Source organism: Zingiber officinale, chromosome 2A (genome assembly GCF_018446385.1).
Source record: "Zingiber officinale cultivar Zhangliang chromosome 2A, Zo_v1.1, whole genome shotgun sequence".
In the NCBI taxonomy this organism is placed as follows: domain Eukaryota; kingdom Viridiplantae; phylum Streptophyta; class Magnoliopsida; order Zingiberales; family Zingiberaceae; genus Zingiber; species Zingiber officinale.
In genome coordinates, this window is record NC_055988.1 from 97,851,015 (window position 1) to 97,911,962 (window position 60,948).

At 38.2% G+C, this 60,948-nt stretch overlaps 3 protein-coding genes across 4 annotated transcripts; 2 read left to right on the forward strand and 1 right to left on the reverse strand.

The window, feature by feature from the left end:
- Window positions 1–4,440: 4,440 nt before the first annotated feature.
- LOC122041660 (NDR1/HIN1-like protein 10) lies at window positions 4,441–5,331 on the forward strand. The gene has a single exon (XM_042601422.1). The coding sequence runs from the start codon at window positions 4,599–4,601 to the stop codon at window positions 5,232–5,234; it is 636 nt and encodes a 211-aa protein (XP_042457356.1). The 5' UTR covers window positions 4,441–4,598; the 3' UTR covers window positions 5,235–5,331.
- LOC122041659 (PHD finger protein ALFIN-LIKE 9-like) lies at window positions 5,252–12,221 on the reverse strand. The gene is made up of 5 exons (XM_042601420.1): window positions 11,961–12,221; window positions 11,749–11,781; window positions 10,267–10,495; window positions 6,115–6,238; window positions 5,252–5,874 (listed from the first exon to the last, which is right to left on the reverse strand). The coding sequence occupies exons 1-5, from the start codon at window positions 12,061–12,063 to the stop codon at window positions 5,608–5,610; spliced, it is 756 nt and encodes a 251-aa protein (XP_042457354.1). The 5' UTR covers window positions 12,064–12,221; the 3' UTR covers window positions 5,252–5,607.
- Window positions 12,222–47,393: 35,172 nt separating this feature from the next.
- Window positions 47,394–53,389, forward strand: LOC122041661 (nuclear transcription factor Y subunit A-4-like). Of its 2 annotated transcripts, none has more exons than XM_042601423.1 (6): window positions 47,394–47,685; window positions 48,975–49,398; window positions 49,994–50,106; window positions 50,234–50,305; window positions 52,616–52,786; window positions 52,870–53,389. In XM_042601423.1, exons 2-6 carry the CDS (start codon window positions 49,077–49,079, stop codon window positions 53,098–53,100), a joined length of 909 nt encoding a protein of 302 aa, XP_042457357.1. In that variant the 5' UTR covers window positions 47,394–47,685; window positions 48,975–49,076; the 3' UTR covers window positions 53,101–53,389. The 2 variants fall into 2 exon arrangements, with proteins under 2 accessions (XP_042457357.1, XP_042457358.1); XM_042601424.1 differs by having other exon boundaries at window positions 47,394–47,660.
- The last annotated feature ends 7,559 nt before the right edge of the window (window positions 53,390–60,948 follow it).

Here is a 60,948-nt window from a genome sequence, read left to right on the forward strand (position 1 = left end):
CGCTTCGTCGGTTGCTTCGTCTTGATAATATGCAACGGAATACTAATACAAACACAATCAACGCTAACTCAAGGATTTACTTGGTATCCACCTCAAGAAGAGGTGACTAATCCAAGGATCCACACACCGAGCACATACCTCCACTATGAAACTCTCCTTCTCGGTCGCAGCCGAAGGCAGAGAAGACTTACACAAACACCTCACAACAAGAATCACTTAAACAATAAGAAAATACATAAGGGTATAAAATAAAACCTCTCCTTGCTTGATCTTGATGATGTAGGTTGCCTCTTGAACCTTGGAGATGCACCCCAAGAGCCTTCAAGAACTGGCGGTGAAGGTCGGAAGAAGCTCGGTGAAGATCGCATGAAAAGTCGCAAGAAGAATGCAAAGCTCTGGCGAAGAAAACGCTCCGCCTAGGATTTATACAGTGCTCCCAATCGATTGCCACGCCACATCTGCACAATCTCAGCCATCCATTGCTCGTTTCCTGCTCAATGGTCACTTCCCAATCGATCGACCGATCGATTGGGACCATCTGAATCGATTGACTGATCGATTCAAACCCATTCTGTGCTCTCGCGTCTGCGCGAGAGCTTCTCCTCCCCAATCGATCGATCGATCGATTGATAGATCCCAATCGATCGCCCGATCGATTGGGAAAGCTTCTATGCTTACGAGTAATGCTCTCAATCGATCAACCGATCGATTGGAGTCATCCCACACTCGCATCACACTCCAATCGATCGATCGATCGATTGGACACTGGTTCAATCGATCGACCGATCGATTTAACACTGGTTCAATTGATCGACCGATCGATTGGACATTGGTTCAATTGATCGACCGATCAATTGAACACCCTAAACTTGCCTCAAACTCAAGTTCAAGATCCCAAACCCAACTCCCGGTCAACCATGACCTGTTGGGTATCCATGCCTAGCATTTGGCCAACACCCGACCGACCTCGAACTAGCCTCCTCCATCAGCCTTACGTCCCTCGGATATCTCCCATCCTTCACGTCTTGCCTTCAGGAGCTTCCTTCGGCCTTATCCTAGTTGTCGGATTATACACCACACTCGATCAACCTCGAACTAACCTTCTAGCCTCCTCCATTAGCCTTGCGTCCCTCGGATATCTCCCATCCTTCACGCCTTGCCTTCAGGAGCTTCCTTCGGCCTCATCCTAGTTATTGAGTTCTCCTTGCCAAGTCACACTAGGACTTACCTTGCCAAGACCACATGCTTAGAATTTCAACCTTTGCCAAGATCACACTTGGACTTTTCAATTGCCCGATCTCACTTATCAGGGCTTTCACCACCAAGTCTAGTCAACACTGACCTACTTAGATTTTCACTCTTGTCAACCTTCCTGTTGGACTTACCTTTGCCTAATCTCCAATTAGGACTTTCCAGTTAAGTCTCTTGTCAACCTTGACCTACTTGACTTCTCTATTGCCTACCCTTCAGTTAGGACTTTCCTAGATGCCTAAACTCTAGTTAGGACTTTCCCATTGCCTAAACTCCAGTTAAGACTTCTCCACTACCTAACCTCCAATTAGGACTTCACCATTACTTAATCTCCATTTAGGACTTCACCACTGCTTAACCTCCAGTTAGGACTTCCAGACACCTAACCTCCAGTTAGGACTTACCCAGTCAAGTCTCCTGTCATCCCTGACCTACTTGGCTTGTCTTCTTCTCAACCTGGTCAACCCTTTGACCATCTCCACAACCGGACGATTGCCCTAGTAATCTCCATATATTGTCAAAAATCAAAACTCAAATCTCGACTCAAGCTTGACTCAACTCAAGCTTAGTCAAACTGATCAAACTTGACCTAGGAAAATTGCCCCAACACTAGGATCTTACTCTCTTATTAAGGAGTTATAGCAGATCTCGTAACTGTAAAAAGGAAGCAGAGCCCACAACGTACATGATCGAGAAGTTGTGCCAACCAGCTGAGGTTTTGTCTCTTTCCCTTGACTCCCGAATACCCGTGGAGTCAAGGAAAAAATATAATGGAAAAACTAACCTGTCGGTCAGTTGAAGCTCCAACTCAATCCCTCGACTCCCGAATACCCGTGGAGTGAGGGTGGAAGATAATATGTCTGTCAGGATCCTCCGGGATTGAGATAATGGCAGAGAACCTTCCGACGTCATCCATCCTCACGTTCCAAAACAGGTGGAGAAGATTGCAACAAACGGCGCTAAATTGATCATGTCCGGAATCTGAGTCAGACAGACCGCCGAGTGAGGTGGATGGAATGTTGATTGAATGGCGATGTCCCTGGGGGGTGTATACTGAGATGGCTTCTATGCCGACCAAGTCATCAGAAGTCCTCTGGTCAACTCTACTTGCAGTCAACGACTGAGTCATCTCGGTCCTTGGTACCCCGATGCTCGAGGCAGATCCAACGAGTATATAAGTAATAGACTAAGACGTATAATAATGAAATGAATGTAGAGTGAGTACGGAGAACGTACCCTGGCCCAAGGGGGCGCCCAAGGGGGTGCCCTCGGGTGGAATTGTGAATTGGTCGGGACGCTGCTCGAGTTGTCGTGACCCAAAAGAGCAGGTGACTTTGAGTCAGATGAAGAGCTAGGTCTGGTGGCCCAATGCCTAATACGTCCTAGACCCGGAAGACGACATGCAGGCTAGGACCTAGCAGCGACACGTAGATCAGAATATGACATCGGTGGGCAGGCCGAGATAGGATATCGGTATGTAGGTCGATATATGACAATGACATGTAGGCCAGGAGATAATAGCGGCACGCAGGCCGAGCTATGACAACGGTACAAAGGCCAGGATAATAATAGGTCGAGCGTCGGACAGTAACAACACGAAGGCCGAAACACTACAACAATATAAAGCTGGAACAAGGACGAGATCAACACGTGGACTGCCAACACATGGGTTGTCGGCATGTAGCGGTCGCCGATAAGGGGGATTGCGGCGTATGGAGAAGAGGAGGTGGCGGCTGCCTACACCCTTGACGACGATGGCTGGAGGCGACTGTGAAGGAGAGAGGGGGAGGAGACTGTCGGCGTTGTGTGACGTGAGTGGTGTGATGAGGAAAGAAAGAGACAGCGATGGCGTTCCTCAGCGGCGTCAATGGGAAGAGAATAGTGAATGGAGGTGGCGTTGTCCACGAGGAGAGAGGAAGAAGGGGTCGGAGGCGGCTCCGATAGGACAGGAAGCAGTGAAGCAATTGAGGCATCGTTGGCTGTGTTGGCGGCGGCTCCGATAGATAAGGTTGTGGGGAGAGAGGAAGAGGAGAGGTAGAGCAGAGGAGGGAGGCAATGGTCCGCTGGTGCCGAGGGAGAAGGCGAAGATGGCAGCACCTCTGTCCTTGGTCGTGATACTGGGTAGCCAAGAGGAAATGGTGACGGCGTTCGCGATGGGGGTCACGTGGGTGAGGAGAAGGGGCAACCGGAGACGTCTGCCGGTGAGAGGAGAGGGAGAGAGGAAGGGGTGGCTCGTCGACGACGAGGGAGGATGCGACGAAGGCGGCTAAAGCATGCTTGGCTTCGTTGGCGGCGGAAGAAATCCAAAAAATCCCCTTATAAATAGTGTCTCCTCTTCCTCTTATGCCCTAAATAGTGATTTAACCAAAATGTTCCTCTTCCTCCTCTTAATTCCTCCTATACCCTTAGACTATATCTGTATCATAAAACATCAAATAGAAAATTAGAATGCGTTTTAATTTTGACTATTTACAAAATTAGAGATGCCATTTTAATTTTGTCCCAAAAAATAGTCTATACTCCTATCGATGATAACTATATTTTTTATTCTCTAACTTTTTATATGTATAATTCGTTAAAGATGACATTAGGTTTGATTCGGATCAAATTTTATATCCTCTGTATTTATATTTATTAGATATCAGATATTTATTTTCATACTCATATCTAGTAGTGGATCTAGAAATTTAAGTATGGAGGAGCGATCATAATGAATAAGGGATGATATCCTCCATCTTCATCAGTAGAACCTCATAATATTAGAGGTTCCATCACCGACAAAAGGAAGTGATCGTCGATACCCCCCCCTCCTTCCGTCGCAGCTGGATCTGTCCCTGCTCATATGTTATATACTAATATTATTTTTTCTATCTAATTATTATTATCATTGAACGAAAGTATATTAAAATTAAACTCATATTAAAAAAAATATAATTAAAAATAAATTAATAATCTATGTAGTATGTTCCTCACATAATAAAAATAAATCTACGTAGTATATTTCTAACATAATAAAAATAATTAATGAATTTTTAGAAGAAAAAGAAATATTTAATCACAGTCAGTTATTACTGATTAGATATCAATCCCCCCTCCTCCCCTCTTTTCTCTCTCCTCTTGTCCTTTTCAAAAGCAGATGTAATTGTCAACCATTTTGACTAGATTCTTCTAGATAAGGGGAATTCTCTGTAGTTCTTCTTCTCATCGATCATCTACCCTTTCTTCGTCTATCTTTTTTCTCTATTTTCCTTCCTTCTCTGATATCTCCTTTCTTTTCCCCTTCGCTCTCAATTTTGATCCACTAAAAGTATTTAAATACTGTATTTAATTGCCTAATTCCACGTGCCATGGAGCAGCTGCGGGCGCCGGAGCCGGCGAATCTCCCCGGCGGTTACTATGGCCCTCCCGTCCTGCCCACCTCCACTCTACCCCGCCGCCGCCGCACGTGTTCCTGCTGCCTCCTCTCCACCGCCATCAGGATCTTCGTCGCCGTCTGCGCCGCCACCGTCGTCACCCTCATCATCCTCTGGCTCGTCTTCCGTCCCCACCGCGTCCGCGTCGCCGCCAGCGCCGCCCTCACCCGCTCCAACCTCACAACCGCCCCCTACGACATCGCCGCCGTCTTCTCGATCCGCAACCCCAACCGCAGGATCGGCGTGCACTACGACTGGCTGGAGGCCCGGGCGTACCTCGGAGACCAGCTCCGGCGGGCGGCGCTGCCTACGTTCTACCAAGGCCACAAGAACACCACCGTTCTAGGCCCCGTCTTCTTCGCTGGAGTCTCGGCCGTCGGCGACAGCAGGGACGGGTGGCTCGACGTCGAACTGTGGCTGCGGGGCCGCGTCCGGTACAAATTCGGCTCGCTGGCAACCACCAGACGGTACAACCTGCGCGCCAAGTGCAACCTGAATCTGCCATTGATCACTAGAAACAGTACCAACACAGCCTCTCAGAGCACCGGCTGCCATGTCTATAGAAACTGATCACAATCATCATCAAATAGTTCAATTCCAGTAATTAATTGACCTTTTTTCCTTCTCAACATGTTCATAAGAATGCTAATCAACTTGATTACAACAAGATCTTCAATCTAACTGAGCAGTAGGAGAATTAATACAATAAAACGCATAGTCTTGGCATTATATCAGATCTTCAGGATCTACAAACATGCTAGCAGAATTTGTAGTGTCGACTCCCTTCCCAAGATTCAATTTGCACCTAAAGCGACGATAGTACTAAAGTAAAATCTGCGAGCTGAAGGTGCAGATTGACAGTAACATTTCTATGATTAGAGTAGCTATAGACATCGAGAGCAGATCGAAGGAACATCCAGATATTGAGAAGGCATCTATTCTATTAGGATGGGCGCGACTTTTTGCTGGTGCAGGTCGGGCACTTGTACTGCTTGATGTGCTCTGCTTTAGCTGGTGTGATTTTCACACACTTGCCGTGGAACCATGTCTCACAGATATCGCAGCAGATCCAGAATTCATCGGATGCATAATTGTCCCCACAGGCCCCACAGAGGGTGTCTCCGTGTTCATCGTCTTCTTCCTCGTTCAGCTCATCGTCCTCTTCCTTTGGTTGCACCTTCTGCAACTTCGCCTGAGATTCTGATAAACGCTGCACCAGTAGTACACGGACAAACAAGTCTAATATGATTGTGGAAACAAAGGAAATTCGAAGTTCGTATACATATCTAAAAGTAAATTAACTTTGTAGGATATTCATGATGTTTCTATAAGAAGGTCACATATTTTCAACGACATATGGAGTTAATAATGCATCCAAGATGAGAAAACAGTTCGATGCTAAAACAAGAAACTCTGATTAGCAAAGAGAGGTGAGGTTCAGTGAGCTAACCATGCCAGAGTTCGACTTGGATTTGCTATTGCTATGGTTTGTTTCAGTTGACCTGACCTTGTTCCTGCTACTCACAATTTCATATACGGAGGGAAGATCGTTGATCATACCAAAGAGGCGCTTCCTGTATTCAAAATCACCACAAATTTAGTTCAAACTATGAAGTAGTTCGTATCATGGAACAAGGTAAACAATTATCTAATCCAGACTACAAAGTTTAGGTTAATGATGGAATACATATTATTTGGTTATACATAAAGCTGAATCACATTAAAGATTCACGTAGAAACATTTGCAGACATCATGGGCTTCCTTGTGCTTTGAAATACTCACAAGTTAGATAATGGCTGACTAGAAAAATGAAAACAAACACTTGGTAGTGGATTCTTCCTTGTGATTCATGCGCCAAAACAACTAGAATGCAGTTAATCTAGTCAACAAGCCAATCTCTCAAGCGAGTGAAGTGATCCATGGGTAAACATATTGAGTGGGCCGTAAGGTTACTATCTGATACAGTGAGGAAGAGGTCCACCGACCGGGCGCAGTGGACCAAACAGGCCCCAAGGCCGGTCGGACATGGCTGTCCGGACGGCTGTTTGTGAAGAGAACCTACAACTGCGGTGAAGAGACAAGCCGTAAATCCCCGGGCCATCGTCCTGGCCGGACTCCATGGCCAATCGAAGGAAAGGCAGCCCTTCGACAACAGAAAAGCCAAGTGAAGGAAGACATCTCTGTTCAACACAACCGAGCAGGAATGTCCTGGCCAAACGGCATTCAGTCGGCCCATAGGGGGACCCACTTACATATTTCATCATACCCTTTTGGAGGTTTGTGCCCCTGATAACAGAGCATGTCTAGCCGACAAATCTTACTTTAGAAGCTTCTAGCCTGTCACATCACATATTTGTATGCTCGCTTAAGGAAAGGTGTTAAGGACATTTTTTGACTTATCTTTTTCTAGAATGCTTGGGAAAATGTGTGTACACTTTGAGATGCGTGCACAAACAGTGACATTATAAAAGGAGAGTCCTATCCACAGGCGGAGATATGTGTTACTTTGTTATTTAACACGCTCACTGGTACAACTTCTCTACTATTCTCCACTGTATCGAGGACTGACTTGAGCGTGGTCAACGTCGGGAACCCTTTCCTGGCCCGGCACTAACGCTCTTTGTCTTGCAGGACCATGTGAAGTCTTCGCCTAGTCCACCGCAGAGCCACATCCCCAGCCAATCATCTTCTCCGCTTTCGGACAAGATCACTCACTATCTTTCGCTGATAAAGCGAGTAACTTGTCCACAGCAACCTCCCAAATGCAAGTGCAAAAGCCTCCAAAGATCCTCTGTGGTGAGTTGGAAAAAGCAAGTAGAGAAGGTTTGTGTGGGATGAAACATAGGGACAGAGCAAGATGCACTTGGTTGGAAGCAAGAAAATGCAAGAGGATGTGAACTTGAGGAACACAACAAGACACTGCTGAGCATATTGTGCTACAAGATCAGATCGACACCTGGAAACCTATGGGTGGAAGTGCTAAGAGGGAAGTATGGAGGCAGGAATAATTGATAACTTTGAGAGATCAAGGGCCGCCTCAAGTCTGTGTTCAACATGGAATGAAACTGGGCAGGGCTTTATCTGGAAATTCAATGGACATAAAACTCGCTTCTGGTGTGATAGCTGAGCCAAGATAGGAGGCTAGCAGAGCAACTGATAGGGAAGCCACAAGGCGATTGATGTAGTTCCAAGGTGGCAGACATGGCTTTGGAGAACGGCAGCTGGCACTGAAATTTTATCAAGAAGAATTGCCTTTCCCAGTGCTAATGAGGTTGGCAGGAGTACCAGCCCAAGCGCGCCAGGGAACAACAATGTCTTCAGAAACACTCAAGTAATGGATCATACTCAGTCAAGACTGCATACAAATGGCTAAAGAGAAAGATGGATGACATGCTGTGTCCAGAAAGGGAGATGTAAAAACTGGTGTTGAGATGCCCAGGTCCTCAGCACTTAAGAACTTTCTTATGAAAGACCGTCAATGGCGGGTTGATAACGAATATAGAGAGATGTTGATGCTATATCTCCTGACAAGGTTTGCGCTGATGAGAGGACGAAGATGTCCTCCTTGTTTTAAGGGACTGCATACATTCAAAACTTGTCTGGGAACAGCTGCTGAATAGCAATTTCTTCGGGCAGGACCATAGATGGTGGTTGGAAGGGACCATATGCAGGCATGAGAAGGGGAAAAGTCGATAGACAATGGAGACTGATGTTCTTGATCACCTGTTGGAAGCTGCAGAGCAGGAGAGGCAAGTGGATCTTTGACTCAATTTTCCAGAGGCCAATGAGTTCATCCAGATCTTGGTGAAATTCTACAAGAGGAAAGGCATTCCAAGGTGCTAATGGATTCTGCAACAAACAAAGGTGAGGGGTGGAGTATGAATATACATTGAAGACAGTGCAGCACTGAAGCTCCACCCCCATGGTAGTGTTGGAGTCGGTGGTACAAGTAGAGGGACGACAATTTGGTGCGTGCATATGAATGTGAGCAATACCTCGGTTATTTTGGAAGCAGAAACTATCCAACATTCAATAAGATCTAGAGATTGCCCAGTCCAAGGGTGTGAGATCAATTATTGTCCAGGCGGAAAACAAAGAGACATTGAGATGCCTCAAGGGATAGGTAGGTACCATACCTAGGCATGAATTGGTAATATCAGAGGCATCAGAGTTCGCTGCAGAGAGACTAGAAGGTTGGGTGGGCAAAGATTGAGCCAAACATAACGGATGGCCTTGCGGAGTCACATTGAGGTTGAATTAAGAAGATGGTGATCACCACTATTCAAGATTTTGTCCTCCAATGTAACTAGAGTAGAGAGACTAACGAACACTGGTTTGGGCAACTGAATAAAGAGGATCAGTACCTCCTCCCTCTGATCAAGAAATAAAATTAAAAAAAAAAGGTAAAGGAATTACATCAACAGGATCATTTCATATGAAATACAATGTTTACCGCTAGTCACACCCTTTGCTGGGCTTGTGCAAAATTGGTCAAAACACTGCCAGCAGGTGTCCTTAAAAACCAAAATCTACCTTCCTTGTCAGTGCTTTTCAAATCCATTCTTAATTGGGTAAATCAAGCAACATGCAAGGCTGAAAGAAGTGCCCAAAAAACTCGCATTTGAACCACTGGGTAGACCTAAAAATTTCATACACAAACATTTAAATGAAATTTGGATCTAGCCTTTAGGATGTCGAGTGACTAGAGTATGGGCACCGTGCATATTATGGCAATAAGTTATATTTCTTTCGAGAAAGGGACTGTCCCTTATTAAGGCCCTACTAGGAAGGTAAGTGTCCTAATAATCATTCAAGTAGTAGTTTGGCCTAGTAATCTGAACATATGAAATTTCATCAATCTCCCCTCAATTATACAAGATTTCAGAGAGGCTTGGTGGCCAGAGAAATCACTCGGGAACAGGATTTGCTGATCCCAATCCAACTCAGTTGATCCATATCAGGATCAGCTGAGTTTGCTAACCATGATTTGAATTGCCATTAAGTATAACCAGTCAATAAGAAATACACAGAAGATATTCTAGCAGTGAAAAAAAATCAAGTTAACAAACTAATACACAAAATCCAAACAAAGCAAAACCATCGTCAGTAAAGACCAGTATAATATTACATACTACACAAAAGGAAGGAAATTGCATCATGTATAGATACTGAGTGGAGATAATAATAAAGAAGTCCATAATTAGTATTCAGAACTGAAGCAGAACCAACATTATCACCACAAGAACTAGAGATCATTTTCGTAGCTCATATAAGCATCAATGTCACAAGCCAGGTATATAGGATTAAAAGTACTGACTTACACAGAAAGATTGTTTGTTTAAAAAGAAAGGTTAACATTCAGAACTGGATTAAATGAAATTTATTCAGCTTGAGAACTAAAGAAGTCATCTCTGTAGCTCATAGAAACCAACGTCAGAAACCAGACATCTACGAGTGAAGGTGCTGACTCACATCAGTAAAACTCAATGAAATTAATTATGCCACAAAAGAAAGCTCACAGCAAAAATAGATATACTAGTTATTCAAGCCAATTAAGAAAACACAGTTAGAAAGTTCTACTCAAAAGCATAAAATAATCACCTTTGTATTTTATCAAATCCAAATCTAGCACCAAAGTAGAAAGCAACAGCAAGTAGCCAAGCATCACTGTGAACAGCAACCAAAGATAGCCAATCCTTTTCTTGCATTCCATCCCTAGCAAAGTTAATTCCTAAAGCAGGTTCAGGAAGTTCTGGAGGCACCTCTTCTGCAGGTAAATTAACTTCCCAGTGTTCATTGGGAAATCCATAGAGACATAAATTTTCTTTCTCTGCACACGAGATAAAATTGTTAATGAGTACAAGGTAACAATTTATTCTATCGTTATGAGATACGAATATATGAATAGCAAAATAAAAACTTAATGAGGAACAGATGTTCCACTCAAAAGTATTTGTGGTATTTTGACAATAATTAGGAACAACAACAGCAAAATCATAGAGACTTGTTTGAATAACAAAGCAATTGTCATGGCAAACAAAAAAACGTAGAGAGGGATCGTGTACTATAAAAAAAGTGTATTTTCAAATCAACAAGATCAGAAGGAGATTATAGAATCTTTTTAAAGGTCCAGAAGAATGCATTCACAGTCAGTATTATGAATCTGCGCATGTTCAGACAAAAGTTAGCATATGCTGAATCATTGTAGTAGCAATAATGACAAAACAAAAAACATGGAGCAGTTTGGAAATACTTTTTCTCTTTTTCTTCTTTTTTTCCCCCTTTTTCACATGCCAATTTTTTTTGCATTGCTTATGCAAACCTAAACCAATTCTAAGGAGACCAAGATCATTTATTCTATTTTTTAGCAATGGTTGTAAAATATGGTCAGAACTTCAACCCCATTAACTTTTATTGATCTTGTATGTCTCCACTAGCCTTTATATCAATCAGGCAAAAGAAGAGTACCCAGACCTAATTTGCCGTACATCCACCCAGCATCCACTCGACAGTCACACAATGGGCAAAGAAAAAGGTAGAAAAGACTTGCTCCAAAAAGGAATGGGCAAACACCCTGGCCTTGCCCTCAACTATAACAAGAGAACATTATTCTCTTATAAAGAACTCAAGGCTTCATTTACTTGAACGGGCTGATAATATGAGGATGGACTAATCAGGGTATATTTATATAAAAAGGATGGATGAAGTTTAAGCTACCTAGCTTATTGTTTACTTGGATGGATGGATATAAACCAGTTTGTTCAAGTATCAATCCTACGATGTTTCTTAGGGACGAGGTTATGAATCACTTATTTCTTCTATTTTATTTGTTTACTTTTGACTTTTTAATACTATAATAATTCTTTCCTCTTGAAAAAAGGAAAATTCCTCCATTACAAACTTTTTGAAGTGAAGGTAAGTATATTTGGCAGCAGGAAGCATCCTACAGATTAGTCAACGAGGGCAAATGTGAAACCTACATACACGGAGAACTTAACAACAAAAATTTAGTACTGCCAGTTCCAGCACTAGCAAGCCACACATAGAGAACCAATTGAGAAAAAGGGTAGAGCAGATCCTCACCGGGGTCACACTGCTGGTAAAAATCCTCGACGTCTACAACAAAAGGAAAAACCGTCAATAACTCAATTCTCAACGGCAGAGGCAATAATAATCAAGTAATAATAAATCGAAGAGCTTTAGTATACTAAAGATGAAAATAGCAATAAAAAAAATCTTTTTCTGGGTAGACAAGAAAAAAGGTCAAATTTTGAGAAGGGGAACGAGATGCCGACCGGCGGTGAGGGCCTTGATCATAGCAGCTCGCCGGCCCTTGAAGTCGCGGAAAACCTCCTCCACCGTCCGCGGGTTGTACTGCGCCGCCGATCCACCGTCCATTGCCTCCCCAGAAGCGAGAACGAGGAATCCGGGAGTTACGATACAAACATATAAAATTAGATTGGGGTGAGCTTCACACGGATCGAGCGAGAAGTGAAGTGAAACGGGAAAAATAAAATAAGAAAAGGGGGAGGCCCCTTTTTTTATTTGGGGAAGGAAAGCAGATCCGTAGATCCAATTGGGGGCTAGGGCAAAATTCTGAACGCCGGTCAAAAGACGGCCGATTGGAAATTGGAATGTTAACATTAGAAAACTTTCAAGGGAAAATTTACATGCAGTATCTATTGATAAATAAATTTTTACATGTAATTCTCATCCATAAAAGTTTTTGTTTCTATTTTCTAATTAAATATATTTATCTAATTACCCATGATATTTTTAGGTATAAAAAGTTCAAAAATCAGTATAATCCTTCTTAAATTCAGTACATTAAATTAGAATTTAGTATATTTTCTATCAAATTGAGTACGATTCTTTTTTCATATCAATTGGATGGAAAATATACTAGATTTTTTTTAAATAATGCTCAATTGGATAAAAAATATACTAGATTTTCATGCCTAGTCAAACATATTTACTTAATTGTCCATAATACTTTTAGGTATAAAAAGTCCAAAAATCAGTATAATTTCTCTTAAATTCAGTACATTAAATTAGAATCTAATATATTTTCTATCAAATTGAGTACGATTCTTTTTTTACCTCAATTGGATAAAAAAATATACTAGATTTTCTTTAAATGGTACTCAATTGGATGAAAAATATACTAGATTTTCTTTAAATAGTAAATAATGCTGAATTATAAGGAATTATATTAAGCAGGAAAAAATTTGTGCTCAATTTAATAGAAAATATACTCAATTCTAGTTTAATGTGCTGAATTTAATAGGAATTATACTCATTTTTAGACTATTTGTACCGGAAAAGAATATGAGGGTTAATTTTGATAGAAAATATACTTGATTCTAGCATAAAATATTGGATTCTAGTGTAAAGTGCTGAATTTAACCGGAAATATACTCGTTTTTAGACTTTTTATACCTAAAAAATCTGAGGGGCAATTTAGGTAACAATATTTGCATGAGGGAGTTGAAACAAATAATACTTTGTATGCAGGGAGTAGAAACAAAATTTTTTGTGATTGAAAACTGCATGCAAAGTTGTGATTATGATTATGGATTTTTCTCTAATTTACCGAACTTTCAAATACTTTAAAAAATATAATGAAATTAACTATATATATATATATATATATAAACATTCGATGAGTGTTAAATTTTTTAAAAAAAATTTCACATTCTTTCTAAATAATAAACGTTAAATTCTAAAAAAAAATTGCGCGTCTGTCAACTCATATGGCAAGTGGGCCCTCCCCTCAGTGCTTACGCGTAGCCGAACACAACAATAACAACAATAAAATTAACAACAATCAAATATTATCCTACTAAGTGGAATCGACTACATAGATCCTTTTAAACCATTGAATTTTATATCCTACTATATCATCATCTATACTTAAATAAATTTATCTTATTTTTATTATTGCTAACCAAGTCTTTTTATCTTCCTCTTCCTCATTTGATATGTGTGTTTGTCGTAGTTTCACATCACTTAATTGTAGCATTTATTGGACATCTAAGTACATGCTCGTACCATCTTAAACATATCTATCGAAGTTTTCCCTCAATAGATGCAACTCTGACTTTCTCTCTAATGCTCTCATTTCTTATTATATTCATTCTCGTATGTCCACACATCCACCTTAACGTCCTCATTTCTGCAACTTTCTTCTTCTGCTCATGTGCTCAAGTCATAGTCCAACATTCAACTTCATATAACATAGCAGGTCTAATTGCAGTTTTGTAGAATTTTTCTTTAAGTTTTAGAGGTACTTTACGGTCACATAAAATACCTAACGTTCTCCTTCATTTCAACCATCCTACTTGTATTCTATGTAAGACATCTCTCTCATTCCCTCCATTATTTTACAAAAATGATCCTAAATATCTAAAACTCTTATTTCCGAATAACTCGTCATCTCCTATCTTAACAATTATCTCATTATGTCTAATATTACTCAATTTAAATTCCATATATTCTGTCTTTATTCTATTAAACCTAAAACGCTTCTCTTCTAGTATTTCCCACCAAGATTCTAGTTTAGCATTTACTCCTTCACGTGTTTCATCTACCAAAATAATATCATCTGCAAACAACATGTACCATGATACTGTGTCTTGATTATATGCAGTGAGTTCATCCATAATTAGTGTAAAAAGATAGGGACTTAGAGCTGATCATTAATGTAACCCTATCTTTATTGGAAATACTTCATTTACTCTACCTAAAGTCTTTACTCTAGTATTACATCCTCGTACATATCCTTAATTAGTTCAATATATGTTAAGCTAATATCTCTTTTCTAAAATTCTCCATATAATTTCTCTTGGGACTCTATAATAAGCTTTTTCTAAATCAATGAATACCATGAGTAGATCTTATTTTTACTTCCAATATTTTTTAATTAATTGTCTAAGAAGATATATAACTTATATTGTTAACCTTCCAAGCATGAACTCAAATTAATTTTTGGTCACCGTGGTCTCCTTCCTTAATCTTTTTTCTATTACTTTTTCTTAATGTTTCATAGTATGACTCATTAGTTTTATACCCTTATAGTTTGTACAATTTTATATGTCTCCCTTATTTTAATATAAGGGAACTAGAGTATTTATCCTCCATTGACCAGACATTTTTTCGTTATCAATATCCTCTTAAATAATTCTATAAGTCATTCAATACCTTGTTTCCCTAGGCACTTCCATACCTTTATCGGAATATCATATGGTCCAATGACTTTTCCATTGCATTCCCTTTAAAGCTTGTTCTATTTCTGAAGTTTAAATTCTATGATAAAAATTTAAATTTTTATGGTTATTTGTCCTACTTAAATTACCTAAGTTAAGTTGGTCACCTAAATCTTCATTAAAAAGTTGATGAAAATACTTCTTCCATGACTCTTTTATTTCTCCATCGTTAATAGTACCCTATTACATTTATCTTTAATACATTTAATTTGGATAAGATCTCTTGTCTTTCTTTCTCTCACTTTAGCTATTCTATAAATGTCTCTTTCCCCTTCTTTTGTATTCAATTTTTGATATAATCGTTCAAAAGTTTCATTCTTTATTTCATTCACTACTCTCTTAGCTTCTTTCTTAGCTATTATATATTTCTTTTAAGTTTTTCTCGTTCTTATAAATATATTGTTGGGATATACCCAATACGGTGTGTGCTAAAAGCACGTTTCATAAACATGCATAGCGAAAAACTTAACGATAAATAAACTAATTTATTACATTGCACACACCACATGCATGCAAGATACAATCGCGCAGATAAGATCATAAAACAAAACAAAATTGAATAATAATTATTCTAGGTATACCTTACGGATGACATGTAATAAGAAGGGTATCAACCTTTTGTGACGTTATTAAACTCGCCTCTATTCGTATCCACACCGAGCTCTTCAAGACAACTAAGATAGAACAAGCTTCGCCTTCGAAAGGTAATAGCCACGAGCGAAGGAGAAGGATCAAGAAGAGGAAGAAGAAGCAAAAGTGATCTTATTCCTTTAGGTGCCTCACGACAATAAGAGGAGAACCTCTTATTGTGGTCGGGGGCAAGAGAGAGGGAGAGAGAGATATTGGGTTTAGGTTTTCAAAACCTAATCAAGCCACTAATGAATTGTCTATTAATTTTATCTTAACCATATCAATATATAGTCCTCATTAATGAGTTAGATTAGAAAACTTAAATCTAACTCATTATGCCTTAACTAAAAATTAGCTCATTAACCTCTTGGTTTGGTTCACAACTAAATCAAGTTGGTTCATGACTAAACCAAATTGGGTCCAACTCTTTCATAAGAGATGTGTCTCATTTGCGCTTTCACTCCAACAAATATTTCCATATTTGTCTTATGTATGGTCCAACTAAATATTTATCTCTTGATCTAAAAATCCTATTCTCTAACTTGTTTTACGTCTTTTAGAGACTCGTAATGCATGTGACCTAATAGGTTCTGGATTTATCTTAGTCATCCATAATTAACTACTTAATTATAAAACAATCATGAGTGGTACCTAGTAGTACATCATGATCCCCAATTAACTGGAAAATTACAGTTGATCTCAGAGCTAATTTTGAATCCTTCAACAGCTACAGTGAGTCGTGCCTCATTTCTTTCACTCGTCTTTTACTCACTTGGTTCTGGACATGGTCTATATATTTGCCTTCACTAGGCTGACTACGTCACACCTAACACAAATAATACTTGCTCGTTCTACGGATTCAAATTACTCGTGCATGTGTATAAGAATCTCATACTCTTAACATATGATACTTTGGCCAAAGACTTTAAATAATAATCCTAATGAGGGGTCATAGGGTATACACCTCCTTGCAAGGAGTAATAAATCCTCTATAGGCTATCCAAACACCTTCAGGTACTTCAACTTATACTCAATCATCTTGGGTCCACACCTCCAAAAGATGTTTGCTTAAGATGTCAAAGTATAAGTCTCCATGACTAAAATGACTTGTATATATACCTCAAGTCGAAGGAAACTTGCACTCGAGCTATAGTAAGATCTTCACAAACATATCCATATATGTAGAGAACCATATTCTTACAATAAGTCATTCCAATAAACTAGTTATCAAAACTAGCATCCACGTTTAACTCTAGACATCTCAATATTTCAGCTAGTGAGAAACAGCTACTTGGCCGAACCAAGGAGTATAACCCGTGTTAGTCTTACAGAATTGATGATGTCTGAATGCACCAATTTGACAATTAGGAAAATTCTAATACGTTTATAATTGCACATGTAGAGATAATCATAAGTTATGATCTAATCACAAATTTTTTTTAATGCTATGAATTATATTACGGGCATTCAGTAAATCAGTTTAAGACAATCAAACATATAATATGTACTCAAATAGTAAATCTATATTTATCAAATAAATAGTAAAACCATAAGGCAATTAATTACCTTAAGACATCCCTCAAAATCTAATACTCTCACTTAGCCTAATGTCAATCGTCATGATGTCCTAAATTGTAAGCATAGATGTGACTCTCAAACTTGTTTTGTGGTAAAGCCTTTGTTAAAGAATCTGCTAGGTTTCATTCAATGGGAATTTACTCGAGTTATATTTCTTTCCTACTAATAATCTCCCTGATCAGATGATAGCGGTGAAGCACATGATTGGATCGCTGATGAGACCTAGGTTCCTTTGCTTGTGCAATGGCTCCAGTGTTATCGGATTAAATAGGTAATGCTTCAATAGTGGATGGAACCACACCAAGTTTGGTAATGAACTTCTTGATCTAAGCTGCTTCCTTTGCTACTTCCGAAGCTGCAATGTATTCTGCCTCATAAGTAGAATCTGTAACAGTGTCTTGCTTGAAACTCTTCCAACTAACTGTACCTCCATTTAATATAAATATGAATCTAGACTAGGACTTGGAGTCATCCTTGTCCGTCTGGAAATTGACATTCGTATATCCACATATAATCATATCACCATCTCCATATACCAAGAACATATCCTTAGTTCTTCTCAAGTACTTAAGGATTGTCTTGATGGTCATCCAAAAATTCATTCCTGGATTTGATTAGTATTTGTTTGTAACACTTAGAGCATACGATACATCGAGTCTTGTACATAATATAGCATACATGATAGATCCTATTGCGGACACATAAGGTATCTTATCCATGCAAATCCTCTCATCTTTTGTGCATGGACACATAGACTTTGAAAGGTGAATTACATGCCTCATGGGTATGAAACCTTTCTTGGATTCAGACATGATAAACAGTTTTAGCACTTTGTTTATATATGTCGACTGTGAAAGCCCAAGCAACCTTTTCTGTCTATCTCTATAAATCTTCATCCCCAGGATGTAAGGTACTTCTCTCATGTCTTTCATAGAGAATGTCATGGACAACTAAACTTTCACTGACTGTAGAACTGACATATTATTTCCTATAAGTAATATGTCATCAACATATAATATTAGGAATACAACCACATTCCCACTAACCTTTTGATACACACAAAGTTCGTCTGAATTTTATGATAAAGCAAACTCTTTGATCACCTCATCAAAATGGATAGTCCAACTCCTGGATACTTGCTTTAGTCCATAAATGGACCGTTGAAGCTTGCATATTTTATTCTTGTTAACAGATGTGAAACTTTTGAGTTGAATCATATACACGTCCCCGAGTAGGTTTCCATTAAGGAAAATTATTTTCACATCCATTTGTCATATCTCATAATCATGATGAGTTGATATGGCCAAGAGTATCTGAATGGATTTAAGCATAGCTACAGGTGAGAAGGTTTCATCATAGTCAATGTCTTGCCTTTGACGATAGCCTTTCGCCACCAACCTTGCCTTGTAGGTAATTATATTACCATCCATGTCAGTTTTCTTCTTGAAAACCCACTTACACCCTATAGGCGTAATGCCTTCAGGTAGATCCACTAAATTCTAAACTTGATTTTCATATATGGAATCTATTTTTGACTTCATGACTGTAAGCCACTTTTCTTTCTCTGAACTATTCAGAGCTTCTTCGAAATTAGTAGGTTCTCATCCTCAATAAGTAACACGTCATTTGATTCTCTTAAAAGTGATCCATATCTCTCAGAAATATTTTGTACCCTACCTGATCTATGAAGAGATTGTGTTATAATAGATTACGATTCTTGACTAGGCATCTCATTAGTGTCTATTAGAGTCTCTTGAATTTCATCAAGTTCAACTATACTCTCACTTGCTTCCTGCAAGAGAAACTCTTTCTCTAGGAATGCATCATGCCTTAAAACAAATACCTTTTATTCCAAGAGATAATAAAATTGGTAACCCTTAGTTTCCTTAGAGTATCTAATAAATAAACACTTATTAAACTTAGCGTCCAACTTGTCTGATACAGTCCTCTTCACATAAGCAGGACACCCTCATATCTTTAAAATAAGATATAAGAGGTTTTTACTAGTTCATATTGTTGGTGTAAGGAGCACCAGATAAAAGCAATCAACCTCTGGGGTTTCGATATTTGATAATATACCTAAGTCTGGTCAGTTTGACTAAAGGTTGGTCTAAATAGGACTTGATATTTGGAAAATAAAATTTTAGTCAAGATTAGATGACTAGCAAGGGAAAATTCTAGGAGGAGGTAATCTTAGGTGGTGGAAGTTCTAGTGCATAAAGCTAGGCCCTAATGAGTGAAGCTAGATGGTAAAAATCCTAGGGGGAGGTAACCTTAGGTGGTGAAAGTGCAGTTAGTGAAGCTAGGTAGTGGAAATTCTGGGGAGGTAACCTTAGGTGGTGGAATTCCTAGTGAGTGAAGCTAGATGGTGAAAATCCCAAGGGGAGGTAACCTTGAATCGTGAAAGTCCTAGTGAGTGATGTCAGACAGTAGAAATTCTAGGGGGAGATAACCTTAGGTAATGGTAAAGTTTTGGATGTAATCCAGGCATGAAGCCTAGTAGGTTGGGTAGACTTACAGGAGTGTGGCTTGATCCTGAGGGATTGACCCTTAGGTGGTAGACTTGGAGGAGGGACCTCCAAGCAAAAGGTAAGCGTCGTAGGTCAGGTAGACTTACAGTTATAGGCTAGGTTTCTTGTTTGAATTTGTATGATTGTTTTGCAGGAACCCAGAATTGGAAGCAAAATAGAGAGTAGACAAATACAAATGGATGAACCGGACTTGACTCAAGTCGAACTGGACCCAAACTGGTTCAGGAGACTAAATCAACAATTTGGTAGACTACTGGGTTCGGTCTAGATTATTGAGTTGTCAGAAATGTTGACATGGAAGATGATGTGGCAAAAGATCATCTTTATGATTTGGGTTAGAATGAGGATAATCTAGATAATGTGAATAGAGATAAGGCTTCATCCAGATATAGCTTCATCCAGATAAGAGATGATCTAGATAAGGATATGATCCAACTCTATAAAAGGAGATGAATACTCTACGTTCAAGACACTATTCTTCATCTTACTCTTCATCTCTGCATTTAGAAAGCTATGATGTGAATCTCTACGACCGGGGAAGCTCCAAGGGTGTGCGCTACCCTCAGGAATTTCGGATCAGCCTTCATCTTTTGTTTGGTTTGTTTATTACAACTTGTACTTAATTTATTATTATTTGTGCTTGCATCGTAAACTGTAAGACAGGTCTCTCTACCTCCGGAAAGTTTCGGAAAGGAGACCACTAGTGGGCGGGCACATCCCATGATTAGGCCTTGAATGTACTGATCCTGGGAGTTGGGAACCAAGTAAATCTCACGAGTATTCTTTCCTTTAAGTTTTTATTATATTCCACTGTGACTAACACTTTTGATAGAAAGAACGAACGAAATTGAAGCGAAAAGCGACGAGTTAATATTCACCCCCCTCTATTGACGCCACCAATCATACAATTAATATCAAAGTAGGAGACTCTGATTGGACTAACTGCCGACGGAGCAAGCAGATCACGAATTGAGGGGGAGAAGGGTAAAAAGGTAATTTTATTTAATGTCAATTTTTAAATTATATATTATATACTTCAAGTGCAAGGAGATGGCACTATAAAAATAAGTGTCATACTCGTAAGAATCGAACTGCACCACCAGCGGCAAAGAAGGAATCATTGCCAAGAGTTTTGAGGGATAAAGACCACATTCAATGCTTCAAGTGTCAAGAGTTCGGACACTACAATAATCGTTGTCTAACAAGGAAAATTGTGAAAAAGAATAGTAATTTTATATTTCATCAAAATCTAATTTTTTTTATCGCCGTAATACATTCAAAAATAGATTTATAAATTTGTATGATGATATGATTTCCAAAAACACCCCTATGCATGATAAATTAGAATTTTCAGGTAATAAACTAGAAATAAAATTGTATGGTAGGGTAGATTTAAAATTTTCAAATAATTCTCATAATTTATAATTAAATTTAATTAATAAAAATACTAATTTAAAAAATTCAAATCTAAATAATAAAGATAATCAAGAAAATATAGATTTAGATAAAATTAATCATAATTTTAATAAATCTTTTAATCAAGATAAATCTAAATGGGATAAAATAAATCTTACTAATTCAAACTTAATTAATTTAAATAAAAATTCAAAGTTAAATAAATCTAAAAATAATAATTCTGAAAATTTAAACAAAAATTCAAATTTAATTAATTATAAAAATTTAAATAAAAATTCAATTTTAATTAATTCTGATTTAAATAAATCTGAAAATAATAATTAAAAAAATTTAAATTCAAAGAAAAATTGAAACTTAGAAAAAATTAATAATCAACATAAAATTAATCTAATAAATACTAATGATAAAATTTTAATTAATAATCAAAATAAATCTAATACTTCAAACTTTGATCTTAAAATTGTTAATAACACCGAATTAAATAATGAATTAATCAATCACAATAATTCTAATAATTTGATAATTTCTAATATTTCAAATTTAAATCTTGAAAATTCAAAATTAAAGCTTGAAAACTCAGAAATTAAATCTATAAATTTTAAGAATACTAATTCAAATTTTAATGCCAAAAATTCAAATTTAATTAATTCTAATAAAGTACCCTTTAATTATGAAATAATAAATAATTCAAAATTAAATTTTAAAAATCAAAATTAAATCTCAAAGTTTTAAAAATAAAAGTTTAAATCTTAATTATAATAATTCAAATTTAAATAAAAAATCTAATTTAATTTATTATAATAAAATACCTTTTAATTATGAAACTATGAATTCAAGATTAAATCTAAGAAATTCAAAACTAAAATAATAATAATAAAAATAAACTATAATTCAACAAAATAAATGTATAAATTTTAAACTCAAATCGAAAGTAAATGTCATAACTAATTAATAAAATCTTTCTTAATGAAACAAGTAAAGTAATAAAAATTAAAATGTGTCAAATTGGATTGACGTGGGTTCACATAAATGTATCAAATCGAGAATTTGATATATCATTAGAAATCAACTATAAGTTGTGTGGCATATGCATACTTGTCATTTATATTTTATTTCTGCCTAGATTAGATTGGTTAGATAAGTACTTAGGTGATCCGGTAGTAAGAACAGGGGACCCCGCCCTGTGGAGTCAACGTCACGTGGAAGTACAGTAGCAGTTGTCCATCCGGAGAGGGTCGGGTCCGACCAGACGGCCGGCCGGCCGTCCGGTGGAATCGAACGTCCGGAGAGGGATGGGTCCGATCGGCTGGCCGACCGGACGATATTCGGCTGATGGAGAGGCGTCCTGTCAAAATCAGGGTTCCGGCGCTCAGTGGAAAAGGTCGCATGGCCGAGCGGACTGCACGCTCGGCCAAAGCCATAAGGTAACACTGCTAATAGTCTCCACAAAGCACGTGATGGAGAATCTCCCCAAGTAAACCACCGCATATGTCCGGCCGGATGTTGAGGGAGCTGTCCGCCCGGACGCCAGATCTGGAGCAAAGGAGAAAAGGACAAGGGACGTCTTTTTCTGACAACAGGTATGTTTCACGTGTAGGCCATGCTCCAAATTTTGTGACAGGGGATTCCGCTGTCCCATCGAGGACATGCTGAGACTGTAGCAATATGGGTTAGGGAAGCTCACTGACAAGTCCTTACTGGGGTATGGGCCATGGACACGTGTACACCTCGGTAGGTGTACACTCACTTCTTCGCTGCCCTATATAAAGGCCCTCATTCTTCGCCGAAGGTACGCATTCTACGAGTTTTAGAGCCACTTTTTCTCTCTTGAGCTTCGCCTGACTTGAGCGTCGGAGGGTCGCCACCGGGAACCCCTTCCCGGCCCGACTTCTGTGCAGGTCTACCGGAGCTTCGTGCCACCAGTTGAAGATCCACTTCAGCAGTCGAAGAGTGCCCCGTGCCCAGCGTCCGTTGATTCAGCATTCGGAAAGGGATCTTAAATCTTAATTATAATAATTCAAATTTAAATAAAAAATCTAATTTAATTTATTATAATAAAATACCTTTTAATTATGAAACTATGAATTCAAGATTAAATCTAAGAAATTCAAAACTAAAATAATAATAATAAAAATAAACTATAATTCAACAAAATAAATGTATAAATTACTAATTAATAAAATCTTTCTTAATGAAACAAGTAAAGTAATAAAAATTAAAATGTGTCAAATTGGATTGACGTGGGTTCACATAAAATGTATCAAATCGAGAATTTGATATATCATTAGAAATCAACTATAAGTTGTGTGGCATATGCATACTTGTCATTTATATTTTATTTCTGCCTAGATTAGATTGGTTAGATAAGTACTTAGGCTTAATCAACACTTGATTAGTTAGACCGAAGATTCTCAGAAAGAAGGTTAAATGTTCAATTTCCTTAAAAGATTTTATCTAGAAGTGATTGAAACTCCAATACCCAAGAATGACTCGTACTTCGTCATAGCCTAGAAGTTGATTATCAAAATGAATATTTAACTAACTAACTATTAAACCTAAGTCTAACTCAAATGTAAATTAATTATTAAATTTTAAGTTAAATTAAAGATAAAATTAAACATCTCACAAAACTCATATGATTATCCTGATTGATTGTTCTAAAACACTTAAAATGGGTGAGATAATAAGGACTATTAAATTAATTTTTTTTAAAAAAAAGTTTTCAAAATCCATAGATAATTTTATATATTTTTAAAATAATAATTTAACATAATAATGTTTTAATGAATTTCATACTTGATTGGATGTGTATATATATATATATTACTATTTTATTAAAAATCTCCCCCCTTTACTAACTAACTTTGGTGAAACCTAAGATGAATTTACGTTAATATCCTTTTTTCTATTCACATTGAAAATAATTCCAAGGTTTATTAGTAATTCCACAAGCGAAACAATCAGTGATCTAGAGCTCGAGACTCAGCTGCGGCATATTATTATGAATTTTTCTCATTATTAATTTTCTCTGGTTGTTTTATATAAAAAAAATATATTGTTCTCTTTAGTCCCACATCCTAAAATTAACAACACTGTGATAAAAGAAATTTCTATAAATATTTTAGGTTGATAATATTAAAAAATATACTTTTCTTAGTTTGTTTACCAAGATAAGTATAATATTAAATTAAATTAATATTTTTCATAGGGAAGTCGTAAGGGTAACACTCGAAAATCCAAATAATTCAAATTTTCAAACACTCAAATAATTTGGATTTTTAAAGGTATTTTACCCCCATAATGACTCTACTAATGACTATTTCATTATAAAGGATCAATGTGATTTTAATGTATTATATTACACACGCATGTTCACGATCACTAATATATATAGAATTCTGATATGCTGCGCAATGCTACATGCTGCGCAACGCTACAGTGCACGACTGTGCGCGTCGCACAACATATCTATTTTCTCTTTTTTTTTAATTAATCATTTTTTTAAATTATTCTTTTTAACATTTTGAATTTAAAAATTTTAACATTTCCTTATATAAATCGGCAACACATAGAAATATCCCCTAAACATATTACAAAACTCCATAAATACTTAAATTTATTTCATTTTTAATTTTTCTTTTAACTTAATTCTATAATTCAATTGGGAAGCCTAAACTCTAGAGATAAAATCTTTAAAAAACATAGCTTAAAAATTATAACCCAATTGAGAACCCTGAACCTATAAATAAAATCTAAAAAAATATTTTAATTAATCTTTTAATTCAAAATTAAAAAAAAACAATATCTATTATTTTTTTTAGATTTTGAAAATTCAAAATCAGGAAATGTTAAAAAGAATAATTTAAAAATTATTAATTTAAAAAAAGAAAATGGATATGTTGCGCGACGAGCACAGTCGCGCACTGTAGCATCGCACAACATATCAAAATTATATTTATATATATATATATATATATATATATATATATATATATATATATATATATATATATATATATATATATAGATAATTTTAAAAATCTATATATTTAGAAAATATTGATTGATGATCATTACTTAGAAGTCCACATCCTAAGGCCAATACTAGAACCTAGTCCCCTAAACACTTAAGTAAACTTCCCTGTAGTCAACAAGGATAACCAGGGTGTGTCAGGTTAAGAGGAGGTGTTTTTAAAAATTTTAAAGAAATATGTTTGAAAAATTATTTTTGTGGAAAATATTTGAAAAATCTATAAATACACTTGAAAATCTTTTGAAAAATCACTTTAAAAAATTATCTTTTGAATAATACATTTTAACTGTTCTTTTGATTTGGATCAACCCTTAAGACACATAGGCAGTCTTCCTTATGGTTAACAAGGAGTCCTAAGGATGTGTCAGGATAAGGGGGAGACCTTATAAAAAGATCAATATAAGTTTAAAAATTCTTTCAAAATTTATTTGCAAATCTTTGAAAATTCTTTTTTGAAATTTTTTGACAAATATTTTTGAAAACTTACTTTGAAAACTCATGCTTTGGCAACTATTTTGAGAAATATACTTTAACTTTTCTTTTGATTTGGATCAACCCCTAAGACACTAAGGAAGATTTCCTTATAGTTAATAAGAATTCCTAAGGATGTATCAAGGTTAGGGGAGTCCTTATTAAAAGATCAAATATAATTTTCAAAAAAAATTTAAAATTTATTTACAAATCTTTAAAACTATGTTTGAAAACTCTTTTTGCAAAACTTTGAAAATTCTTACAAAATAATTTGAAAACTCTTGAACTTCATTTTAGAAAATGCTTTGAAAAAGTTAGTTTGAAAAGACTTTTTGAAAACTTTTGAATAATTTTTGAAAACATGCTTTATCTCAAATATTTTAAATATTTTCAAAAAAAGGGTATTGTTGGTGCAAGACCTAATGGACCTTAAGGTGATTAATATTTTTTTAATGTATGTCAAAGGGGGATAGCGACCTTAAGTTAGAAATATTTTGAATCTCTCAACTATGGTATAAGACCTTAAAGACCAATACCTAACTTAAGATTATTGTCAAACTTAAAAAAGGGGGAGATTATTGGTGCAGAAAGTATCAAATAAAAGTAATCAACCTCTAGGGTTTCGATGTTTGACAATATACCTAAGTTTGGTCAGTTTGACTAAAGGTTGATATCCAAATATGAATTGATGTTTGGAAGATAAAATCCTAGTCAAGACTAGGTGACTAGAAAGGGGAAATCCTAGGAGGAGATAACCTTAGGTGGTGGAAGTCCTAGTGAGTGAAGCTAGGCGTTGAAAATCCTAGGGGGAGGTAACCTTAGGTGGTGGAAGTCCTGGTGAGTAAAACTAAGCAGTGAAAATCCTAGGGGGAGGTAACCTTAGGTGGTGGAAGTCCTAGCGAGTGAAGCTAGGCCATAGTGAGTAAAGTTAGATGGTGAAAATCCTAAAGGAGGTAACCTTAGGTGGTGAATATCCTAGGGGAGATAACCTTAGGAGGAGGTAACCCTAGGTAATGATAAAGTTTTGGATGCAATCCAAGCATGAAGCCTAGTAGGTCGAGTATACTTACAAGAGTGTGGCTTGATCCTAAGGGGTTGACCCTTAAGTGGTAGACTTAGAGGAGAGACCTCCAAGTAAAAGGTAAGTCTAGTAGGTCACACTGATTCTTCATCCTACTCTTCATCTCTATGCTTAAAAAGCTACGCCATAAAGCTCTACGACCGGGGAAGCTCCAGGGGGTGTTGCACTTAGGACTTCTGGATAGGTCATCATCTTTTGTTTGGTTTGTTTATTACAAGTTGTACTTAATTTATTATTATCTGTACTTGTATGGAAAACTATAAGACGGGGTTCTCCACCTCCGGAAAGGAGACCACTAATAGACAAACGCCTCCCATGATTAAGTCTTAGATGTACTGACCCGGAGGGTTGGGATCCAAGTAAATCCCATGAGTATTCTGTCCTTTAAGTTTTTATTATATTCCACTACGACTAGCATTTTGATAGAAAGAACGAATGCAATCGAAGCGAAAAGCGATGAGTCGATATTCACCCTCCTCTATCGATGTCACCAATCTTACACATATCTCATATGGAGTAGTTGAGATTACCTTCATCAGGACTCTATTTAGCAAGTAAATAGTTGTCATGGGTGTATAACCCCAAAAGGTTTTGGGAGCATTTGCATAATCCATCATAGACATAACCATGTTCAACAGGGTTCAGTTACGCCTTTTTGATACACCATTATGTTATAGCGTATAAGGCGGAGTCCATTGAGACAATTTATCATTGTCCCATAGATAATCTTGAAACTCTTAGCTTAAATACTCATCACCTTGATCAGATCGAAGTATCTTAATACTTTTACCAAGTTATTTCTCTACTTTATTTCTGAATTCTCTAAACTTTTCAAAGGTTCAAACTTGTGTTTCATTATATACATATACCCATAATAAGAGTGATTATCAATGAAATTAATGAAGTAGTTATAACCTTCTAGTACTTGAGTTGACATTAGTTCACATACATCTGTATGTATGAGCCCAAGTAACCCATCAACTTATTCACCCTTTCTAAAAAAGATAACTTTATTATCTTGCCTTTTAAATATGAATCGCATGTATCAAATGTATCTAATTCAAATTATTCAAGAATTGCAATCTTTTACCATTCAAACATGCATTTCTTGCTTATATGACCAAGGCGACAATGCCACGAGTAAGAGGTTAATTGATTATCTATTCGAGTGTGTTTATTGCTCGTTTTGATATTGAATACATCACCATATATATCTAATGCTTAGATATCATTGCATAAAGTTCTAGTGTCATAAAAATGTTATTTAAAGTTATATAACAATAATTGTTACTAAAAGTCAAATGAAAAAAATCTATTTAAGCAAGAAATAGAAACAATGCTCTTTATTAATGTAGGAACAAAATAACAATTACCAAGTTCTAAGATAAGTCTACTAGGAAGTTTTAACAACTATGTTTCGATGACGACTGCAGCAACCTTTGCTCCATTCCCAACTCACAAACTTGATTCTCCTTTGATAAGTCTTCTGCTATTTCTTAGCCTCTGTATGTCATTACATATATGTGAGTCACACCCAGGATCTAATATTCAAGTGTTTAAAGGAATAACATGTTAATCAATAACAAAAATACCTAAAGAGGATGGGGCATCGGATGTCTTATTCTTCTTCATGGATTCAAGATAAATCTTGTAGTTTTTTCACCAGTATCCCATCTTGCCACAATGATGGCATGGGCCCCTTTTGTGCTTATTCTGTTAGTGCAGCGGGGTCGGTAATAGGCGGTGAATTTCCTATAAAACAAAATCTCATTTCATTCTTTCAACTCAGATTAGTAGCAACAAAAAAATTAAATTAAACAACAAAAAAGTGAAAGAAGAGACACAAGATTTACTTGGTTACAACCTAGGTGGTTGTTAATCCAAGACCAATGAAAAGCTCTAAAAGTCTCCTTAGGAAATAAATACAAGAGTTGATTCTTAATTCTTAGGTTCAGGGTGTGAGGGATCGGTGGCCGACTTGAAGGGGGGTTGGATAGCTAGGCCACCCCCAATTTCGATATTTCTCTACAAGGTTAGTTACGCAAGCGAAATACGAAAACTAAAGCAATGAAAGTAATGAGTAAGAACACAAACGCTAACACGATCGTTTACATGGTTCAGAGATTACTTGCTCCTACTCCACGGCGTGTTTTGAGGTTGACAAACCCTTGATCCTTCGGTGGATCAATCCCCGACAATCTCCGGCTAGCTCTTACTCCTTCTCGATGGAGTACAACCTCTCACAAAGCTCTCTTCCTCTTACAAGATGAAAACTTAGATTAGGAGGAAGAGAATGGCTTGGAAGCTTTGGACAATTGCTAAGAAGTTATTCAACAAGCATAAGTAACCTCCTTCAAGCCCCAGAGCTTCCTATAAATAAGAGGAGAGAGTTGATCATCATATCAACTCATCTCGGCACCAGTCGACTAGCAAAACCAGCAGTCGACTGGTGCTACCATTGGAGGTAGCCAACGGCTACTTTGCAGCACCAACGGTCATTTACCAGCCAACTGCTAAAACTAACAGTCGACTGGTAGCTGTTTGCTGAGCGAACAGAATGCTTCTATTCGCTGCCAGTCCGACTACGCAGTCGACTGCGTAGTCGACTACTAAGACTGCACATACATACTTATCCTCTCCGGAGTGGCCCTTGAAGTCCTCTTCTTCGGCCTTCATCCCTCAGATGCACCCGAGCCCGTGGCTCCTCTCCGTGCCATCCTTCATGTTGCCTTGAAGTCCACTTCCCTCGGCTCCACTCCGTTGCTCCTCGTCCGACGGTCCCTCGGATGCCTTCCACACCATCCTTCACTAACTCAAGGATCCGAGCCCTAGGATGAGCTTCCCAAGGTTAGTTGCACCAAGCTCCTCATGTGTGTTTCACGAAGTCCTGCAAGACTCAAACACACATATCAAACACATATGAAAGTGTAACTTAAACTCTTTGACACACACATCAAAACCATGATCGTACCGATCAAACTTGGGTCGATTGCACCAACAATCTCCCCCTTTTTGATGTGTGGCAATATGTTTAAGTTAGGCATTAATAACAACATGAAAATTAAAAGCAATATGTAAACATGAAGCATAATTCCCAAGATTCCCCTTAACATATGCTCTTCAACCTTAATTTTCAAGTTTTGTACACAATTAGGTTTCTAACTTAAATCTTCCCATTTCTCCCCCTTTGACACCATCAAAAATGGTACCAAACATGTACACATACCAAGGTATCAATGTGGACTTAACATGACCCAAAACCAACTCTTGAAGGTGCTGGAAAATAGATACCAGTCAATTGCTAACTGTCTCAGCCGACTGACACATTACTAATATGAATTTCAGCCTTCCGAAGCCAACTTCAGAAATGCATAAAAAATTCTAGAAAATTCAAAAAACCATGAAATTTTGAAGACATATTTATTTTAAGGTGATCTATTTAGGAAAAATATATTTTCATAAAAAATCATCATATTTTTGAAGTTTTGATAAAAACTCAAATACCTTGAAAATCACTCAAGTCTGTATCAAATTAAACCCTAGTTTTGAATTCATATGTTTCAAAAATAACTATTCACTATAAATAAAACATAGAATTGTTTTCAAAATATTTGAAATGTCCAACTATGATCTATGGGAAAGATGTTCATTAATTAAACATTTGCTTTCCCCATAGTTGGCCTATGATCACTAAAAATTGATACATTTCATAACTCATCAAAATGTCATAAGCATATGTGAATTATTTGTATCATCCTAATATCTCACATTTATGGTTAGAAAATAATGTGAATTATTGTGAGATAAAGGTAACCTCTACTTAGCCCTTTTGATCATGAATTTCTATCAAGGCTAAGTGCTCCCCCTTAAGATCTCAAGTCAACCATTTTCAAGGATTTGAATTATGATTTCCATGGTTGACTTGACCTAAAATCCTTTAATTCTTGAGGATTGATTTTGGCACCTAATATAAATTCTTTCTAATTAGGTTAACCAAATATTCCTTGGGGATCCATTTTCTATCTATGGTCTTGGTTTTTGATTGTCCCCTAGCAAGTAGACAATGGTAGGCCTTTTCATTGTTAGGTTCATTGTATCCTAACTCATTTTTCTTAAAACTTGCCCTTTGGCTCCCAATTATCATGTTTAGGGTTTTGGATCTAATTTCAAATTTTCTAAGGGTATTTGTAAGGTATTCTACCTTTTCCCTTAAAGCTTATTTTCTTCTTCTAAACAAGAATCATTTGAATTAGTAGAAGAAGCATGCATATCATCATTCCTAATAGACATGGATTCTAATTTTTCTTTAAGCATGCAAATGTCATTTTTCAAGGTTTTATTTTTTCCTTTTTGCCTTGAACAAATCATCATTTGCACTTTTAATGATCTTAATTAAAACATGAGGAGGAAGATTGTATACCTCACTTACCGAGACGTCCGAATCTGAAGTTTGTCCTCCCCCTTCACTTGAGCTCCCTTCTTCATCTTCACTTGAGCTCCTTCCTTCTTCTTGTTCGGATGAGGTGGAGGCTACATCATCAATTCCCATTAGAGCAAAATGGTAAACATGGTGCTCTTCTTCCTCCGATGACGATGGATCATCCCATGTTGCTTTTAGGTTTTGACTTTCTTCCCTTTTTCTTTTGACTTCTTCTTCTCTTCCTTCTTATTTAAGAGGGGGCAATCATCTCTTATGTGTCCTTCTCCTTGACAATTATAGCAAATGACCCTCCTTGTTCTACTTTTGCTTCTTGAGCTTTTCTTGATATGAGATTTGTTAGTTGAAAACTTTTTAAATTCTCTTCTCATTTTCCTTACCATATATGCCTCTTGATCGCTATCCATTGAGGTGCTTGATTCTTCGGAGTCGGAGGATGGTGGAGATGAAGATTTCTTCTTCTTTCCCTTTCCCTTGTTTGCCACAAGGGCTACTCCTCTTGATCTATAAGCTTCTCCATCTAATCCTTCAACTCTTGTTTCGTGAAGCTCCATTGTTGAGAAGAGTTCATCTAGAGAGGATTTCTCTAGGTCCTTTGATATGTAGTATGAATCTACAATGGAGCTCCAAGTTGTGGTTCTTGGGAAAGCATTTAGGTCTTTCATCATTATGTCTCGATTTGAAAGTGTCTCACCTACACTTGTTAATCCATTAATAATTTTCTTAATTCTAGAATGTAAAATTGATACCTTTTCTCCTTTTTCAAGCTTGATATTGTTGAGTTGAGTTCAAAGAAGGTCTCTTTTTGCGAATTTGGCTTCCGATGTCCCTTCATGAAGCTCCACTAGCTTTTCCCACAAGTCTTTGGCACTGTATAGTTTACAATTCTTGTTACTTCTTGTTGTGGAAAAACATGCAGTAGGTGATGCATTGCCTTGAAATTTGCTAAATGCTCTTCTTTTGCCTTTTGGTCCATCTTGTTATGTCGATTGTCTAATTACGTTCATCCTTGGGCTCTTCAAAAACCACTTTTCATGATTAGCATAATGTCAAAATCAGTATTGAAAAATACCTCCATTTTCTTCTTCCACCAAAAGAAGTCTCCTTTGAATTTGGGTGGATGAATATTTGAGCCGACCATTTTGATGAAGTGCTCTTCTTGGCGATTAGTCCGTTAAAGAACGTCCTTGCTCTGATACCACTTGTGAGAGATCGATGGCCGGCTTGAAGGGGGGTTGGATAGCTAGGCCACCCCCAATTTCGATTTTTCTCTACAAGGTTAGTTACGCAAGCGGAATACAAAAACTAAAGCAATGAGTAAGAACACAAACACTAACACGATCGTTTACGTGGTTCGGAGATTACTTGCTTCTACTCTATGGCGTGTCCTTGAGGTGGACTAACCCTTGATCCTTCGATGGATCAATCCCCCGGCAATCTCCGGCTAGCTCTTACTCCGTCTCAGTGGAGTACAACCTCTCACAAATCTCTCTTCATCTTACAAGATGAAGACTTAGATTAGGAGGAAGAGAATGGCTTGGAAGCTTTGGACAATTGCTAAGGAGTTATTCAACAAGCATAAGTAACCTCCTTCAAGCCCTAAAGCTTCCTATAAATAAGAGGAGAGAGTTGATTATCATATCAACTCATCTCGGCACCAGTCGACTGGCAAAACCATCAGTCGACTGGTGCTACCGTTGGAGGTAGCCAACGGCTACTTTGCAGCACCAATGGTCTGCCAACGGTCATTTACCAGTCGACTGCTAAAACTAACAATCGACTGGTAGCTGTTTGCTGAGCAAACAGAATGCTTCTGTTTGTTGCCAGTCGACTGCGTAGTCGACTGCTAAGACTGCACATACACACTTATCCTCTCCGGAGTGGCCCTTGAAGTCCTCTTCCTCGGCCTTCGTCCCTCAGATGCACCCGAGCCCGCGGCTCCTCTCTGTGCCATCCTTCACGTTGCCTTGAAGTCCACTTCCCTCGGCTCCACTTCGTTGCTCCTCGTCCGGCAGTCCCTCGGATGTCTTCCCCACCATCCTTCACCGACTCATGGATCTGAGCCCTAGGATGAGCTTCCCATGGTTAGTTGCACCAAGCTCCTCATGTGTGTTTCACCAAGTCCTGCAAGACTCAAACACACATATCAAATATATATGAAAGCCTAACTTAAACTCTTTGACACACACATCAAAACCATGATCGTACCGATCAAACTTGGGTCGATTGCATCAACACAGGGGTCTTTTTATAACCCTTGAAAAATCTTATCCGTGGCTGGAAGGTACCTCCAATCAAGCTAGAAGGCACCTCCAGCAAGGCAAGAAAGGATAAAACTTTATCCTTTGCTAACGACACTTTTGCCCAGTCGAAGGTGCCCTCCAAGTTGATTGAAGGCACCTTCCATAAGAGTTGAATGCGCCTTCCATAAGGGTTGAAGGCACCTAGCCTTCAATCCACTTAAAGACACCTTCAGCAGCTTCTTCCGATCTCCAAGTCTTCTTCATTAGCTCTTCCGCTACTCCGTTTGCTTGGGTGATTTTGGCCAACTGGAATAGTGCTCACCCGAACCCATTTTCTGGCCTTCTCATCGAGCAATTTTCCTCCCCGACTTCTCATCCCTCGGAATGCCTTACACATTCTTTTCGTCTACCAATGTACTCTTCTGCAGCACTTCATCCCTTAGATGCACCGAGCCCGTCGACTCTCTTCCCGTTCCATCCTGCTCACTAGCTGTGTCTTCCGCTCGACTTCTTGTATTCCTAAGATCCTGCACACTTAGACATAAGGAAATATACAGGACCTAATTTACTTGGTTGATCACATCAAAATTACTACAGGGTACCAACAATCTCCCCTATTTTCAACCCAAGTTCAAGTTACGAGTTTTAAAAAAATATAGCATAAAAACATAATGAATGTACAAGTATAAAGTTGCAATAAATTTAAACAAATTAGTTGCAAAATTAATTAGTTACAAACTTAAAAAAATCCTAACTCTCCCTTAATCTCCCTGAACTTTTACTTATCTATTGCAAAATTAATTAGTTGCACAATTCAAAAAAAATTCCTAACTCCCCCTTAATCTCCCTGAATTTTTACTTATCTCTTGCAAAATTAATTAGTTGCACAATTCAAAAAAAAAATCTTAACTCCCCCTTAATCTCCTGAACTTTTACTTATCTCCCCCATTGATCTCATCCAAAAAGTGAGAAAAAATATAATAAAGTGTTACAAAAATTTGGGAAAAATATTTGGCTAAACATTTATTAAGAATTTGAAAAACTATTTAAAAATAATTTTAGACAATTAAACATTCATTTCAGTAATCAACTTTCAGGCTATGGTAAGGCACTAGGTCTTCTTGAATATTGGAACAACAACCACTTCTAGACAAAGCCTCTTAAAGAAAATAAATATTTAATTTCTTTTTTTTATGAGAATGCTGAATGGATTAAAATAATTTAATCTAAGTATGATCTTAGAACCCAGTATATGTTCCTTCCTACTGAATTTACTAAAAATATAGGGGTACATAAATTCTTTGGATATTTCTAATTTCACCCCTATGGTTCTTGATATACCAACTTAGTTGTCTGTAATTTAAATTTCGAAACCCTTTTTGAGTTGAGCATGCATAGTCATTTTCTAGTTTTTCTATTTGAATCTTTAATTTTTCATTTCTAGGGAGCATGACTTTGCTAAGTTTAATTTTAACCTAGCATTTTCTTTTTCTAGATTTATTAGATCCTTAGAAAGTACTTTAATAAATTGAAATAATTTTTCAGGAGGTAAGGCACGTATCTCACTTACCTTGTGTTCTGATGCTCTCCTTTCGTCGTTGCTTTCTTTAGAGGATCCTCCCCCTTCGTCGATGCTCATCTCTGAGGAACTTTCAATGTCCCTCTAGTGATATGCCATTAAAGCTAGTCCAGCGTAGGCCTCAATCTCAGGCTCAGAGGATGACGACTCATCCCAAGTTAATTGCCTTCATATTCTTGTGCTTCGATCTTGTCGATCTTTTTCCCTTATCTTTCTCTATCTTCTTTAGTTCGGGACAGTCATCCTTGATGTGCCCTTCTCCTTGGTAATTATAGTATCATACCTTCCTTTTACTTCTGAAGTACCTTTTTGTCTGCGACTTGAATCTATTAGATTTAATAAATCTATTGAATTTCCTTACCAATAATGTTGCTTCATCTGCGTCGATTGAATTCTTGGAGTCTTGATCTGATTCATCCTTTTGGTTAGCTTTTAGTGCTATGTTATGGGCTATCTTTTCTTCTTTGTTTCACAAGACTGTACATCTTGATTCGTGAAGTTCAAAAGTGGAAAACAGATTTTCTAATGTACTAACTTCAAGGTCTTTAGATATGTAAAATAGATCGACTATAGATGTCCACTCGGGTGTTTTAGGAAATGCATTTAAATCATACCTTAACGAATCTCGGTTCATTACCTCTTCTTCGAGATTCATGAGTTTAGTGATGAGTTCTTTGATCCTTGAGTGCAGATGTGCAACTGTTTCACTTTCTTCCATTAGGAGGTTTGTCAGTTGGTTCTAGAACAGGTCTTATCTCGCAAACTTTGCTTCAAAAGTTCCTTCGTATAGTTCCAGGAACTTCTCCAAAAGTTTCTATGTTGATTCGTAATCTCCGATCTGATTTACTTCTTGGGGTTGAAGTATGCTGAGTAGGTGAAACTCGGCTCGTCCATTCACTACAAAGTCTATTTACTCCTTCTTAGTCCATTGATGTTCTTTTTCATTTCCTTGGGAGTCTTTAAGAGCTACAAAAACATATTTAATTATTAACAAAATTTCAAAATCATTTTTGAAAAATACCTTGATGCATTTCTTCCAAGACGCAAATTCTCCCTCAAACTTCTGTGGGAAGATTGTCGGTCTAGCCATTGTTTCGGTGCTTCAGTCGGCGGTTAGACCTTCTAAGGTGGTTGGACTCTAAAACCAATTGTTGGCGCAGTGGGGCCGGCAATAGGAGGTGAATTTCCTGTAAAATAAAATCACTTTCTCGTTCTTTGAAATCAAATTAGTAGCAACAAAAAATTAAATTAAACAACAAAAAAAATGAAAGAAGAGGTACAAGATTTACTTGGTTACAATTTAGGTGGTTGTTAATCCAATGCCAATAAAAAGCTCTAAAATTCTCCTTCGATGAAGGCGGAGAAGCCTCTTACACTCATTGAATGCTTAGACAGTTGGTAGGAAATGAATACAAGAGTTGATTCTTAATTCCTAGGTCCAGGGGTATTTTTATAGCCCTTGGAAAATATTATCAGTGGTTAGAAGGCGCCTCCAATCAAGCTTGAAGGTGCCTCCGGCAAGGCAAGAAAGGATAAAACTTTGTCCTTTGCCAATGACACTTTTGCCCAATCGAAGGTGCCCTCCAAGTTGATTGAAGGCACCTTCCATAAGGGTTGAAGGTGCCTTCAATAGCTTGAAGGCACCTTCCACCAGAAAGGCGCGAGGGCGCCTTCAATCCACTTGAAGGCGCCTTCAGCAACTTCTTCCGAGCTCCAAGTCTTCTCCTTTGGCTCTTCCGCTGCTCCACTCGCTTAGGTGATTTTGACTAACCAGAATAGGGCTTACCCGTACCCATTTTCTGGCCTTCTCCTCGAGCAATCTTCCTCCCTAGCTTCTCGTCCCTTGGACCTCCACGGGTGTCCTTCTCATCTGTCGGTATACTCTTCCACAGCACTTCGTCTCTCAGATGCACCGAGTTCGTTGACTCTCTTCCCATGTCATCTTTCTCTCTAGTTGTGTCTTTCACTCGACTTCTTATGTTCCTAAGCTCCTACACATTTAGACACAAGGATCAAATACACAGAACCTAACTTAATTTAGTTGATCACATCAAAATTACCATGGCGTACTTACAATCTCCCCCTTTTTGATATGCATCAACCCAAGTTCAAGTTAGGGTGTTTAAAAAAATGTAGCATAAAAACATGATGAATGTATAAGTATAAAGTTGCAATAAATTTAAATAAATTAGTTGTAAAATTAAAAAAAATCCTAATTCCCCCTTAATCTCCCTAAACTTTCACTTATCTCTTGCAAAATTAATTAGTTGCAAAATTCAAAAAAAATCCTAACTCTCCCTTAATCTCCCTAAACTTTTACTTATCTCCCCCTTTAATCAAATCAAAAAAATAAGAAAAAATATAATAAAGTGTTGCAGAAATTTGGAAAATAAATTTGGCTAAACATTCATTAAGAATTTGAAAAACTGTTTAAAAATAATTTTAGACAATTAAAAATTCATTTCAGTAATCAGCTTCCAGGTAGTGGCGAGACACTAGGCCTTCTTGGATATTGGAAAAACAACCACTTCTAGACAAAGCCTCTTAAAGAAAAGAAATATTTAATTTCTTTTTTTATGAGAATGCTGAATAGATTAAAATAATTTAATCTAAGCATAATCTTGGAACTCAGTATAGGTTCCTTCCTACTGGATTTACTAAAAATTTGGGGGTGCATAATTTTTGAGGATATTTCTAATTTGACCCCTATGGTTCCTGATATACCAACTTAGCTATCTATAATTTAAATTTCGAAATCCTTTTTGAGTTGAGCATGCATAGTCATTTTCTAATTTTTCTATTTGAATCTTTAATTTTTTTCATTTTCTATTTTTAAATAATCATATATTTCTAGGGGGCATGACTTTGCTAAGTTTAATTTTAACCTAATATTTTCTTTTTCTAGATTTATTAGATCCTTAGAAAGTACTTTAATAAATTGAAATAATTTTTTAGGAGGTAAGGCGCGTACCTCACTTACCTTGTGTTCTGATGCTCCCCTTCGTCGATGCTTTCTTCAGAGGATCCTTCTCCTTTGTCGATGCTCATCTCTGAGGAACTTTCAATGTTTCTCTGGTGATCTAACATCAAAGCTAGTCTAGTGTAGGCCTCAATCTCGAACTCAGAGAACGATGACTCATCCCAAGTTGCCTTCAGATTCTTGTGTTTCGATCTTGTCAGTCTTTTGTCCTTATCTTTCTCTCTCTTCTTTAGTTCGAAGTAATCGTCCTTGATGTGCCCTTCTCCTTGGCAGTTGTAGCATCATACCTTTATTTTTCTTCTAAAGTCCCTTTTTGTCTGCGACTTGAATCTATTAGATTTAATAAATCTATTGAATTTCTTTACCAATAATGTTTCATCTGCGTCGATTGAATTCTCGGAGTCTTGATTTGATTCGTCCTTTTGGTTGGCTTTTAGTGCTATGTTATGGGCTGTCTTTTCTTCTTTGTTTCGCAAGATTACACATCTTGATTCGTGAAGTTTAAAAGTGGAAAAATATTTTCTAATGTACTAACTTCAAGGTCTTTAGATATGTAAAATGAGTCAGCTATAAATGTACACTCGGGTGTCTTAGGAAATGCATTTAAAGTATACCTTAACGAATCTCAGTTTATTAACTTTTCTCCGAGATTCGTGAGTCCAGTGATGAGTTCTTTGATCCTCGAGTGCAGATGTGCAACTATTTCGCTTTCTTCCATCAGGAGGTTTGTTAGTTGGTTCCGGAGCAGGTCTCGTCTCACGAGCTTTGCTTTGAAAATTCCTTTATGTAGCTCTAGAAAATTCTCCCAAAGTTCCTTTGTTGATTCGTAATCTCTGATCTGATTTACTTCTTAGGGTGAAAGTATGTTGAGCAAGTGGAACTCGGCTCGTCCATTCGCTACAAAGTATGCTTGCTCCTTCTTAGTCCATTGGTGTTCTTCTTTTTCATTTCCTTGGGAGTCTTGGGAGCTACAAAACCATATTTAATTATTAACAGAATTTCAAAATTAGTTTTGAAAAATACCTCCATGTATTTCTTCCAAGACGCAAATTCTTCCTCAAACTTCTGTGGGAAGATTGTCGGTCCAGCCATCGTTTCAGTGCTTCAGTCGGCGGTTAGACCTTCTGAGATGGTTGGGCTCTAATACTAATTGTTGGCGCAGTGGAGCCGGCAATAGGAGGTAAATTTCTTGTAAAATAAAATCTTTTTCTTGTTCTTTCAACTCAAATTAGTAGCAACAAAAAATTAAATTAAACAACAAAAAAATGAAAGAAGAGGCACAAGATTTACTTGGTTACAACCTAGGTGGTTGTTAATCCAAGATCAATGAAAATCTCTAAAAGTCTCCTCGAATGAAGACGGAGAAGCCTCTTACACTAGTTGAATGCTCAGACAGTTGTTAGGAAATAAATACAAGAGTTGATTCTTAATTCGTAGGTCCATAGGTCTTTTTATAGCCCTTGAAAAATCTTATCCGTGACTAGAAGACGCCTCTAATCAAGCTGGAAGGTTCCTTGAGTAAGGCAAGAAAGGATAAAACTTTATCCTTTGCCAACGACACTTTTGCCTAGTTGAAGGCACCCTCCAAGTTAATTGAAGGCACCTTCCATAAGGGTTGAAGGCGCCTTCCACCAGAAAGGCACGAGGCACCTTCAATCCACTTGAAGGCGTCTTCAGCAACTTCTTTCGAGCTCCAAGTCTTCTCCTTTGGCTCTTCCGCTGCTCCGCTCACTTGGATGATTTCGGCCAACCGGAATAGAGCTCACCCAAATCCATTTTCTGGCCTTCTCCTCGAGCAGTCTTCCTCCTTGGCTTCTCATCCCTTGGACCGCCACGCGTATCCTTCTCGTCTGTCGGTATACTCTTCCGCAGCACTTCGTGCCTCGGATGCATCAAGCCCGTAGACTCTCTTCCTGTGTCATCCTTCTCTCTAGCTGTGTCTTCCGCTCGACTTCTTGTGTTCCTAAGTTCCTGCACACTTAGACACAATGATCAAATACACATGACCTAACTTAACTTGGTTGATCATATCAAAACTATCATGGGGTACCAACAGATTCTACTATCTTAGTCTTTTTACTCTTCCCCTTAGCCTAATATTTTTGGATTCTTCTTAAAACCTTTATTAAAGGAGTCTACTAACATCACAATTTTCTATTCACTTTTAACAGAAGGCTCTACAGTCTAGAGTATATTAATCATCTCGAGCATTGCCGATTCTAAATTATTTATCCGATAGTTTATCACAAATTATGAATAACTTTTTAGAAAATCATGTAGAATTAAGTTAATACTTAACTCATGTTTCATCGCGAAACTGAGTGATGCTAAATGCTCTATGTAACCGCTCATCTTTAGTACAAATTGTACTACAGATGAGCGCTCTTGCATCTTTGAGTAAAAGAGAAGCTTGGAGACCTCGAACCTTTTGGATCTAGCTTGCTCATCAAACAGCTCACAAAGATTATTAACAATATCATCCAAATGCTCATGTTGTTTCTGTAATTCAGGAGTCATAGCGGCTAGCATGATGCAACTTGTAAGTACAAAATCATCCTTATATTTCTGATAGGCCAACAATTGGTTCGTAGTTACATCGACATCAAGACTTGTGGGAAGAGGCTCATCAAGGACATAAGCTAGCTTCTCAACTTTGAGAATAATTCTCAAACTTCGAAACCAGTCCAAGAAATTTAGCCTAGTCAGTTTGTTCGAGTCTAAAATCAAACGTAAATTAACAGCAGTTATAATTCAATGATTAACCTAAAAATAAGAATGTATTAGAGACATTATTTTATTTATGTAAATAATTTACATGTAATAAAAGCTTGCTTATTTATCAAATTCAAATACCCTTATTTTAAATTCGGGAGATGGTAGGTTTTCTCCAAGTGAGTTAATATCAATCATAGATAAGAACAACCTTGACTTTGGCCAACAAGTCATTTTTAGCTATAGCAGTAGGTAACAAGTTTACCGATTGCATATTACTTATGTGCAACTATCACATTATGCTAACAACTAATTGATTTTTGCATAAATAGCGGGTTGTTAACACATTAATAAGTATACATCAAATGCATATTACCCAACTTTACCTCTATCCACATTGATTATGGCTTTGACACAACAAATCAATGTTTCAAGTTTAAAACTAACCCATTAATCATGAGATTGCATCTCCATAATTTGAACATATTTAATTTCAAGTTGAGTTTGACTTTGGCCAACAACTCAAACAAGAACTTAAACTCTGGTTCTTACCATATTAACGGAAGGTGTAGGTTTTAATATTAAGGGATTTAGTTTCATCTACTTCATACAAATATTCTATCTGCATGGCATTATACGCATGACATAAATGATGATATGACACATCGCACACATGACATAGATGATGACATGACACATCACACACATGGCAAAATCAAATCATGTCATAATTAATGCATCTAACATGACATACAATATGGCATGAATATGACATAAATTTAAATATGTTATAATTCTATTTTATAAATAAAAATATGTTATAATTCTATTTTGAAAATAAAAATATATTATAAATCTGATTTTAATAAATCAAGATTTATCTAATTAAATTAGGAAACTAATTTCTAAATTTAATTAGCATATCTCATCTAAAATATTTCTATCAATAAAAAATATTTAATTATTTTAGAAATAAATTTTTAAATTAATTTCTGATGTGCGTAGATTATATATACTTTTATACATATTTTGGCACACATCTACTTGTATTTTATGAGCATAATCTATGTTTATTGCATATTATTTCATTATAATGTCATATTTCCACTCCTTTTATTCGGAGATCTATTTTTTGCTTGTTTTAATTAATAGGACATGATTGGGAGTGAAAATGAAGACAACTCGGAGAACAAATGAAGAATCCACACAGTTGCGTCACATACTAGAGGAGGAGAAGGCACTGGTCATGTGAACCCACATGGCCTTGCCATAAGGCAAAGATGGAGCAAGACCCCGGTCGTGTGGATTCCACATGGCCGTGTCAACAAAACAGAGAAGGAGCAGACCTCGACCGTGTGGATTCACACGACCGTATAGATTTTCCAGAGCCGAAGCTAACTGTGGCCATGTGAATCCACATAGCCATGTCGCTGGATCAGATCCCAGGTAGACCTTGGCTGTGTGGATCCCACACGGTTATGGCACTGGTCGTGCCAGGTGAAAACAAGGCTGTGTTGAATCCTGGGCATACTACAAACTTATTTTGAAATGATAATAACTTTACACTCAGTTAGAGTTACAGGCTATTCTTTATACTCAAACGTAGCTAACTTCAAGATATACAACTTTGTTTCATGTTCAATAGAGAGAAAGAAGGCTATAGCCATGCTAAAAGGCATTGTCGTGCCTTCTAACTGCGGCTTAATTGGGACCTCCACTCAAACTACATACCAAACTTTGAACCACCATAACTTTTGGCTCAGTTAGAGCTAAGGCTCGATCTAAATATCATATTGTAGATAATTTTAAGTTCTACAACTTTGCTTCAGGATGAATTATGAGAAAACTGGGTTTAAGGGGCAAAAAACTCAGTTTACCAGACCCCTTTAATCATGATTTTCCTAGATAGTTTGGAGGAGGTATAAAAGGGTCAAGAGCCTCATTCTTTGACTCATCTTAAGTTTGGAACTTCGTTCCTCTCCTTGAGGAAGGTTCTCCCCTTAGGGGGAAACCTTAAAGAGATCATCTTCATTATTTCCGATGATCCGTCCACCTCCAGAACAAACATTGCATCTAAGAAGACCGGTGTTATATGGATAAGCCTTCTCTTCTCTTCTCTTTATGTTTTGAGTTGTAGATTGCTTTACTTCTTGTATCTTAGTTGTATTCCTTCTCTATGGAGTAAATTCTCTAATTCTTAGGATGTAAGGAGTATTTGTGATGCGATGTTGATATATGAACTATGTACTTGCTTGTTTTCTTATTCAATGAAGTGTTTATGCCATGTTTTATATGTGTTGTGTCTTTTATGTGTTTAATGAAATGTGTGTAAAGTCAATATATTTAGATGTAGAGTTTTGATCACCATGTCAAGGAAGGGCCTTGGATTGTAAGACCATGGGACCTTGTAACACAAGGCGATTGATTCTCTACTAGGAAGGTTAATTAGAGTTTTAGGAGGGTTTCCCAAATTAATGTTAGGAAGTGAATTGTATAATCTAGTGATTGTATGATGGGGAGGCCCTGTGATAGAGAGTATCCCTTTAACCGGACTTTCTAAGTTATCTTTTTTTACTTAATTACATTAATCTATCGTTAGAAAGTAAATTAGATAACTCTAGTAATTGTATGATCCGAGACCCCTATGACAAAAGGTATCCCTTAAACTAGACTTTTTAGAATTACTTCTTTACTTAATGGCGTTAGAACTTAGATAAACTCTTCGATATGACTTTCGTGGGGTTGTGTTAGATTTTAGTTAGAATACCTATACGAATATAAGCATAGAGTTAGGTAGATGAACAATGCATAGGGGCATTAACTAGCATCATAATGAAACTGAAATCCTAAAATCTATCATCTTTCACTCACTTACGCTCCCTCTCTCTCTACTCTCTTTTCACTCTCTTTCCTTCTCTTTCTCTCTTAAGTGTTAGTGACCAAAACCACCCTTCCAATTATCTAGATAATTTATAGTACGAAGTTAACTAGTACTTAATCAACGGTCCATGTGGGATCAATATTTTATTACTTGACGACACCTGTATACTTGTGGGCACACATCAATTTTCTAACAATTTAAAAAATAAATAAGTAATATTTCTTAATTTATTATAGAATAATTTAAATTTTTTTTTATTTTCCAAGTCTTTATAAATTTGGTATTTTCTAACAATTTAGGAAACTTTCTGATGCGGTGGTAAAAGGAGTCTACCAAGGATGAGCCAAAGGTGGGAAAAGCAACCGACGTGGAGGTCAAAGTGAAGTGGTCAAAGGCATGGAATCGTCGAGTCACCAAAGTTGTCCGAGCGGGTGGCAACGGGTCGATTGGGCCTAAAGGGTCTGATCGGGCATTGCCACCCACTTAGCGAAAGGAGAGCCCTGTTTCATAATGTCGCCTGGAGGCTCGTTCAACCAGATCGCTCGTCCGACCGGGCAACATGCAACAACCCAATAGTCAGACGACTAAGGAGAAGAGAATAGATGTTTGTATCTGTGACGACCCTATAGGGCCTAGTGCTACCTGATCGCTTATCCGGTCGTACGAGGAACAACCTACCGAGCCGAGCAATCGTGGAGAAGAACAACCTAGAGTGACCAGGCAGGGAATCCCGACCTAGCGACTCCCCTATTTGACCAAAAAGTGGGATCCCTTTCTTAGCTCATTGTATCATTCTGGGAGTTGGTACCACTAACCGTAGGGCATGGTCAATAAGCAAATCGTACGACGAAAACTTCTACTGTCATATCAAAGATTTGCACGCCCTATTAAGGAAAGGGTGCCAAAGATACTTTTTGACATGTCTTTTCATAGGATAGATGGGAAAACGTGCATGTGCTTTGAGAAGCGTGAACTTACGCTACAGGGCCACTATATAAAGGGGTCTATACACCAGAGGAGGTATGCGTTATTCTACGATCACGCTCTTGTTGCTACAGTTATTACTGTTCTTCTACTATTCTGGTGATTGACTTGAGCGTCGGAGGACCAATGTCAGAGACCTCTGCCCTGGCCCAGCACCGATGTCCTTAGTTTTGTAGGGTGGAGCAGAGTCTTCACATGGTCAACCACAGAGCCACATCCCTAGCCAGTTGTCTTCACCGTTTTCAGACAGGGATCACATTCTAAAAATGAAATATTTTAATAAATCTGGAATTTTCAAAAAAGATAATTTCTATAATTTAATTTAGAATATCTCAAATCTGAATTTTAAAAAAAAAATCAAAATCATTCTAAATTTTGTATTACGTAATAAATTAGGAAATTTTCTAAAAATAGAATATTTTTTAAAATTCTAGAAAATTCTAAAAAAATCTAGAAATGATAATTTCTAAATTAACAGAAGATTTCTAAATTTAATTTTCTAAAATTATTTCAAAAACTTTCCAAAAGTGAAATTTCCTAATAATTTAGAAAACTTTCAAAAATGAAAACATTCTTAATAATTCTAGAAAAATCCTAAAAATTAATTACAACACTAATTATGAACCGTAAAATAGTTTTATGATCATGTCGAAGTACGGTCGAGCTCTAATACCACTGTTGGGATATGCCCAATCCGATATGTGCTAAAAACACATTTCGTAAACATGCACAACAGAAAACTTAATGATAAATAAATTAATTTATTACATCACATACACCACACACATGTAAGATACAATCACACAGACAAGATTATAAAATAAAATGAAATTGAATAACAATTAGTCTAGGTATACCTTACAGATGACTTGTAACAAAAAGGGCATCAACCTTTTGTGACTTTATCGAACCTCGTGTCTATTTGTATCCACACTGAGCTCTTCAAGACAACTCCAAGAGAACAAACTTCACTTTCGGAAGGTACTAGCCACGAGTGAAGGAGAAGGATCAAGAAGAGGAAGAAGCAAAAGGAAGATCTTCTTCCTTTGGGTATCTCATGGCAACAAGAGGAGAACCTCTTATTGTGGTCGGTGGCAAGAGAGAGGGAGAGGGAGAGAGAGGTATTGGGTTTAGGTTTTCAAAACCTAATCAAGCAAATAATAAATTGTCTATTAAGTTTCTCTTAACCATATCAATATATAGTCCTCTTTAATTAGTTGGATTATAAAGTCCAAATCTAACTTATTATGTCTTAACTAAAAATTAGCTCATTAACCTCTTGGTTTGGTTCACAACTAAATCAAATTGGTTCATGGCTAAACCAAATTGAGTTCAACTCTTTCATAAGAGATGTGGCTCATCTGCGCTTTCGTTTTAACAAATATTTTTATATTTGTCTTATGTATGGTCCAACTAAATCTTTATATCTTGATCTGAGAATCCTATTTTCTAACTTTTTTTACGTCTTTTAGAGACTCGCAGTGCGTGTAACCCAATAGGTTCCCGGTGTTCTCTTTTTAAATCATAGGTGGAATGATACAATTCTTAGCATTCAATGATAGATGGAATGTTCTCTTTTATTTTCTCTTCCCCGTATTAAATATCTTAGTCTTTTACTCTTTTATTACTTTATCGATTTATTACTAATATGTACGATGCTAATGTCATACCCCAAGCCAGACGGGTGGTCCGCTCGATTGTTCTCCTACCGACCGGGCTGATCAGACGCTAGCTTATCCAGACGATCGGCCGGACAATGGTTCCTCTAATCGGTCGATGTAGCCTTTTCCAGCTCGGGTTGTACCTTGCTTACACCTTAGTGTTGATCGTTCTGATTTTGACTTATACTATGACAATCAATCCGTGCCAAGTAGGTTCCTCCTATAGACTCCTCCTTATCACCGCATCCTATGAAATAATATTTTTTTAAAAAAAAATAAAAGGTGTCATTTTAATAATATGAATAATTAGGGGATCTTTTTAATTTATTTTTAAAAAATCGCGTTGAAAAAATTTTATTTCTTAAAATATCAAGAAGGGTAAAAACGTAATTTACTATTTCGAGTATAGTGACTACGAAGTTGATTGAACAGGGTCTACAATTAATCCGTGCTATAAATAGACCAAAGAAGCTGCTAGATGCAGCATATTTTTTGTCGCCTTTATTAAATTTCCTCCCAAAATCTAGTTCGTGTTGTTTTGTCCCTAGTTTGCGTTGTTTTGTTCTCAGTGTAGTCGGGTTGGTATTTAGGTAAAATTTATTTTTAATGGGAAATAGTTTGACCGAAATAATACTATTTTAGACTATTTAGGTTGTTCTGGAAAGATGAGATGACGATTAATGAGACATAGCCCGATGAAATACTATTTTAGATTATCCATATGCATTTTTATCGATATTGAACGTAATTTTTTTAAAAAATATATATGAGATCGTCAAAAAAAAAAAACTTATTTATTATTATTATTATTTATTTATTTTAATATATGAGATCATTCTAGAAGGATTATTGAGCTGACGGCGTTTTATCTCGTTTTAGCACGTGTTACGGCGTAGGAGCACGGACGCAGCAGCCTCTTCGTGTCGTGCGTGCGCGTTCCGGCAAACACGTGACGGGCACACAAAATCTATCTCGAAATCTATTAACCAAAGCGCTCGGCCGTGATCTACCAATTACGGCGTGAGATTAATCCTCGGATCCGATTCCAATGGTGGGTCCGCGGTCGGGTGATGACGGCAGGTTCACTGTGGTCATGAGTCATCGGCCCACGCTCCGCCATCCAGGTGGCTGCTTTCGGATCAGGCTACTGGGTAAAATAGCTCCAAAAGCGAGGGGTAATTTGGTCAGGGAGTTGCGACATCGAGGGGCAATAATTTCTAAGAGGAAAGCGGGGGGCCGAGAGAAGGGGGGAGGGGCGGCTGTTGTGTGGTGCCGATGTATGGAAGTGGAAGAAATTTATTTATTTGTTACTGTTTTTAAGGATAAAGGAAGGTTGAGAGTGAGGGAGATGTTCTTGCATATTTGGCAGGTGAAACTCGGGAGCACATTGTTTTAAATGCGAGGAGGATAACTAGGGAAGAGAAGGAGAAGGAGAAGGAGAAGGGGAAGGGGAAAGGCAAGGAGGGACTTGGGAAGTGGAAGGACAGAGAGGGGCTTTAAGATTTCCTCAAGGTTCTTCTCTGCAGCCAATGATCTGGTTTTTCTTCTTCTCTCCTTTAAATCTTTCAGTATATTTGCATGCATCCACTTGTCCTGCTGCTTCTTGGCTTAATTTTTTTTTTGTCTGATTCTCGGGATCTTGTTGTCGATTTGTTCTTTTTTTGTTTTTTGGAGGTGTGGATTTTGATTTGTAGGAGATATTTGGAGAAAAGGAAATTTGATTCGTTTTCGTAGTTCTTACTGGATCGGGTGAAACTTGTTGTATTTCAAGGGTGCATGCCATTTAGTTGCTCGTGGTGGGAGTTATCTTGGTCTTATCGTGGTGATTGCTCTTTGTTTGGGGCATCGATTACTTGATTTGTTTTGTTTTTAGTTCATTTGACCTCTTCTCTTTTAAGGAGTCGGTTTGGGTATTTTGGGTGGAAAACGACTGGTTATTTATCGTTCATCATCTGGATTCAGGCTGTTATACTTTTATTTTTGTTTCCCTTTTTAGTAGGAAAACTGAAGATTATTTATTTTCTCAGGGTATGAATCTGTTAGGTATTATCCTTTTGAAGTGATGCATCAGAGTTTGGCACATTGACCTTATTATTTTGAATAGGATTACATAAACATACGATTCTTGACATGCATCTTACTATCTCAGTCAGATAAGTTAGGACTGTGGTTATGATCAACTTTTTAGAGATCAATACCCTATGGTCCATGAATAGAAGTAATCATGTGTCAGCTTGTATTGCAAAGTGAGTGAGATTACAACAGTTTCGGATCTCGACTCCCTTTGGGTGGGATGATATGCCACTGCTAGTTCCCGAGTGAGCCACCCTTTTGTTTCCCACAATACCTCACTGAGAAAGTCTCATCTATAGAAAATGCATTCTCTTTCGTAGGTTTCACCTTGTGATTATCATGAAAGGTCTTGATACGGCATGTTGGTGAAAATTGCAAGGATAAACAAAAATTTTCTCTCTTTTTCTTTTGATTCTCATGTTGTAAAATGAAATTATCTGGATTCGATAAAATTTTCCCTTCTTGTTTGTTGATTGGTTGAGCTCCTATGACCATAGGCTTAAGGTAGTCAAAGAATATAAGAGTTAATCTATTGACAAATACTGTACCAGTCTGAGAAACCAATATTATCATTTTGCAAGATGTTTATGCTATGAAATTTTGCTAAGTTAGTTGAGTCATTTTACCATTATGTGTGTAAAGGATAATTTAGTTGCTAAATTTTGCTAATAGCTCACTGATTACACATTTACAGTTTTCTAGATATTGTTGATAATAATTTGCATTACTCAAAGGATACATTTATTATTTCAGGTGATCCTGTATCACTTTATGTTCCTTTATCGATACTAGTTGATCTCTTATCATTAAGAGAGACTCTACTTGTGCTTGATTGCGACCTGTGGAAGTCGAGCTATGCATCTTGATGCAAAGTCTGCAGAAATGCAAGTTGTTGGAAAAAAAGGTTCAGAGAGTAATTCTCTCTATTCATCATCTACTTTTGTGAACAATCCTGCCTGGTGGAATGCTAGTAGTGCAAACATTTTGCAGTCGTCTTATTCCAAAGACTTGAATATGAATATGGACTACTTAGCAAAAGATGGAAACGGGGAAACACAATTAAGCCATACAATGTCCGACCATGACTCTTCAACTCACTCTAGTGGTCAATCCCATCGAGAAGTATCTGAGATGTGTGAAGACAATGTTCATCAGCAATATATTTCTATGCAGTCTGGTATTATCGAACTATTCAAAATGTTATTTTGTTGGGTCTCTTATTGTCTTGTTCCTTTATACCACTGCAGTAAAGTTGTTTGCTAGACCTCGTAAATTGTTCTCCTAAACAACCACATTGTTCAATAGCCTATGGTTAATGATATTTGAACTCTTCTATTGCTTTTTTTGATAAATTAATTTCTAAAGGAAGAGTGCATTTTCTGTGGAATGGAATTGAGCTTGATCTTTACCAATGATTCAAATGGCATTTCTAAAGGAAGAGTGCATTTTTTATTGGGTTGCTGTATGATCTTATTATCAATTCCTTTGTTAATGTTTCATCAATTCCTTTGTTTATGATGTTCAAGCTGCACAGCTTGCTAAATTTTTAATTTGAACCAAAACATGTCTAATTTATTCAGTTTTAAAAAGTCCAAAATGTGTAAATAAACAGCTGCTTATATGTAGTGTTCTAAGCTCATTTCTATATTACATTGCGAACATAGAGATGATTACTCGTTATCTTTTTTGTTAATTTTTTTTCTTGTTGTAGTACATGCCTTTAACCTGTACTGTTTACTATTACCTTTTAATCTGTACTTGATCTTCGTAAGGTGCTGATAATGCATATAGAAAGCCCGATGATAGTCCTACAAAACCAGTTTTATGTTTGGGGAGTTCAGAAGTTTCATTCGCACCTATGAAGATGGACTATAGCCAATCTTTTGTAAGTTAATAGAATACTTTTGATTCTCAAAAAATGGATATACACTTAAAAGCGTGCTAGAATTATTATTTTTTCCTATTACGCTTCTAAAATTACAATATTTGGTTATTTGTGTTGTCAACTTCAGGCTCATGTGGCATATCCTTATGCTGACCCATACTTAGGTGGCATCCTTGCTGTTTGTGGACCTCCGGCTATGGTAGTTATACTAAGAGCACAATATTCTTAACTGTTTCATGCCATTACTATGCTTTCGTATGAAGTTTTTTTTAAGATTATGGCATTACTATCTTTTTTTGTTCACGTCTATAATTTCTTCTTCATTGGATCCATCTATCTCATCATTCGTATTGTAATCACCCTTGCTTGACATCGCATCAGTGACATCTTTACCAGTCTTGAAATTGAAGTCTTGATTGTCATCTTGTGACTAATAAAGATGAGAATAAATTGGCATCAGTTATGTAGTCAGCCTTGTTTAACTTGATTTTGTGTTACTACAAATTCGTGATTCACTCGCAGTTATAATTATTTGTACGTTGTATAGATTCTTGTTTTATTCTATTTCACTACCATCTTTGGTGACAACACATTGTTGTATGATTTACGTTGAATTATGAGGTTGTCTCTACCTTTACATTATCTATGTAATTAGTGTTACAAAACCTCCAATGAGCATAAGTCATTTGTAGTGGAGATTCATTGCCTAACCGTTTAGTCGAATCCCAAACCACAACTCTTCCACCAATCGGATCCAATCCTCAAGACGCCCATGATAATTTTCCATGTATCCTCTAATTATTTTTAAATTCACGAGCAGTAGTACATATCCAATTTAGAGAGCACATATTCTTACTTTGCTCCAAGAATATGACCCGACGAGCTATGTTGATAATTCATATCCATGTCCTGTGTAATTTCCAAGCATGCTAAGATAGCCTCGTCACACAACAGAGTCCAATAAATCAAGGAATAGAATCCATGGTCTTTGAGCAATTCTAGACAAAACTGTTAAAGAGAACTAGTCAGGTAATCAATCACATAACCAAGGTTATGAGGAATAATTCATAACCTAATGTTGTTTATTCAACCTTTGGAATTCTCATTTTAGGGAAAAAAAATTGGGAAAAAATTTTGGTTAACCCCGAATCATGTAAAACCTCACACTTCCAAGATAATCACATTCCGGGTTATATCTCTCATTTGCTTATGTGGTGGGCATGCTCCATTACATGGAAATCACTCATTAGTTGAACCAAACAAGATTCCATAACATAATCTTAGATAGATAATCAAGGTTATCAACAATAACCTTCAACCAAACATGCCCTAAGAGAGATGAAGTAGTACTAGCAGGACGGAGGGAGATATCCTCTTGTTGATGATGAACTGCGATTTAAGTTGTTACTAGGCTTGGACCCCGAGTACAAAGTGATTATTAGTGCTGTCATTCGTGCTCGGGACGCCATCATAATATACTAAGAGTTGGTTGATAAGCTTGTTGGTCATGAAATCTTCTTAGTGTGAAGCCAACAAGGATCCACCTGCCATCACCACCCAATGAAACCAATGTTCCAACAACTATTGATCCATGGGAGGCACTTGCAACAATAATACAAACAAGAATAAACTCTTCCAAGGTGGGAGAACAAACTATTGATCCAAGGTATGCACCACCGACAACAATAATACAAACAAGAATATATTCTTCCAAGTTGGGGGGGGACCGAATTCTAGTAACCAATATGGCAGCAACTACAGTGATAGAGGCGCCTTTAACTCTAATTAGTATCCCTTACTTGGTGCTCACCTGCATCAAAGTCTAGTGAGGCAAGTTTACTGTCAACTTTAGACAAGTTTTGACATTCGACCAAAGTCTGCAAGTCATATATGATGCCTGAATCCAAGTGCACCTCCCCAACCGATCCTCATCCGTGTTGTCTGACAATTGGCTTATGGATTCCACTTGCAATGTTTCATCTCATTCCACCATCACGCTTCGACATCAATGACTAGGACGCCCAGTAAGACAACCTCGAACATATTATTTCTTCTCAAATTCTAACTCTTTATCCTTGTAATAATAGCCATAAACTACTTTGTATTTTCACACTTTATACCTCTTAACTGCTCGAGTTATTCTGCGTTGATGTTTGGTCTTGCTCCAATTACCTCTGCATTTTTTTTTGTTCATCATTTCAATAAATACAGATTCATACTCTCTCAAATAAAAAATTTGATGTTACCAATGTATTTGTATGGTAGTTGGTCGTAGATGGATTTACAAGGTAAAGTGAAGACTTTATGAGATCGTTAATCAGTGGCCAAAGGTTTCATTTAAGGGTTGGGCATCGATTTTCACTGGGTCGTCAAGCTTACCATTGTCTGTGAAGTACCTTAAGATTGGTTTTTCATTTTGTTCGATCTCAAATCATAAGATTTGTTTTATTTCTTCTGTGAATTCATTAGTTTTGAGGAACAAATTTCTATCGTGCTACTCTACTTACAGATCCATCCGCAAATTGCGGGAACATCATCTGCTTCTCGCATGCCACTGCCTCTTCAACCTGCAGCCGAAGGACCTATTTATGTCAATGCAAAACAATACGCTGCAATTCTACGAAGAAGGCAGCTGCGTGCAAAGTTGGAGGCTGAAAACAAACTCGTAAAGAGCAGAAAGGTATGAGCAAAGACCCAGTTTGATACGGAGCTAATTGTTCAAGCTAAGCTATTAACATACCTTCTCTCGTGTGACTTCCACAGCCATATCTTCACGAGTCTCGTCATCGCCACGCGATGAAGCGAGCAAGGGGTTCTGGTGGAAGATTCCTCAACACAAAGCAACTAGAGCAGCAGCAACAGCAGACCCAACCTTCAGGTCTCTCTGGTTCAGCGGGCTCCGACATGAGAGCTGCTTCGACAAATGGAGGTAAGGTTGCGGAACGGAAACACTTTGGCTTCCAACCATCCAACTTCTGCTCGAGTTTGGAGTGAGCATGTATGGCGGAAGCAGCATGATTAGACTCGGGGCAGTAAGGAGGTGTTGCATTTTGCTGTCTGTCATGGTGTTTTCCTGGCAATTCATCCTTGGCTTTTGGTAGTAGTACCTTTGTTTGAAGTGCTTCGTTCGACATCTGTAGTGGACATGAACAGCAGTCGACTGCGAGATACTGAAAACTGTTACTCTTCTTGTTCTTAGATGCTCAAGTTTCATGTTGCTTAAACAACACTGAATCGATGGAAAGAACAACCATCCATGAATTCTATTCAACTTCATGCTCAATCCCATTCCAATACTTTCAATCTGTACCTTCCACTCAGACTCCTAACTCGATTTGTTGTTAGGCAAAAATAAAAGGAAAAATGAAATGGGCATTCCGTTAGATATTTGATATTCAAAATATTTTTTGTTTCAATGTTATTGTATGATAGTAATAGGTGGAATTTGTCACTTTAGGGGTTTTACATGACCGGTCTTATGATTATGTGAGAAGTAAATTAGGAAGTTATAGTTGGTCCCATGATTGTGAAAAGGTCAATGAGGAAATTATAGTTGGTCAATGTGAGAAGGTTTTTTTTTTTTTTTTTTTTTTGTGTGGTTTTATTGAGATTTAAATTCTTACCCTATAGTAATAATTCTGTCTTGCGTTAACAATTCAATTTTATTCCGGGGATAATTTCAATGTTATTGTCGTAGCTACTCACAATGTGAAATAACTACCCTACTATAAGTGAAAATTAATTATTTCATTTTAATTAAAATTACTATATTATATTTAAAGTAGTATCACATCAAAAATATTTTTTTTTTATTAATGTCCAAATTATTTATATTTTATTAAATTTATTTTAAACAGGTCAAACTCATTTTTTCAAACAATTATATAAGCTATAAGCTATTAAATAGTTTATATATATATATATAGCTAAATGTAAAACTCTAGAAATTTGAATTTATAATTTTAAATTTTAAACATTATTATATCAAAATAATTTTTATTAATTTGATTAAAATTATTTAAAATTGATTAAATTTTATTTTAGAAGATATGAAAGCTACTTAAATAGGTATTACATAGTTGTAAAAATTACTAAATAATTGTTATATAATTATAACTAAATTATAAATCCTAAATTTTAAATTCTAAAACTTTGAATCTTTAAGTCCTAAATTCAAAACACTATTATATCAAAGTATTATTTAGTAACTTGTTAAAAAAATTAAAATTTTATCAAAATTATTTTAAATTGATCAAAAATATTTTTAAACAATTATATAATCTACTAAATAGATGTTACGGTTGTAAAATTTACTATATACCTGCAAAATCTTAAATCATAAATTTTAAAATTTTAAACTTTAAATCTTAAATCATAAATACTATTATATCAAAATGTTTTTTTACCAATTTAGTCAAAATTATTTAAATTTTAACAAAAATATTTTAAATGGATCAAAATCATTTTAAAATAATTATAAAGACTATTGAGTATCTATTAAACAAGTATAACAAGCTATTAAAAAGATACTACAATACTATAATAATATTATTATATTGGTTGTTATACATCGTAACAACTACTTTAGTTGCTATGATAATATTGAAGTAGAGGTATTCTCGAAATCCTGAGCAGGGGATCTTTTTTATTTTTTTCTTTAAAGAATATTTTAAATGAGAATGATGATATGGTTCTACAAGCCTCAGCAAAAATAGACAATAAGAAAAGGGTTAGAATGATGACAAGGGTTTCTCCGATGTAGCCACTTTAATGTTTAAGTTAGAGAATAAAGAAAAATATGAGTATTAAGATTTTGATGTACGTATCTGCACATACCTTAGGCGGCTGGCTACCTTTTATAAGGAAAAGATAATTTCTTTTTACTTCTATTCTGATCTTTACGTTATAATTATTTAATTTCTTAAATAATACAAAATTTATTTATGTCGCTGTCTTTTTCCTGAAATAATTCTAAATTTACATGATAATTTATTTTTTTTCTGAATTAATCTGAGATTTGCACGATGTTATCATTTTCATGAAATAATCTAAAATTTTATGCAAGTATCACAAAGGCAAGCGCATAAAAAAGTGGAGGGGTGATCCCGGAAGTCGGGGTGCCGGGGAGTCAAGCACTCGAGAAGTCGGGTTGACTCAATTTTCCCTTTTGTTGGAACTACCATTTTAGTAGGGTATCAATTTTTTTTATCCACGTGACACCCACTAATTACCATTCGGATAAGCTATGATTTAAAATTATTATATTTTTTAAAAAATAAAATTATAAATTCATAAAATTATTTGCCACCGTAATTATTAAGAATAATCATATAAAAAAATTATTAATTATTTATTAAATAATTCACTAACACGTGAAATTATTTACAGACAAACAATGGAGTTGGTGTCCCTTAAATATTTTGATATGAAATTAATATAATACACTTATATTTTAAAAAATTTACACATAAATTATAATTAATAAAATATTTTCTAAAGATCCCTTCATTAATATGTAGCTAAATGATTGAATCAAACGAAATTATTTGTCTTCATAGATGATCTTTATCAGTTCCCTTCATCAATTAAAATATTTTCTCTTCTAAACTCTAACGTGCACCTTTCAAATTTTGTTATGCGATATGATGATTGATCCTGTCCGAATCAGGCTCAATGGACGCTGGAGATGTGGCGCTCCCTGCTGAATCCTCGAGTGCTCCGGTGAACCTGCAACAAAACCGAGCCGGGGGGTGTCCCGGCGACGGCCCTCCGACGCTCAAGTTAGGCGAAGGAATAAGAAAGTGGCTGAGAAAATGGAGACTTGTGTACCTTCGGTTGAAGAAATGGAGGTCTTATATAGACCTCTCGAAGGAGCCTGGGCACACCAATCGAAGCGATCACCTGCTTTCGACCATGCCTAGGTGTGGGCCTGTCAGAAGGGCATCCATAAGACCATACTGCTACTGTATCAACCTGTCCGTGACGTGATGATGGGACCTTTAATAGTGACATCTTACGTACAGTCTAATCATCATGCCTTTGCTGACATATCATATCCCGAGCCGAGCGAATAGGCCGCTCGGCTAATCACTGTTCCCTCGCCACGATTCCGGCCGAGCGGACACCTCCGCTCGGCCATTCTGTCCTCAGCCGAGCGGACACCTCCGCTCGGCCACTCGGCTCCGGTTCTTCTGCTTTGGCGTCGGAAACCCAAACCTTTGGCTGGGTAATCTCTGGCTCCGCTCGGACGGGACCCCATATGTGGGTCCCCCATTCTTACCGCCGGATCACTTACCTCCCCTTCAAGTCTAGTCGAAGGAGGCAGTGAGTCCGACTGACTGGACTGTGTGTCCGAGCGGGCGGTCGTCGCCTTATCGCTGCTGCTGATATCCCTTGAGCCGTTCGGCCCTCATGCCAAATTTATCCGCTCGGCTCTTCGCTTTGTATGCCTTGGCGCCCAACGTGGATGTTTGCTTGTCTAAATCCTCTTGAAAATCGCGCAAGTCTTTTTCATTAAGCCGAAGCATGCGCGGTATGGGCGCATTAATTGCGCTTGGTGACAGAGCGCCACGTGGCTTGTCTCTAGTGGCAGTGACGCTCCGTACGATGGGACGCCATTTGTTTTGAAATGAACGGTTAGATGATGACCTCGTCTCTTGTGCCCTTCATCCGACAGACGAGGCTGAGCGGTCTCGTTTGTATAAAGCCCTCGTTCTGGCCTTTACGCGGCATTCTCTGTTTCATCCCGCGTCCTCTGCCGAAGCTGCCTGCTGCTAGCTTACTCCGGCGGCTCCCCGTGCTTGCTTTCCGGTGGTTTTCGAGTTCCTGGGCTTCTTTCCTTTGATCTTCCCTCAGTAAGCCTCTTCTCTTCTCTCGTCCCCTTGTTTCCGAGTATTGCTGGGCTTCCTTCCCTTCTTTAATCATGGCGAGCACTTCTGCACCCGCTACCGAGGTTCACGGTCCGTGGTATATGAGTATGGAGAGTAGGTTAGATGAGGAGCACGCCCGGCGCGTTGTTAGGACCTACGGGATCCCGCAAGACCATGAAATAGTTGTAGCCAACCGACCGGCCCCATAACCCGCCGATCGGTACTATTTGTTTTTTTCTGGACCAATTCCAGGGCGACCTTAGATTTCCTACTCATCCATTTATTTTGGAAGTTTGTAATTATTTCCGCATCCCGCTCGGCCAACTTGTGCCGAATTCCTTTAGGCTAATGAGCGGGATTGTCGTCCTCTTTAGGCTGCACAGTATCCCACTTGATCCCAGAATATTCCACTACTTCTTCTACCCCAAACAATCCGAGTTGGGTACTTTTATTTTCCAAAGTAGAATAGGTTTCAAATTTTTTGAGAACATGCCGACCTCTAACAAGCACTGGAGGGAGTTCTTCTTCTATATACGACTTCCCGAGCGGCCAGCATTCAGAACCAAATGGCAGACCGCTGTGCCGACCAAGCCGGAGCTCGGCAAATTCAGAAGCAATCCGGCCTACCTTCATGCGGCAAATTGCTTGTCCGGTCAGCGGTACAAAATCGACCAGTTGCTTCTCAAGGGGGTGTTGTACATTTTTGGATTATCTACCGTTCGGGCCAATCTCCCCTACCGCATGGGTAAGGACTCTTTACTCCCTTCGCATTTTTTGTCTAACTGATTTTAATTTCTTCCACTGCAGCTGAAGTCATGTGGCGCTCCAAGGCTACCGACCATCTGAAATTGAAGGCCGTGGGAATTGAGGCGGCTACCAAAAAAGAACTCGTCGCGCGGGGTCTTATCCCCAGCCGCCCGGCAGATGCAGGAGAGGGGGGGACGCAGTCCGCCCCTGAAACAGAAGTCACCCAACCCGCTTCAACGGAGGTTGAGGCGGATCCTGTTTCCTCTGCGCCGGGGATTCACCACGGGAAGTTCGGCGGAAACGTCTAAGAGAGTCCAGCCTTCCGCCGACCCCAGAGGGCGAACCGCAGGCGCCGATCGAGATCGCTTCTCCAGATCGCACACCTTCGCAGACCAGGACCCCCGTGGACTCGCCCACCACACAGTCCTCTGGTTCTCCTCCACGGACTCGTCGTCGCTTACGACGGTTGGGCGAAACTTCAACCATAGGGGAGTCCTCGGGCCAGGCGACTGCGGCTGAGGAAGTGCCGGTCGGCCACCCGACCATCAAGACTACCCTTCGATTCCCGTCGGAGGAATATTTATTGTCTGCCGATCGGCCATCAAGTCTCGTTCACGAAATAACCTTGACGGGTCCGCTCGCCAAACTTTTCGAGGGCGCTTGATTGGGTGGCCCTCATGGCCTTGACTCGGCGATAACCACATGCGACATGCCACTCGGTAGGTTCATTTTCTTCTGTGCCATACTCTTTAGGTTCTGATTTTATTATTTCCTTACACATTGGGGCTGAGCAAATCGCCACTAGCCATCGGTTGGGAGCTGGAGGATCTTATGGAAAAGCTCCAAGTCTCGGGGTCCATCGGTAGGCGGGAGAAACAAGCCCGAGGCGAGAAGAAGGCCGACACAGCTACGGTGGCTCGACTTGAAGGCTTGGTGAAGAAACGCGAAGAAGACGTGAAACGCGCCAGTAGCCGGAAGAAGCGGGCGATCGCTGATCTGGACAAGATGAAAGTTGAAGTCCGAGCCCTAGATCAGCGATCTAAGGAGCTGGAAGCCCAACTAACCACCGAACGGGATGGGCGCTCAGCTGAACGCACTAAAGCGGAGGTGGACCAGAAAGTTCTTCAAGATTCACTAATTGCCTCCCGGGCGGCGCTCAGAAAGTACAAGGAAGGGGAGCCGAGTCGTATGGCTGTTGCACGTCAAGATTACCTCCGCTCGGAGAGGTTCGGCACGAAATTTGGCGGCAGAGTCTCTTCAACCTTTGCCGAGGCCGTTAAGGTCACTATGGCCTACTTGAAGAAGGGTGGCCACCTTCCTGCGGGAATGCACATTCCCGCCTCCGATCTGGCGGCCATGATAGATGACATTCCGGACGGATTCTTCAACTTCGAAGACCCCGAGTGAAGAGTGTTCCTCGTCTCTATCTTGTTTTTGCGTTTCTTACGCCCAGCGCAACTTTTTGTACTTGCCGTCCGGCATGCTTTCCCTTTAATGCAATTATGTCTTTGCTTGCGTCTTCCTGATCCTTATCCATAATATTCTTCTGTTTGCTTAACGTTTATGCTTAGAATCAATCATGCTCTAAGTGTTCTCCGTCACGCGGCCGATCAGCTTAACCCATAAAACAAAGTCCGAGCGGGATGGCCTACTCGCTCTGCACGTATCTAGCCAGTGCGAAGTCGACAAACGCCAAGTATCGAAGGACCAACGCCTGAGCGGGCCTAAATGTTTTAATACTTGTGGTTTCCACGGTTTCTTATTCTCTGATATTCGTTCGTCCGCCCGGGGTATTTATAGTCGCCGGACCGACTCTCGATTTTTAACGATGGTGCTTGTCGGTTTTCCGCTCGATTTTTATAGACGTCGGCTCGTCTCTTGATCTTTAACGACGGAGCTCGTCGGCACGGATATTTATAGCCGGTCGGCGCGGCTCTCGATCTTTAACGACGGAGCTCGTCGGCGCGGATATTTATAGCCGGTCGGCGCGGCTATCGATCTTTAACGACGGAGCTCGTCGGTCTTCCGTTCGGGGATTTATAGACGCCGGCTCGTCTCTCGATTTTTAACGTCGGAGCTCGACGGCGCGGATACTTATAGCCGGTCGGCGCGGCTCTCGATCTTTAACGACGGAGCTCGTCGGTCTTCCGCTCGGGGATTTATAGACGCCGGCTCGTCTCTCGATTTTTAACGTCGGAGCTCGACGGTGCGGATATTTATAGCCGGTCGGCGCGGCTCTCGATCTTTAACGACAGAGCTCGTCGGTCTTCCGCTCGGGGATTTATAGACGCCGGCTCGTCTCTCGATTTTTAACGTCGGAGCTCGGGCACGGATAATTATAGCCGGTCGGCGCGGCTCTCGATCTTTAACGACGAGCTCATCGGTCTTCCGCTCGGGGATTTATAGGCGGCTCGTCTCTCGATTTTAACGTCGGAGCTCGTGGCGCGGATATTTATAGCCGTCGGTCGCTCGATCTGTAACGTCGGAGCTCGTCGGCGCGGATATTTATAGCCGGTCGGCGCGGCTCTCGATCTTTAACGACGGAGCTCGTCGGCGCGGATATTTATAGCCGGTCGGCGCGGCTCTCGATCTTTAACGATGGAGCTCGTCGGCGCGGATATTTATAGCCGGTCGGCGCGGCTCTCGATCTTTAACGACGGAGCTCGTCGGCGCGGATATTTATAGCCGGTCGGCGTGGCTCTCGATCTTTAACGACGGATCTCGTCGGTCTTCCGCTCGGTGATTTATAGACGCCGGCTCGTCTCTCGATTTTTAACGTCGGAGCTCGACGGCCCGGATATTTATAGCCGGTCGGCGCGGCTCTCGATCTTTAACGACGGGACTCATCGGATTTCAGCTCGGACGTTTATAGACGCCGGCTCGTCTCTCGATATTTAACGTCGGAGCTCGACGGCGCGGATATTTATAGCCGGTCGGCGCGGCTCTCGATCTTTAACGACGGAGCTCGTCGGCGCGGATATTTATAGCCGGTCGGCGCGGCTCTCGATCTTTAACGACGGAGCTCGTCGGTCTTCCGCTCGGGGATTTATAGACGCCGGCTCGTCTCTCGATTTTTAACGTCGGAGCTCGACGGCGCGGATATTTATAGCCGGTCGGTGCGGCTCTCGATCTTTAACGACGGAGCTCGTCGGTGCGGATATTTATAGCCGGTCGGCGCGGCTCTCGATCTTTAACGACAGAGCTCGTCGGCACGGATATTTATAGC

What these genes read in the sequence shown, in the direction of transcription:
- LOC122041660 (XM_042601422.1), top strand. Translation starts at nt 4,599, where the DNA reads ATGGAGCAGCTGCGGGCGCCGGAGCCGGCGAATCTCCCCGGCGGTTAC.
- LOC122041659 (XM_042601420.1), bottom strand. Translation starts at nt 12,063, where the DNA reads ATGGACGGTGGATCGGCGGCGCAGTACAACCCGCGGACGGTGGAGGAG. An exon ending in GATCAAGGCCCTCACCGCCG is followed by an intron (nt 11,782 to 11,960) that starts GTCGGCATCTCG and finishes CTTTTGTTGTAG; the next exon opens with ACGTCGAGGATTTTTACCAG. An exon ending in GGATTTGATAAAATACAAAG is followed by an intron (nt 6,239 to 10,266) that starts GTGATTATTTTA and finishes TTTTGAATACAG; the next exon opens with GAAGCGCCTCTTTGGTATGA.
- LOC122041661 (XM_042601423.1), top strand. Translation starts at nt 49,077, where the DNA reads ATGCATCTTGATGCAAAGTCTGCAGAAATGCAAGTTGTTGGAAAAAAA. An exon ending in TTTGTGGACCTCCGGCTATG is followed by an intron (nt 50,306 to 52,615) that starts GTAGTTATACTA and finishes CTCTACTTACAG; the next exon opens with ATCCATCCGCAAATTGCGGG. An exon ending in AACTCGTAAAGAGCAGAAAG is followed by an intron (nt 52,787 to 52,869) that starts GTATGAGCAAAG and finishes TGACTTCCACAG; the next exon opens with CCATATCTTCACGAGTCTCG.